General features: G+C 39.1%; 1 protein-coding gene across 1 annotated transcript; it reads right to left on the reverse strand.

Annotated features, from left to right (window-relative positions):
* Window positions 1-1,400: 1,400 nt before the first annotated feature.
* Window positions 1,401-55,948, reverse strand: THOC2 (THO complex subunit 2). The gene is made up of 40 exons (XM_084269353.1): window positions 55,885-55,948; window positions 48,968-49,023; window positions 46,265-46,356; window positions 45,020-45,071; window positions 42,908-42,978; window positions 42,036-42,157; window positions 41,148-41,281; window positions 39,834-40,000; window positions 39,140-39,232; window positions 36,637-36,792; window positions 33,512-33,684; window positions 33,203-33,398; window positions 31,540-31,581; window positions 30,768-30,809; window positions 28,133-28,263; window positions 27,943-28,044; window positions 26,623-26,707; window positions 25,597-25,690; window positions 25,049-25,129; window positions 24,690-24,786; window positions 22,797-22,914; window positions 21,859-22,038; window positions 21,134-21,298; window positions 20,190-20,465; window positions 19,633-19,774; window positions 17,112-17,269; window positions 15,991-16,119; window positions 15,139-15,270; window positions 14,870-15,054; window positions 13,945-14,129; window positions 13,252-13,354; window positions 12,428-12,864; window positions 12,039-12,097; window positions 10,513-10,548; window positions 6,280-6,417; window positions 5,866-5,935; window positions 5,612-5,769; window positions 3,779-3,855; window positions 3,634-3,681; window positions 1,401-2,262 (listed from the first exon to the last, which is right to left on the reverse strand). The coding sequence occupies exons 1-39, from the start codon at window positions 55,944-55,946 to the stop codon at window positions 3,654-3,656; spliced, it is 4,824 nt and encodes a 1,607-aa protein (XP_084125479.1). The 5' UTR covers window positions 55,947-55,948; the 3' UTR covers window positions 1,401-2,262; window positions 3,634-3,653.
* Window positions 55,949-72,089: the final 16,141 nt, after the last annotated feature.

Raw genomic sequence — 72,089 nt, forward strand, 5'->3', positions numbered from 1 at the left:
GCACTGATAAGCACCCATGAACCTCATCCCAGAGACACATAGGGGAATGACTGCTGCCAGAACCACAGTGCTTCACAAAGCCCAGCATCCCAACAGGTAGAATGAGTTTTCTGCTTGTGAATCTGAAAGCACAACCTTGAAAATCACAATCACCCTTTCTGCTAGAGATCGTTAAGAAATGAGAACAGGCTCCTTTATGTGATAATCCTGGTACTGCAGGGACTGGAATGCCTTACAGTGCTGGGAGAAGTTGTACCTACAAGAAATGTCTTTGTTACCAAAAATCACAGCACTTAAACCCTTCAGGCTACTTAGATCCCACACCTCCACTAAGAAATTGGTCCTTAATTGTGAGACTTCATTTTTAAAAATAATTATTCAAGCTAAAGGAAGTGTGATTAGCTTATTTGCTGTGCTTGCTAAGAAAACTTTGCTCCAGCCTTTGGGCAGCAGCTGACAGCTCTACTTTCAGCACACGGTCTTCTGGAGCTCATTGAGAACCAAGGCTGGAAGGTGTTAATACTTCTGCTAATATGTAGTCTGAATATTGCAAATTACCTCCCACTGGCATCAGATTCTCTTCTCCATGGCCCTACAGTTTTATTGCATCAGTTTTGAAAAGAAAGCAGACTCTGACCAAATGGATGAGAGTCAGAATCTGCATTTAAAAGAGACATAAGATATAGTACAGTAACCAGAAAGGTTGAAGAACGACTTGGCACAGTCCAGTATTACAATTCAACTGATCTGGTATGTAAATGGCACCAGAAGGGGAAGTTGTCTCTCCCCCTCCAGGTTGCTTCTCCTTCAGTCGTGCCCGGTGACTGCAGAGGCAAAGGAGGACGTGGCTGTGGTTTACAGAAATCCATCTCTCAGGGCTCTGGGCAAGCCAAGCAGCAAATGCACTCCGAGTTTCCACCAGCCCTGCAGTCCCCAGAGTGAGAACTGGCTGCAGAGAAAGAGCACAAGCAAAGCACCACCTCCGAAACTTCAGCCCCCAGAGCAGCTCCTGCTATTGGGGAACACGTCACGGGTGGTTCACCTGCTGTGCCCAGGCTGAAAGAGCTCAGGTCCCAGTTACACCTTTTTCATCACTGAACAAGGAATAAAGACTCTAGACAACATCAGCCCTCCCCTTCTGCAGAGAACACACACAGGCACTCTTTCACAGCCCCATTTTCTACTTTAACCAAGCCAATGCCCATTTCAGTGAAGGCGATTGCTGTGAGGTGGGCACCACCCCACACAACTGACCCTGCACATCTGGCAAACAAGCAGGAACCGAGGGCTCACACCAAGGACACACACACAGCACCCTCCTCCCCACAGCTCCAACCAGCACCACATCTTCCCAAGGAGACAAAGCAATGAAGTGACCACACAGAGAATGATTTACGACCCATTGAGAAAACTATTGTTTATTTAGAAAAAAGGTTACACTGGTAGAATTCAGCAGATAAAAAAATTCTTTTTTTTTCTTTTTTTTTTTAAAAATGTCATTGTGAAACTTTTCAGGCTAAAGTTCAGCAATACAAAGCTCCTGTAGCTGGAATTGAAACAATTTATTTCTGTTTTGAAGAGAGCATTTCCAATCAATCTAAAAACAACATGACAAACAAAAGGTGTGGCAAGGGACAACTGAGCACAGGTTTAGGGTGGGATGGAAGGGGCAGGGTTCATTTTTCTTGTTTCTTTAAACAAGTCAACGTTGTACACAATATACAAATAATCCCTAAAGCATTGCATGAAAACAGTGCTCCCACTTGACTTCTCTTTTTTTTTGTCACTGATATTAAAAACAGGCCAAGTAATAAATAAAAACTGAGTTTAAATGAGGTAAATCCAAAAAGGTTCAATAACTGTTTATTTGTGGTTTTCAAACATCTAAAAGAATGCATTTCAGATCGAAAGAATTACTAAACTCAGGCAGTATTTTCGACAACCTAAAGTGGAACTCTGTACACATGAAACCTCATTTGCACTATGGCAACTGTTTGTTTGCAGCACATTGTGCTAAAATATGGAATAGGTAACACTTTCAGCCAGGTACTGAAAATAAATGTGTAAGAAACTAAGCAACAAGTTAAAATACAGTAATGTACAACTCAACAATTAAATCCTCAGCATGGGGAAATAAAGCAGAGAACTGAATAATTTAAGGAGATGCAGATGGGTCCTCTTCATTCACAAATTTCTGTGCAATCTATACTCTGGAAAATACATTTCTGGTCACAGCTGGGTATCTTCCCATTTCAATCTCACCTGCAAGGAAAGCACACATAATTGGAATTACATGTTCAAATGGATACTGAGCTCCCAACTTGGCACTTTACTGCATTCACCATTCAAAGGATGAGGGGGAAAATAAAACAATTTCTCAGTCATTCATTCCCTAACTCTAGTTCAATCCACAGCAAGCACTGCATTAATGTCAGCACTGCACTGCAAATAGTAAAATGCTAATTTAGACACACAAATAAGTGGTCACTTGTGGAGGTAAAAACCCCCCTTAGACCTACAACCCCCTCAAAATGTTACCATCTCCAGAGAGGCGAGAAATAAATGCAGACAAAGAGACACTGCATATTAGGAAGAATGTTATAAAAGATTTAAAACAGGAGCTCAGGATTAGATTTCACAGCCATGTTACAATAAACCAGCATTTTGTCCTATGTCACTATGCAAACACTAGGATTTTCATGATTATCCAACATATAACACACATTTTAAAAAACAAAATTGACCACTGTTTTATGTAGAAAAATTGGTAGTGATGTGTGACTCAGTGTGGGTAGGTCAGGTGAACCAGTTTTCCCTTCACTGGGGCATTTTCCTTCCCAAATAACTGAAAATAAACCATTCTGAAGCTCTTAAAATGCCCAGATGCAGTGAGGTGAAAAAGCCCCACCCTCATCTCCCTAAAACTAAATTTAATTCTCCACATATCTGCATGTGGACAAACAAAAATTCAGGAAGCTCCTGGCTTCAAAGAAAAACTTCTTTTTCTCAAAGCTCCAGCCTGAATATGGGTGACTCAAAATGCTCACAAATTTCTTTTCTTTTTGCAGGTAGCCAATGCCTTTACTGCAAAGTTCTCCTTTGGCTTCTTCCTCCTCAAATCTGATCACATCAAAGATTAAGTAGAGATAACAAACTGAGTTCCTACACTACACAGCAGTTCGGTTTAAAAGCAAGTGCTTTTGTTAAAGATAAAATGAGGATACAAATCTTGAGTTCCAATATACTAGGCAAGATATTGTTAATTAACTTGTAGGTTATCAAGCCTGATGATTATCAGGATCCCATCGATTCACTTTTCATTTTGTATGGCAACCTTTCTCGGAAAAAAGGCCAAACATGCATCTAGACCAAACACTACTGGGCCCACACCCCCCAACAACAATGAGCCTCTGTCCATTCTCTATGGTGATGATGGGGGACGTTTTTGTCCCTGGGATAGAATACAACAACACAAACACAGCCCACACCCAAAAAAATTCCCCCCAAAACAACAAAAAATGCATCCTGGGTAATTTCAGCCCTTTCACACTCAGGCTGTTTGGTTTGTAGTCTTCATTAGTTAAAGAGAGCCACAAGAGGTATCAAGTGATAGTAAATCATAACAAGTTTTACCTTGACTGGAACAATCTTCATTATCTGTGCTTGTCTGAAGATTTATGAGTAGATTCAATGTTAAGGAAAATTACATTTTACTACGTATAATAAAAGAAAGGTCGTTTTCTGTATTTTTCTGAAACGTTAATGTGTCAAAGGATATTGTTTCTTTTCTTCTTTCCCTCCAGTACTGTCTCGTTTTTCTTTCTTTTCTGTTTTTTCCTTATCATGCCTGGACTCCTTTAAAAAAAAAAAAAAAGAGATATGGGAAGTAGTTTATTATAGCATACACTGTACTGTCTGATTACAATGTTTATAGATATTTAAAGTTATAGCTGGTGACAGCTTACAGAACAGAATGACAGGGATCAGCTTTTGTGATCTGAGATTATGCTGTCTTACAGTTCTACAATAGCTACTATCACTGAAAAGTTACAACTGGGAACGATTGTTTGGTGTGTTACAAATATGGCTACAACATTTTTACCTTTTCACCCCAAGATAGCTGTGCTGACATATGTGCTTGAAAAATCTGAATACAAGCATACTGGCTGATGTTAACTCTGGCTCTCAGTAAGGCTTTCCATACCGTGTCTCATAGTATCTTGCTGGGCAAAACATCCAGTATACAACCAAAGCCACCGTGTGCTGGGTGGGCAATTGTCTGAAGGGTCAGGGCCAGAGGGTGATAATAAACAGTTACAGGTGGCTGGCAGCCAGTCACTACTGGGGCTCCCCAGAGCTCATTTTAGGTCCAGTTCTTTTATAACATTTTTATAAAAGACCTGGACTAGGAACCAGAGGGTGTCTTAAGTAAATTTGCAGATGACACCAAATTGCAAGGAGCTTTTGACTCCATTGGTGATGGAGAAGCCTTGCAGAGACATGGACAGATTAAAGAGCTGGGCAATCACCAACAGCATTCAACAAGGGCATCTGGGAAGAGGCAACCCTGGCTGCACATACAGACCTGGGGATAAGAAACTGAAGGCCAGCCATGCTGAGAAGGATTTGGGGGTCTTGGCTAACAGCAAGTTAAGCATGAGCCAGCAGTGTGCCCAGGCAGCCAGGAAGGACAACCACATCCTGGGATGCATCAAGCCCAGCACAGCCAGCCCATCCAAGGAGGAGGCTGTCCCACTCTACACTGCACTGGTGCAGCCTCACCTTAAGTACTGGCTGCAACTTTGGGCACCACAGTACAAGAGGGACACAAAAAAAACTGGAGAGTGCCCAGAGGAGAGCAATGAGGTTGGTGAAGGGTCTGGAGGGAAGGTGATATGAGGAAAGGCTGAAGTCCCTTGGTTTGTTCAGCCTGGAGAAGCAGAGGCTGAGAGGAGATTTCATCAGTCTGGGGATTCCTGACAATGGGGAGTGAAGGGGCAGGCGCCAGTCTCCTCTCTTTAGTGACCAGTGATAGAGCCCAAGGGGATGGCATGAAGCTGCGAAAGGGGAGGTTTAGGTTGGGTATTAGGAAGAGGATCTTTACTAGGAGGGTTGTCAGGCAGTGGAACAGGCTCCCCAGGGAGTGGTCACAGCACTGTGCATGACTGAGTTCAAGAAGCATCTGGCCAACGCACTCAGTCCCATGCTCTGACTTGGCTGGCCTTTTGTGGAGCCAGGAGTTGGACTCCATGAGCCCTATGGGTCCCTTCCAACTCAGGATATTCTATGATTTAATATAAAAATTAGACCTGTTTTCCCATATTTAATCAAACCAGTCTGCAAATATTCTAGATTATTCAAAACCTCCAGTTCTCAATTTTCCTGGCTACTGCCAAAATGAACTATTCCTCCAATTCATCCTGCCAGATGTAACTGCTGAAATATTTAGAGCCCCAAGATGCCAGAATTTACATAAGCATTCTCCTGTATGTTCACAGTGCTTTTTTTTAACTTAGGCCATAAAGCAGCAATAAAATTTAGGAAAAAGAATCAGCTTGTTCTGTCAAAACCAACAAAACCAAATTAACAAAACAAGAATAGCTTATTTTACCTTTTTGCTACCAGAGGAGCTCTTTTCCATCTTTTCTGCCTTAATTGAATCACCCTTCTCTTTTCCTGAAGATTTTGATTTGTTCTTCTCCTTCTCCTTTTCATTTAAGCGGGGGGAATCAGAGGGACTTTCACTTTTACTATGCTTTGAGGAACCAGCTAGAAACGCAACAGAGAGAGAGTTAATACACAACATGTAAAAGCCCAATGCACACACACACACACACACACACACACACACGCTACAGTACGTACTTGTCCCGTTTTCCTCTTTGCGTCGTTTGGTGGAATCCTGCGGTACCTCTCGGTCACTGTTTGAATGATCCTGGCACCAAACACAATTATTCAGATGTTAGCAGATTAAACATGCTCCTGAAGTAGCACCTGCTCAGAATGTTATTCTGATGAACTAAGTTTTGAATACTTAAAGTGTAACTGAGTTATTACAAGTTGTGTAGAGTTCCTTGAGATTGGGTCAGAAGTGATAAGTGTTCTGGACACATTACAGTAAACCCACTTTTGAAAAAGTAGCAGAAGAAAAACCACCCTGACATAGATCACTTCTGCTTGGAGAGACTGTAGAACCAATTATTACCGCACAGATTTTGAACAGAAAGCTTTCCAAGAACATCACAACTTTCTAAACTAGGTCATAAAAATTCCACCAACCCTTTTTCGATCTTTCCTGTCCTTTTCATCTTTCTTCTCTCTCTCTCTGGATCTTTCCCTTGACTTGTCCAAATCTTTCTTGTCCACTTCTCTCTCCTTACTCTTGGACAGTGTTGGAGTAGTGTGGTTAATGTAGTGCTGTTAAATTAAGGCAATATCACCAAATATTAATATGTATTCCTAGATGTGTAAATAAAAAGTTTTACTCTACAAAAAACAGATCTAGCTTTAAGTACAACATTAAACATTAATACTTTACTAGCAAAAAGAAGTGATTGAAAACACTTTCAAACTTCTCATCCATAATTTAGCCTGAAGCTTTTTTCCCCCCCTCAATACTGGAAATTCAGACACTTTCTTTTAACTGAAACACTTAAATACACACAACATTGCTCACCAGTATTGTCTGACACATCAAAACAAATCAGAGAGCAGTATTAGTGAAACAGGAACGCAGATTCCTGGACTAACACTTGCAATCTTGCCTGGAATGAATGTATGGAATCAGATGCTTGAACAGGTTCTAATTATTTTTTAATGAATAATCTTAATTCACAAAGTGTTTAAACCAGTATTTTAAATAACGAGCTGCTTCATCTGAAGTAATCCAAAACTCTGCTTTAAGCCTAAACTTCAAATTAAAAAGCACCAAGAACAGAATTTGTTTTGCTCTGTCATGTGTTGGTGATGGTTATTCCACTTTCCCTTCTAACTGAATTTGATAAACTCTGTAAAACAGTAGTTTCACAAAGCTGAACATTTTCCATTAAACTGGGGTTGCAGGGGAGAACAGACAGTAAGTCACAGTAATGTCAAGTATAATGTAAATATAGATGTGTAAATAAAGTAGCACCTGTCCTATATAAACACTGATGCAACTAATTAGTTTTCGGTACAATTACATAGTTAGATCCTTCTAAGAAATACTTTTCATGAAATACCAATAAAAGAACATTTTTAATGAAAAACACCTTTCCTTGGTATTTTATATATTTAAGTTACAGCAAGTTACAAGTTCAAATCATTGTACTTTAATCTTTCCCCAAGTTCCATAAGCTATTTATTTGGGAAAAATAGTACCTTATTTTTAAGATTTTCTGTATTTCTTTTTACAGAGACATCTTACTTAAAAGGGCACCAGAGCAAGAGGTAAGTATAAGATTAATTTAGAACAATCTCAAAACCACTTGAACCAAACCAAACACTATTTCAAATAATTCTCTGCTTTTAATTAAATTTATCCTGTTCTCCCCCAGTTCTGGTAAATGTTTAACTTGCCAAAACTGGTCCTATGTTAGAAGTCATACTGACAGTGGTAGGTCTCTTTTTCTTGTATACTTAATTGGAATTTTATTATTCTCCTATACCAGAGACTGAACCTTCAGTACTCCTTTAACTAGGTACTTTTCATTCTGCTTTTTTCCCCTCACTCCTCTCGTTCCATTCCCTACATTGCTATTCCAGAAACAGATTTATCCTTACTCCCTATTTTGCTGTCAACTTTCAGCAAATACGATTTTTCTGTGCAGCCCCATTCAGCTGTCTCCCAGAGATGCTTTCCACATGAGAAAGCAAGCACATAGCTCTGCTTTCTCTTATTCCAGTTCTTAAGTTTACATGGTTGTTCATGACAGATTCTACTGCTCTTCCATCCCAATGCAGAGTTTTGGAAAACTTCAGCCCATCCACCACCCTGTACAAGAAGAGCTCATCAGGCTTTATAATCTTGTTTCTAGAAATGCTGCTAACTGAACCCACTTCACATTCTGGGCCCTGGTGTACATCATGTAACTTGGGCAAAGGCCAAAGCATGAATAAGCACAAACCTAACTCAAGTCTGGCCCTATTTATTTTATAACCTGCAATGTAAAGGAACATTTCAATGGTCTGGCCCTAGACTACCCTAGGCAAAGTCAGGAATAAAGCAAGCCTATAAGCATACACCACCACTAGACCTCTACTAACTTTCAGTGGATGTGAACTGATAAATCTTGCAGGCTTCTGAATAGCCCATCCTTTCCCCAAACAAGTCCATGGCAGTAAAGAGCACTGAACTTACACCATGTGTAGGAAACCCTGCCAAGAGGTGCCTTCAGTCTGCCAGAATGGCACTGAGGAATGAAACTAGCTCAGTAAGGGACAGTAGGGAACTGCCTTCAGAAGATCAAGGAAAGAGTTGGATACCCCCATCTCCTGAGCACTTCACAAACAATAGATCCATGCATGTCACACAAATGCAATACACTTCCAGCTGATGAGAGTAAATCTGTTCGTTCATCATTTAATTATGAGTAGCCCCTGTCTGCTTGAGTACTGTATCAATGTGTCATTAACTAGTTTTAAATAAAAATTTAGCTTAACTAATGAGAACCTGAGCAAAGTTTCAATTAACCAGTCAAACCAGTGCTAATACAGTAAGGGAGGGAAGAGCAAGATTATATAGACTGCCATATATCACAGATAGACACGAGACAAATACTAGTTTTCTGATTTAAAACCCCCTTAAATATAGAAGACATCATGACAATGATTTACAAACAATTTTTGGAAGTATAAGGATTCAATCTATAGACACTGTAATTTCATTAATTTTAAGAATCAAAGGATGCTTCCCACATACACTCTCCCTATAAGCAGGCATGCTTGGCACTAGAAAGATTCTATTAAGAAACACACATCAGCAAATGTCCATTATAAAATCAGAGCTATTTTGAATGAAAACATATAAAGTGTTCTGAACATCTAATGTAAAGAAAGCTGCAAGTAAACCAGCAGTGTAAATACAGAATAGGAAGTGATAATCCATTATGTATTTTTAAATTAAGTTAATATAATTAATCCTGGATAAACTTGTAAGTTATCCAGAAAATCCAAATGGTCAGCACTTGCCAAATGATAAAACATCTGTGCTATACCGTTTTACATTAACACTGACTGTGAAAGATCTCAACAACAACCTCAGATTTGACCTTTTCCTACCACCCATACACTAATTTTTTGATTTAAAGAAAACTCAGGTGTTTGTCTCGTATCCATCTGTGATGTGTGGTACAGTACTGCAAAATGGAATGTGACTCTCATCCCACTATACTTGGCACTTGACAGGCCACACCTGGAATACCACGGTCAGTTTTGGTCCTCTCTCTACAGAACAGATGTGGACAGGCTGGAGAGGGTCCAGAGAAGGGCCACCAGGATGACCAAAGGACTGGGAAACTTGTCATATGAGGCAAGGCTGAAGGAACAGGGTTTGTTCAGCCTCAAAGAAAAAGGCTTAGGTGAGACCTTATCACCCTGTTTCAGTATTTAAAGGGTGTCCACAGAGAAGATGGAGACTCCCTGTTTACAAGGAATCCCATGGAAAAGACACAGGGTTATGGGTACAGGTAACTCCTGGGGAGATTACAACTGGACACAAGAGGAGAATTTTTCAATGAGAGCGATCAGCCACTGGAATAATCTCCCCAGGGTGAAGTCCCCAACACTGCACACTTTTACAACTCAGCTGGACGGGGTGCTGGGCCGCCTTGTGTAGACCATGCTTTTGCCAAGAAGGGTTGGACCACGATGATCCTTGAGGTCCTTTCCAACCTGGTATTCTACGATTCTATGAACTCTTGAAAACATTCTTAGCATACATTCTCATGAGATCTGAAGTGTGTTTACAGGAAGCAAAAGCACAAAGATGATCATTAAGGAAGTTGTCTGTGATGCTTAGAAATATAGTACTATAGCACTAAAACATAAATACAATAGTAGTAAGGGGAAAGAGTACGGATATTCAGAGGTATGTCCAAAGTATTTTTGGTTTTAAGTAACTTGTTTTTCTTGGTATATAAAAATCCCAACAAATTAAATTATTTTAAGCATTATTTTAACTACTCTACTACCTGTTCAGCCAAATAAATGGCTTCAATCATAAGGATAATTATATAAATTTACATATTTGCAAGACAACCAGGAAAGAGACTGACCCATAAAATCTCTCAACAATATTGACAGAAGGGTAAATTCAAGGGATTTTTGTTTGTTATGTTGCTTCCACTTAATTATCCCTCTCCCCTGTAGAGAGGTTTTGTACAGCAGACTGAAAAACACACCTCTGTTACTACACTAGCATTTTATAGAAATGGAATTTGGATTTTCTGATGGGGTTTGCTGCAAGACCAAAAAAGTTAAGTTCTCTGCAACAATACACAAAGTAAACTGTGGTGGTGTCTAAAAGATTCAAACCTTTGCTGAAGAGTCCTTGAGTTCGTTGAGGTTGTCCTGTAGAAAATGAACGGAGATGACACGTGAGCTGGAATAGTTTTCAGAAACCAGAGGAACTTTGGGAAGCATGGCCGTACCCTTGAAACAAAAAGCAGCTACTCCTTCTGGAATAAATCTTATGTTAATACTGTACACTGAATAAAGCTAGGAACTGAAATATTTTTTTAAAAGAAAGAAGGAAAAAAAAAATTTTAAAAAAAGAGACAGTCACATCTATTCTCTAGACCCAATTAACTACAAAATGTGTTTATATCTAATTCTTCATAAAACAATCTCCCACCAAGATAAAAATATATAAGAAAAAATTGTCTTAACTCTAAATACTGCTGAACCACAGGTGAAACAGGTTTAAAAATATTTTTAAACCTGTATCTTCTCCACTTTCATTTAAATGTGGTAGAAGTCACTCCAGAATGACTTTACACTGCCATTTACAAAAAAAGGCAAGAAAAAAGTCGTCATTTTGAGTAATGTCACCTGCTTCCTCAAAGCTAGTAACAGCTATTTGAGCTTTCTAAAAATCAGTTTAAATCTTTCAAGTAAATCTTTTATAGAAAAAGATGCCCCCTGAAAAAACAGAAAAGAAAAGCTTGTTTTAAAGTTGTTGAAGTTTAAAGGCCCACATAATCCATCACAGTGCTCTTGATGAAGTATTAGTAACTTACAGTTTTAAATGTTCAACGTACTGCAAACTCAAAGATTCCATGAACATAGATGGTTTAGAAATAAAATAAATATGGAGCAAGGAATGGCTACCCTGAGTCTTCAAGTAGGCTACGCCCATGGTTTTGTGCTGCGCTTGAACGCCTGGGGTTTCTCTTTGCTGGGTAGTAGGTTTGGTTGCCACATCTGGTTTTATCGTAACGCAGGGCTCAACATGGTGGGAACCCATTGGGAATAAACAAACCTCGCAGGGAAGGTACAACAGAAGCTGCATGCGCACTGAATATACACAACTACAGGAGAACTGATCACCAAGGAGACTTTAAAATGGAACTCCTTTCAAGACTCCTCCTTAGAAGGCACATATCGGTATGATGCTCATCAAGAAGCCTGATGAATTCAGAGGTATCGCACATCCCGTATCATCCAGGAATCTTCAGTGCTACAGATTCTTCAGTAGAAGTGCAGAAAAATACGCTCCACTCTGCTGCAAAGACTCATTTGCTTGTAGCTACCATTGCACTCCAAAAAAACTGACTGCTTAAAACAATGAGGCACTTCTGTGTAAAAATTCTCTTGCCATTTCCAAGCACTATGTACAAAATTTGTGCTAGGTCCTTGAAGCATGATTTTGGTTAATTAAAAAAAATTTTTATAGAAAAAAGACAGTCCGCCAATAAAGAAAAGGAATGCATTTTCTAATGCAACATAAAACCTCCAGTGGTTCCAGTGTATACTTGGCACAAAACTTGAAGGAAGTCGAATATTGGCATCCCAAACTTGTGAGCCTAACATGGGTGCTGCCTTCCTCAGGCTATACTAACCTTTACTGTTGAGGAATGTGAGGGAGAAGAATGTGTATCAACTTTGCGGCGTTTTTGTTCTGAGGAAAGAAGAGAACGAGAGCACTGTTAACACACACTGAAAAGGTATAACCCAATAATAGGGTTTTCTGAATACCAAAATAGTTTTGGCTAGAAGGTTTACCACTAACAAATTCTGTTTATCCTAAGCTATCTATAGTTACATGGCTTGGAGATATCCTGACTACCTACTTTAGGCGCTAACTGTATTTAAACGCCACTATCAAAGTGTCAGCTGTTATGTAGCAATTCTCTCTCACCACCTCTAGCATTTTTTGACATTAAGTGATTTTTCCAGTGACACATTCTATTTTTCTAGACAAGAACTGAAAGTAAATATGCAAACCTACCCCTTTCAGATTCTGATGTTTCTGATCGGGGAACAGGTGACTTCAAGGACCCAGCTACTGGCATCTTTTCTCCTCCTTTAGTATTTTCCTTGGATTTCATTTCCTTTGCTACATCTCTTTCTCTGGATGGCTCCTTTTCTCTCTCCTTTTCTGCAGCTGATTTGGACTCGATGATGGTAACAACTGTCTTCGATTTTTCTTCTTTTGAAGCTTTTTCTTCTTTCTTCACTTTTTCCTTCTCCTTCTCAGATTTTGGCGTTTTCTCCTTGATCTCTCTTGCTTTATCATCTTTGTTTGCCCGTTCTTCCTTCGGTTTATCTTTCCCATCTTTCCCAAGTGCCTTCATCTCTGGAGCGGCGGTTGGAGTCTTGTCTTTTTTTTCTTTATCTTTTTCCTTCCCACTTTTTTCTTTATCATCCTTCTCCTTAATAATTTTGCTGCATCAAAAAATAGAGAGGCCAGTGAGCATGCATCCAAAAGCAGCTCTAGCTTTATCACAGAAGTTTTACTTCTAATGGTTTGGTTTCATACAACCTCCTGAAGCAGTCACTGTCAGAATTGCTGTCTCTATCAGAACAGTGACAAACAAATATTCTCATTTGGTTTATCTTTATTTAGCTATAATGGAATACATTTAACAATAGTGACATATCAATAAAGCTGTACATTTTGGAAAAAATAATCTAATTTATTAATCTCTGAAGAAATGGAAACAATTTATACTGAACCTGAAAGTGAAAAAGAAAAGGAAGGTCAGTTCTGAGTATAATTCGATGGTTTGGAAGGAAGAAAATAAGAGCATGTCAAAGAGTAGCTTTACTCACCTATTAGAAGCGCTGTTTCCATTGCTTGTTGTCACCTTCGGTGTAGCGTTGACAGCTTTATTAATAACCTTCACCACACCCTGAGACTTCTCCTTTAATTTATCTGTTGAAAAACAGAGATCAGCATTATTTCAACATATTAATATACATCCTACTAGTGAAAATAAAACGAGCACCTAAGCATTTCCATGTGAGATGTGTAGGTAACAGCTTGTTGTGATTTTGCCCCAGCTGGCAGCTAAGGACCATATGTTGGGATGGGGAGGAGAATCAGAGGGAAAAGGTAAAACTCATGGATTGGCATAAGGGACAAAGGGAGAAGAAATAAAAATTGAAGTAGTCCAAAACTCACTACCTACCCCATTTCTGAACAGCATTCCCTCCTCCCCAGGCACTTCCCACCTTATATACGGGCCATGACATTGCTGTACAGAAACTCTCTTTGGCTAGTTTGGGCCAGCTGTCCTGCCTGTATCCCCTCCCAGGTTCTTGTGAAATTTAATTCTATCCTAGCTGAAGGCCAGGGCACAGTTAAAGTAGGTAAATTAAATGCAGAACACCCTCTCCTAAAATAAATTGAAAAGAAAAAAAAGTGATGCTAAGTAGGGTTTGTGTTCTTTACTTTTAGTTTAATGAGCTAAATAGAGATTAGCCTGCATAATAACAATAATAATGATGATAATATTTGTTTACCAGGCTCCTCAGGAGTGCCTTCTTCCAGTCTAACTGTATTTATCGTGAGAGACGTAGGCATCCCAGCACCACCTGGCCCATTTTGTACTGTTGCAGCTACAGCATTCCTGGCAGGTGGGTCCTTGTGGTGGAACTCATTTTCAGGTATCATGAAAGGCTTCCTACTTTTCAACTGCCCAGAATAGCTGCAAGTCGCACAGATTGTTAAATATGCACAAACATAAAGCAAAACATGGCTTGAATTTTAAATGAGGATCTAATCTAACAGTTCATCTGCTATTTATTTCACAGTTTTGCCCCAACTGATACGCAGCTTCTTCCCCCTTTATTGATGAGCTCAAAAGAAAGAAAAAAAAAAAGCAACAAACAAACCACTAAACACAGAAGCAGCTCTAACTCCACACACTCTTCACCACCACCACACACACCTGCCAAAAACACAGAGAAGCAGCAACCTACTAACAGAACTTAAAACTGTTACAGACACCTGAATTGCCCCTGAAGCATACATGGATGATTCTGTATTCATTGCAAAGATGTAAAACTTAACTAAGCATTTTAGTTTAGCATTTCAGAATCACATCAACATCCAAAATCTAAGCAGTCTTACATCAATAGACCTTGGCTTTCTTCACTTTACTCTCCTACCTACTTGCTGCTATACTATTTGTCTAAAATTAAGCTATGCCCTTGTGAGTGGAAATCTTTCCTATTAGAAGTGTTTTACTAGAGTCTTGTAAAAGAAATTAGTGACCATCCAGCACAAAATGAAAGTTTTCATTCACACTCCCAGCCCTGAGATGCAGGATAACGAAATCTTCTGTGATAAGGTAAAAATCAAACGTTAGGACTGTAACAGTTCCGAGTCTTTAGAAGCCTTTCATGATCCACTTTTAACCACTTTCTTAAAGTAAGGTGTTGTTACCCCATAGCCAATGCATATAGATCAGGTCTCTTCTCTTTCTCTTCCTGACATATCTTATGTACTCTTCTTTCCAAGGCTTGGCCCAGGTTCAGCACTTTTGGATACCATGGAAGGATTTTGGTCAGCACAATCAGGATGTTTCTGATATGTGTATATTCACCGGTTTCAAGGCAGTGCACAGAAGCCTAGAAAACAAGTTAAATCAAATGAAGGTGAGTTTTTTCCTTGAGAGCTTCCTAAACACAAAGATTTTCAGCATCTTTATTTACCTTAGTTAATTTATAGTGCCATTTGTGTACCACATGTCTAAAATTCTCATAATCCAATTGATCAGCTTTATTTCCACCATCAAATCCAGTTGCCCGTAATATGGTCAGGAAGCCTGGATAGTTGCCACATTCCTACATGTGCATAAAAACAGAGAAAATGTTTTTCAGGCAGCATAAAAAACATGATTCTGCAAATGTTAATATGCTGAAGCACTTTTTCATTGCCTCTACTGAAGGCTAAGACACAATCACACTTTGTAAGACTTGAACACAGACATTTTTAAAAGCTTATTTATGTTAAAATCTTAAGTTGGGGGTAAAATGAAAGATCACTTGCGATTTATCTAGTTTTCATAAGGAGCATTATGAGAGTTCACATATGCTCCCTAAATTATCTTCAAGACAGGCTGTGAGAAAAATCAGAAATTAAGATTTTAAACCATTGGTTTTTTTGGGTTTTTTTTAAGTCTTAAATGCATTATTCACAGAGGTACTGCTACCGGTGTCATTTATTGGCTCAGCCTTGCTCAGTGGCAGGTCCAGCTTGACCAGTCTGGCATTGATTCATCAGACCTGGAAGAAGCTTCCAGCTGCTCCTTACAGCCACCACTGCAGTCCCCCCCCACCAAAACCTTGCTATGCAAACCCAAAACAACACTATACAAAATTACTTCTGTTAAAGCTGTATGAATTAAAGAAACTCAATTCTAAGATCACACCATCAGAAAAATTCATTCATAAAGAGTTTTTAAATCTAATGGTTCCACTAAATCATTTTTTTTTTCAGGCTGAATTAAACAAGCAACCATTATATATTCTCATGAGCAAACATGTTTTAATGGCTTCACATACCTTTTCATATATGACTCTGTCACTGTGCCATCTAGTCACAGTCTCCAGCATACAGCATAAAAACCTTCCGTATCTACTAGCTTCATTTTCAGTGCAACTTGCAACTGTATATATAATATCAGAGAAAACCTGTGAATAGCAGTAATATAAAAGTTACTAAAGGAATACAAGCCAACAAGAATGTTAAGTTTCTCTTACCTAAACCACAGTTAAGCTGGTTTCCAAGTATGAAGGAGGTCTCAAAATATTCTGTTTTCAGGACTTTCTGACCCGTGTGCTGATCCTTCACACTTAGCCCAGAATCTAAGCACAATCTCAACTCAATGCTCCCATGAAAACATACCTCCATCATCATTTTTTACAATACATCCCCATAAGCACCCTTTTAATTGAGGCTCACAGTCAAACCTGTGTTAATGGTACAGATGATGCACTAACTTAATAATTTGATTTCTTCTAGTCTTTGGAGCTGAACACATCCTGCTAGCTAGATTCTTCCACCTATTTTCTCTACATTTTGTCCTCCACAAGAGAAAAAGAATGGCTGTATGATCAGTGAGAACAGCCTGAACAAATGCTGCGAATGCTGAACAAATGCAAACAACTACTGTGTTTGACCCAGGAAGCCTGGCTGCTACTGCTATCAAAAGCACTCCCTGTGTCACCACGGGTGTCCCTTCCCATGTCTCAGCAGAGACACAAGTCCACTGCCTGTAGTACCATTTGCCAGGAGCAGAAGGGCCCGAAGGATGCTGCTGGTGAGGGGCAGGTATGAGGAAGTTGATTCTGCAGCAGCAGGGCACACATGGCTCCAATGAAGCTATAGAAATGCAGACCTCTAAGACTGCAAAACCCTAATGCAACTCCTATGACTGCTGAAGATTTTGCTCTGAAACTCTAATCATTAGGATAAACCAAACCCAACATTTCTTGAAAATAAATTCCTGAAGCTCTAGGAAAACTTGATCTGTAGAATCTGAAGCACAGAAAGAAACTTTGGATTGTCACAGATTTCAGAATTAAACATAGGGCATGATGCTGCTTACCTCTTTCCAGAGTCAGGAAGGATACTAGTCCATAACAGTCATTAAGTGCATACACACACAGTTCTAGCTACTTACTCTGTCATAGCAGAGAAGTGTGGAGAAGTTGGGTGTTTTCTGCTGATGCACCAGTTCCACAAAGTGAGCACAATAAACTGCATCGATTGCCGAAAAAATGCATCGAGGAAATATGCATAACTGCAAAAATTTTGTGATGGTCTCATTTTTGGTAGACTCTTCAAAAACAAAGAAGTTCAGGGAAAACAAAAAAGAAAAAGTTAATGCATTAACACTCAGCTATTCTCTTCCCAAGAAGTTCAGTATCACACATCCAAACTGAGTTTGTACATCAGGCTGCTTGGATTCCAGACATATCTCTGGCACTGCTCAGAAAAAGTCAAAATAAGCTTAACTGATTGAGGATGGGGGAGGGTGGTTGCAGCAAATCTTTGTATTTTACTAAGAAAACGCTTTTATTGCACAATGGGGGGGGAAAAACAAGCTCAGGCAAAACTTGTCCACCTGCTCAAATCCTGTACATTATTAAACGGCACACCATCTGCTATTTCTCTACAACACTTGTCTTCTCCTTTCTAGATGGAGCTTGCTTTCAGCTCAGTTTCCATAGAAATGGAAGACTGCACTTTGTATATCACAATCCTTTAAAGATCCCTTTTTCCAATCAAGCAAACAATCACAGGAATTTAGAGGAGTCTACAGTAAACTACCAACTCACTACACATACATTCTGTGAAAGGGTCATTCCACCACTAAATAAGAGACTGCACTGTACGCTCAACAGTTATCAATTCTGTTTGACCAGCCACTGGTTGGTCAACATCACAGCCAAGCACATACCCAAACTGGTCCCTCAGCAGTTCTTGCCCAATTAATAAAAAACATAAAAAACCTGGGCGGGATGTACAGCACAGAAGGAAGGTGTAGGGAAGAAAATAAACATCTGGACAAAAGCACAGAGCTGAAGATTGCAAATGGATGCCTTTAGAGGAAGAACTGCCATGATCCTCATGAGGGAACTTGTGTTTTTGTACCAGGATTCTTGCACAGGCTGTGAAGCACTACACTGAAGTCCCAGGACTTATATGCTTCAATTCTGTGATGCTCGTGGAATAAAGCTTGTTCAGGAAAGGGTGCCAGTTTTTACTTAACTAAAATATTCGTGTTGATTTTATTTAATTATTTAATTTTATTTTCTATTCCTCAAAGCTTACAAGCCCTTGACATAAAAAGAGAGAGAGAGAATCACAGCTCATAGAACAATCAACTAAGTTTTACATCAAAACTGTCTATTATTTCTGCCAAAAATTAACCTACTCTTAATGACATAACCACTCTATCAAAACTATCTAACACAAGAAGGCAGTCTTTTTTTAAAAATACTTTTTATGAATAATACTACAAATGGTACTCAGTGGATGTGCTGTTCAATGTCCTCACGTAGCAGAACGACAGACAATTTCTTTCAATGGGGAAGCTGCTGAAAAAGTTGAGCCTGTCTCTGGATACAATGCTGAGAAACTTCCTGCAGCTGAAGCCTGAGCACTCAAAAACGAACAATAAGCTACTTCCCACACCCCACAAACACCTGTACATTTATATACAGATCATTATCTACACAGTTTTCTACATGCTCTCTGGTGCTTCCTTAAGCAGACAAATTCAGCACTCAGCTCTAGACCACACTTCAGTCAGGTAGCCATTTTTAAACCAGTAATTTCACGCTGCTAATTAGCTGTCTGTATCAGCACATTAAATATTTTAACAGGGAACAACCTTTCTTGATTTAACTGTCAGTGTTTCTTCATTAGATCAGTTGGTTATATCTTACATGAGTTGGACAATAAAACGCTTTTCCGCTGGATTATGCTAGGCTCCTTGGCACAGACGAACAACTACTCCCAGCTACAAACTGAAAGTTCCTCCAGAGAAGAAAACTGACCAGAGAAAAACATTTCAGATTAACCATACCAGTAGAGTTCACAATCAATATGAAACATTACAGAGGCTTTGTGGGAGAAAAAAGTTTGTTCTGCCTCCTGCACATCTGAGTCATGAAACATTTGCATGCTGTTTCATTTCATGGTGCTGTTAGGATGGCACAATACTTACCCTGTCGCTGCAGCAGGGTTTATGTTACCACCCAAATACTGCCGCATTGCTCCTAATCGCAGGACTCAAAAGTAAGTTAACTCAAACCACTCATTGAGAGTTTACATCCCTATTTCTTGTGAAGCAGCAATCATCCTAACTTCATAGCATTCCAACTGCAGTAAACAACTGCAAACTATCTTGCAATTACAACTTTCAAATTAATTGATCACTTATTTTCTAAATTAGTCAATATTCTAGAAGTCTTGACATTGTAAGAAACAAAACCTATCCCTGAAATCCAGCTACTCAGCATTTGCAGCTACAGCGTATCACATTCTTAATTGAAAGTCTACCTTGCTAACAGACCTCAGTGTAAAAGAAGAATATTAAAATCAACATTAAGAGGATTAGTGCAAGCTGAACTTTTATTTTTGGAGACAGTGATGACTACAGAAACATCCAGACTATTTCCCCTACACACACTTACTTGCTAGAAGCCAGTTATCCTTCTCTAGTTTCAGCCTCTGCAGAACTCTCTGCACATGCTCCAACTGCTTCTTCTCTTCTTCAAGGAGCTTGTCCTGAAGAGCCGTGCAACGTTCCTTTTCTTTTTTCTTTTTATTTGGAGGCTATAAAATGTCAATGCAAGTCACTTAGTAGTATATTAAGAGTTGCTATATATAAACCAGTTAAATTCCTGATAATGCTGAAGAATACTTGAAAAACTTTCTGTACCACTAAATCAACATTCTGTTCTAGTAATCAGCTGATTTTACAAACACTGGCTAACTCAAGACAAAGTGAACACATAAGCCACAGGTACAGGTGTCAGAGATTGCTTTCTGAAACTTAGTGAACTCACTGGTACTTTTAAAGTAGGAATTATAAGGAAGAGTCAATCCAGATTGTGTGAATGTGACATCAGAATAGATGACTCAGGTGACAAAACCTCCTAGATCTATTAACCTTAACGTAAGTTTTCACAAAAAAAAAATCTTCCAAGATTAGACAGTTTAATCTGGACCTATAAAATTATGAACATACCATTTCCTGATTGTCATCTATGGCTTTCATCTGGACCTTAAGTTTATTGACTTCTCTGTCATAGCTACTATGTGGGACGGCAAGGTCATACATCGTCAGAGACCAGAACGTAGCATAAAACTGTGGACTGATGTCATCCCAAACCTTGGGAAGGTGCAGAGAAATCACAGCATCATGAACAGGAGCCATTACCAGCTCACATGATGTAATGTATTTGTGAACTTTGTGCTGCTGTTTATTTCCCTTCTCGGCTTTCTTTAGTTCATCATACTTTGACTGTGGATTAAAAAAATAAAACAAAAATTTTAATCTTTACACAAACAACACAATTTAACTTTTCTCAAAAAAAATTTCTATATAACACAGACTGATGCATGTGAAATACCATTTATATACATAAAGCACTGAAGAACATCATAGAGACCTTTTAGTATTTGCCCCTTTTAGGTTGATTTATCTTCCTTGACTGATGCTGCTCCCTGTTGTTATAGTAACACATTATACTACACCAAGTAAAAACTGCTCTTGCTATTTAACATTCCAGAAGCAGGGACAAATTTATTTCTGACACTTACTGAGATACCACACCTTTTGGCAGCTGCAATTTTCATCCCCAGCAAAAATCCATCTAAAACATCTACAGAAGAACTCATGCATTTGGGGGAATGGGGAAAGAGAGAACTCCTACTGATCATCCATCAGAAGAGATGACTTCATTAGCTACAACTTCTGTCAGTTGTGTGAAAGCTGACACATGGGCTATATTTTCCATGAAGATAAAGCACAACGTGTTCCAGCCCACAGCTTCTCATTCTACCTCAACTCATAAAGTTTTCTCAAGCTTCATTTAGCAGATTTCAACTTCAGCAGGTACCTAAACACATGTATTGACACTGTGTAATACAGCAGCACTAACAGCAGACAAACAGAAGAGTTCCACTTACCGAAATATGGTGTGCATACATGGGCCTTGAGAGGAAAAACGCAGCATCATGAGGGGTGTGAAACTCATTGCAGAGAACGTCAATAGAAGGCACTCGCTTAATGTAATCCTCTGTGCTTAGATTGGATGCTAAAAATCCACCAAATTGTACCAGGGTGTCATGGCACTACACATGAAAGATTACATAAAGTTAGCAAACAGGATTATTTTGTTCAAAAGTGAAGTTAGAGACAGCTTAGACACTTTTTTTAAAATGTTAATACCACAAAATACAGCAAGAATTTTCTCATAGAAGAGATGCTAAATTCTCCATGCCATGTAGCTCTGTCACTTTGTGCTGACTCAAGTTTATCTGCACTAAAGAAAAAAAATAAAAAAAAAGCCCTACAAAAGCCAGCAGAACTGTAAGAGCATTCTGCTCTACCAGAATGAAATTAAACTAGTTCCTACTGCCTAAGGCTGCTTTGTTAAGAATTCAGGCTGCTTCTTATTAGAAGAGCTCCAAAGTTCCTCTAACAAAGGCCTGAAAAAACATAATAGCTGACTTAAGAAATAAGAACTTTTTATGGCACAGGATGTTTTAATCTTTCATTCAGAAATCACTTGTCTATGCAATATATATTCCAGACACCCATATATTTTCCTAATGGGACACCACATCTAATTTTGAAAATTCTTATATATTCTTACTTACACACTGATTCTTATACAAGTGATTTTACTTGCCTGATCATACAGTTTCCCCACCAGCTTCAGATGTTTTTCCCCTCCCTCTTGAAAGATCACACCATTTCTCTGTTGAGCCATAAGCAGGCACAGTGGAAGGGCAAGATCATGGTCCAACAATGCATCTTTCAATCTCTGAGAAGACTTTTTGGTATTCCTGATTTGGCCAAAGTATCCACCCTACACAGTACAGGAAAAGTTACCCAAGTTTGGAAACTGCGTGTCACATACAGAAACTGTGCACTTCTGATTACTCAAATAGCAAATAATTAACATCACTACAGTTCCTGTCTATCAATAAAAGTCTCTCTCTAGATCCTGTGCTGCAAAGCACATACTTAAAAATCGAAACCCAACTCATCTTGCACATTAATAGTATTTTAACACAGTAACACAAGGGGGGCATTTCAGCTCAGGCAGGATGACACTGCATTTCAGACACAGGTCTGCTTTGATCTGATCAAAGTCTCTGTTCCACACAGGTATTTCACGTTTTAGTTCCAATTACAGCTATTCAACTCCCTGGAGGAGTGAGTCTAGGTCAGAACCAACTAGGTCTTTGACACCACAGCTGCAACAGTGTTAGCCATTGAAATGGTTCAAGACATTACTCAACTAGGAGCTGCTACCCCCCCCCAAGCAGGGCTAACACAGGACTGCACAATGTACAAGCTGCTCAGTGGCTGCTATAATTTGCACATCTGTCATATAACACTGGATAGTGAAGGCTGCTTTTGTTAATATGAGAGGCTGTGAAACACAACAATTAAGGCTCATGTACACATTGTCTTGGCTGCCTGTCTGCAAGGAGTGGGAAGATCTCTGAAGAAAGCAGTAACACCTCTCCCAGCTATGCTGCCAGACTTCATGAATCACAGTCCTTAGAACCACCATTAATAAGCAATAGCTATTATTAATTAAGCTTAACATTAGCACACCTCAGCTTTTAGTTGTTCTCCACCAGTCATGGCTTCCAATTGCTCCATTGTAATTTCTTCAGTAATCTCGATCCCTGCCATCTTCTGTACTACCTCTTTTAAAATAAGCAAATCAAAGCTGCACAGGAGACAGAAGAGTGGAGCAAAACCAAGAAAGTTTAAGAAATGGGACGCCAGGACATTCAATACAGAGTACAAAGCAACACCATGACTCACATCAAATAACATTTTAATTCTTTTTTGAAGAAAAAGGTTGTATGCTGAGCACACAATGATTTCTTTATTGCAAATAAAAAGTTGGTACTTAAAAGCAGTGCAGGCCTTCAACAGCTGAATTCCAGAACCCCTTCAGAACAATTTCACTGATTTTGAATAAACAAGTGTGGTGCTATTAACTTTTAAGTATCAACAAATCTATCAAAATTTCTTGCTCCCTTTTTTACTTTAAGCTTCATATGGTATCTACACAGCTCTTTCATGAATATGGAATGTTTTACGTTTTATTTAAACTTTCTAGAATAGTAAACAACCTTAAAAAATTACTGGCAAAGAAGCCTGGAGAGGTTATTTGGAACATGGGAAAAACATTTTTTACCTACAACACTGAACATACAAAACACTCAAACATCCCTCCCGTACAGAGATCTCCTGCTCTGAATTCTATAAGGACAACAACTTTTCCTCGACAGAAGTAACTTTTATGCTGATCATTCGAATGAGCAATATTTTCCAGTATCTTCTGAAATCTATGTGACCTACTTATAAAAAATGTTGACTCATTCCTTTCAGAACAAAATTTTATATTTAAGTAATTTATATGGTTCATATTTGTTTGGTATTCCAACCATGGGTATGTTTTTCTGTCCAGAAACTACACAATACCAGCACATACTCCAAACACTCGACTACTTCAGTCATATGGAACTGGTCATAGTGGTAAATCCAATTTATTTCTACAATCCAAAATACTGAACTGAATATTGAAAATCATTTGTTTGGGTTTTTTTAAATGCTTTCAGTTCTTAATACTTAATCCTGGGGAAAGACAAGAAACTTTACTTACCCTTCCTCTGTAGCTCAAAGTGATTGTACCATCATCAGAATACAATACATATTGGGGACAGGGGAGCACATGAGACTGAGTGTCTACATTGCAGGGAAGTGAGAAACCTAGACTTCTCAACACATATACCCTAAATAGCGCAGTGTGTTATCTCCACTTGTAAGCTGTCCTTCAGTAAGCATATGGGGATTCATAACAGAAAAAAGTTGATACTCACCTATGTGATAAAAATAACATTAAAATTAAATACGTTAAACAATAATGCTAAGTGATGACAGTGGAAGGACAAAATGAAAAAGTAGATTCAGATTGCAAACCCTGCTTAAAAATTTTTGAGTTATTAACATCGACATATCAAGAAGCCATTCAACTGCCATTAAATTGGACAAGTTATTTAAAATAATATTAAAATGTTAAGAGCCATCCCTGCAGAGCAGACATTATGAAAAAGAAAAAAAACCTAAAAAACTGTAACAATCATCCCCTTTCATATCACAGACATTTATTTTTTAAATAAGGTATAGTAATTTCTGTAACTGTATTACAGACCAGCAGGGTTTTTTCCATCTGGTTAGTTGTTAAGAAAATTGAATTAAAATGAACTACAGATGAAAAATCAGTACTTCAAAAATAATGTCATAGCTATATAGTAAGAGGAAAAATAACATGCCAAAAATGATATTATTCTTCCTGCTATTTAAATTTCTTAATATTCCTGGTATCAGGAATGGAGTTTTACCACTACTACATCAAGCACTCATGTATCAGCAAACACCCAAATGATACATCAGAAAAATTGAGTTTATAAAGATCAGTTGTGCAGTACTTGCCTTTTCCCAGCTTTCAGTTGGTTGGCTACATATTGAAGGAGACCAGCAAGTTCAATCGGGTATTTCCGGAAAACTGCACCACAAAAGCTAGCCAGACCTAAAGCAAGGAGCACAGCTGTGAGACCTCACGAGCTAGTCATCATTAAACAAGCACATATGGAATGTTAGCAATAGATGTGTTTTGTAATACAAAGAAAAAACACTTTCCTACTGATTAAACTTGCCAGTTCTCTCTCTTGTTTAAAAAATTTGCTGGTAGGTTCAAGGAAAAATGATCATGATGATCAACAGTATACTATATCATATAAAAGTGAAGTATTTAGAACATTAACTGAAAAAAATAAAGTGGGAATACTAACTCTGCAGCCAGCTTGAGATTGTAGTGTCATCATGCTTCATTCTCTCCTTCTCAGGGTTTGCCAGAGCTTCAATGATACAGTCTTTTGTGAAGTTAAAGAGAGTATTTTTCCTCAGTTTGTAAAAACTGAAAGTTACACAGCCCTGCTTTTTCAGCTCCACAATTTGTAACACATGAACATGATTTGCAAATATAGCAAGCACAACACTGAGGACACACTAACATAGCTGATGGTATATAAAAAAATTAAAGAACTGCTAACCTGAAAGGCAGTATTTACCTCACTGTTTACAGGATCACTGTGCAATAAAGAGCGAGGGAAAGTAGTAAAAACAGCCTTAAAAATAAAGCATAGCTTTCATTAGTGTGAAAGAATACAGAGGGTTCTGTAATCCACTAAGAGTGCAAAGGTACCTGCAAACTTGCCTAAGCTTCCAGCAAAAAGCAGCAAGAATAAAAAACAATGGAAGATATTTACTCACAGATTTAATCTGGCTACAACTGCAACTTGATTGGTAAGTAGGTGTTTTGATTTACATAAAAGGATACACGCCAAGACGTCATAGTTCAGCGAAGTGAGGTATTTCAGTGAATCCACAACCGGAGTTATTAGGTTATCATATTTTTGAATTTGTGATAAAATCTGAAAGTTACAGAAGACATTCAGCTGAACAGGGACAGATTCATCTTTCATATAATAAATCAGAACCATTTAACAATGTTTGTTTTCAAAATCAGATACCCTCTGAAATTAATTTTTCAAAAGGTCCTAAACCACTTTCAAATTAACAGGCAATTCTCACTAGTTTATCTAGTGCCTTAGGGATATCAGTGAAACATGACTCAACACATAAAACCTAATTTATATAATTTTTTTTGTTTCTACTTATTATAATATAGAACATTAAAAAAAATAACTTAAGCCATGGAAGAATGCAAGTAAACTGTATTAATCAAATTTCAGAATGCTCTCTTTGGTACACCACGTGTGTGTGCACACTGCAGTATTAATTTCCTCAAGTAAAATCTAAAAACCAGTAGATATCACATAAACTTACAATAAGCCTAAGTCACATTTGTAAGACAAAATCCATCAACATATTTTTATACCTCTCCCGCACTCCATAGCATCAAGCAATCCTAAAAATCTTTCCCAATCTCTTAAGTATATTTCAGACTTCAAAGCTTTATGTTTTCTTCTAAATGAACCTGATGTATCTTCATCACATACATACACAACTGCCCCGAGCACGCTAACTTGAGTTCGCATTCTGCATAACCTGAGCAGCACATCTCTGTACCTCTGAGACCCACCTCAGCTATCTCAAATACTTCATTCCCACAAGCAGCTGTAATTTTCTGTGCAGTTGTGGTTATTCAAGAGCTACTGTCACATTCAGTATCTCAGAGCTATGCACTACTAGCAAATTACTATATTTTTGAATTTGCATCAATAGTAAAAAAACATTCAGTTAGAACTGCAGAACTGCCCTCTCAAAGAGAGCAGATTCCTTTCTTACGCTTTAATATCTGTTGCTAGGATAAAATAGTATTGAAATACAAGCAACTACATACATAATCAAATAAAATTGTAGGATTGCTGTGGCTGAGCTTCCCAATTTGTCTTCCAGAGGGTTTCACATTTTCCTTAGTTAAACGCCTGTAAAAGAGAACATATTTTATTGCAATAGACAAGCCAGAAGACGACTAAAACAGGTTAGTTGTGAAGAAACAGCTTATTAGGTCACTAATGTTAAATTCTCACTGGCAGATACGTTTTTAAGGAATCTAAGCATAGAAATGCTGCTCCTCTAAGAATCTGAAATTTACAATCCTGTATCACGCAGCCAGTACAAGGAAACCAGCTGTCCCTATATTACTGTGGACTGTATTCCCATGTTAACTTTGAGCACCTTGCGTCAGAAGTTGTCAGCAGCACCTATCCCACGTATAAAAATAGCACCTGATGCTGGTCACCTCTCCTGCAAATTTGATTTAGCCACAGGTCATTTTGCATTTGTTGCATTCTGTTAATTGAAAAACAATATTAATTTCATTGTGTTTCACTTCCACAGCATTCCCTATCAAAGGGATGAGTTTAACATGAAATTATGCCAATACACAAAAGTGAACTGTACACATAGCAACCTGGACAGGTAACAGCAGTGTGGCTCATCTGCACAGCTGAAACCCAGTGTACAAGAGAAGGGATGTAAAGTTTTACAGTCTATGCCAGCTATGCTGCAAGCCAGAAGAGAATCATTTGTTTCTAGTTTTCACAGCTGCGAGTTTAAAGTCTTTTAGCCAGTAACAATTATTCTGCCTTGCCCATGCAGAAAGGTTATAATTATCTACATAATAAAACCACAGCATTTGCTTTTGGCAACAACAAATGGAGAACCCGAATCCCTGATAATGATGTCAGAGAAATTAAATCTGAGGTACATCTGAAATTGTTGTCAGCCCACTTGAAGATGAGAATGAATCATTCAGGTTGCTGCCTATACTTTCCAGCTTACAGAAAAACTGTGACCAAATTTTTAAGCCTCTTTGGATAAAAAGTCTCTATACCTACAGAAAAACCATATTGCACTCCAACACTTCTGTAAGCAAAGCAATTTTACCAAAGAGCAGCACACCCATGAAAGAAGTTTTAAATAATGTAAGGGGACATTTTCCTCATGTATTAAATAACCTTGCTGGTGACAAATCTCCCTGCATCCTTACTCATCTGACAGTTTTTAATCACAGTACGTTAAATACCTCATGAACAAGGATTATCAGTGAATACAGAGTCATTACAAAGGGAATGTATTTGTCAAGATATTTTTTCTTCAATTGATGACATCTAATACATTGTATTAGAGTTGGTAATTATGGAATTAGACAACTTACTTCATGATATATTTGGCTCTGTCTATGGTTTGAGCTTTAACTTTCACAAGAAGCGGGTGACTGTTGTATGTTTCATTCTTCCACTGCCCATAAAGACGGTACCTTGAAAGATTATAGAAGGAAACTGTTTTTAGTACTGACAATTCAAGAGACCACTTCCCAAAGAAAGGAAATAAATTACTCTACCCACCTGTACTGGTATGGAAAAGTTTTGAACATTCCCCATAATTCTTCAGACATGCACGCATTGCAGTCCATCAAAGAGAGAGATGGAAGCAAGACTTGGTCAGTAATACTGAGCAAACAGCTGAACAGTATCTCCTGAGGCAAGAGACAAAAAACTCAGAGTAACTATCAAGTAAGCACCTCAGAAGCAATGCTATGTATCTGGTGCAGATATGCACAAATAGCAAGTCTCAGCAGACACAAGTTTGGCATAAGGTTCACACTTCCTAAACAAAACAAAAAAAATATTTTAAATAGACTTAAAAATATCTCCATCATAAAACTTTTATGAGATAATTTATGGGCCATATATACTGTCACTATTTTATCTGCCTACATGAGATATTTGAGGAAAGCTGCTGATGTTTTTCAGCAAGTTGCACTCATTTTTAAATAAATCATTTTTAAATGGATATATTGTGGACTCATACAAAGGGCAACTGGATAAAATAGTTTTTGGCAACTGTTAGGTATTTTAATGTATTAAGGGATTCCTTGCCACTGCTTCCATTTTCAAAATACCAGATTAAAACCTGAAGGCATTACAGAGGTTCCCAAGGCACAGTACTATTTTTCATGTACATCCTTACCCTTCCTTAAACATTTATTTCCCACTAAACTATGTTAGAATAACCCTGGCAGGGGAAAAAACCAAAATAACCCTCACATACACACACCAAAAAATCCCAAACCAAATAAAAATCCCGAACACGCACACACACACAAAACAAGGATAAACAAAACAAAAGAAAACCCCAACCTCCACCAAAAAAACCCACCACCCAAGAAACCCCCCAAAACCAAAAGATACCAACTTTCTCTGCAGTGATTCACAGAATCATTAAGGAGAATCATTAAAGTTGGAAACGACTTCCAAGATCATTTAGTCCAACAGTCCCCCTACCACCTATATTACTAACTACACCGTGTCCCTATGTACCTCATCCAATCTCTCCTTTGAATACCCTGAGGACCGGTGACTCCACCTCCCTGGGCAACCTGTTTCAATTCCCAAGCACTCTTTCTGAGAAGAGATTTCTCCTGTTTTCTAACCTAAACCTCCCCTGGCATCACCTGCAGACATTCCCTCTTGTCCTGCCACTGCTTATCTGCAAGACGACACTGACCCCCAGCTCACAATAACCTCCTTTCAAGTAGTTGTAGAGAACAAGGAGGTCTCCCCTGAGCCTCCTCTTCTCCAGACTAAACAGACCCAGTTCTCCCAGATCCTTTACCAGCTTCACTGCCCTTCTCTGGGCACACTCCAGGGCCTCAATGTCCGTCTTGTAGCGAGGGGCCCAAAAACAAACACAGTATTCGAGGTGCAGCCTCACCAGAGCTGAGTAGAGGGGGGTGACCACCTCCCTGGTCCTGCTGACTGTGCTATTCCTAATGCAAGCCAGGACACCACTGGCCTTCTTGGCCACCTGAACACCCTGCTGGCTTATGTTCAGGCGAGTGTCAACCAATTTCTGTTCAGGAAATCGTAAGTGAGGAACGGGCATAGTAAGTAATAAAGTAATAATGAAAACTGTGCAAAACTCACACTTAAAATTTCCTTCTTGATTAAAAAAAAAAATCAAACAACAACTTGTCCTTATAAATTAAATCTTAACTGGACACTTCGGTTTCATTGCAACCAATCTTGAGAGTATATGAGAAAATTCAGAACAAAATAAAGTAGCCAATAAACTAGTGAGCCACTGTATCACAGAATGCTTTGGGTTAGAAGGGACCTTAAAGATCATCAAGTCCCAACCCCTGTGCCACAGGCAGTGACACCTCTCACTAGACCAGGCTGCTCAAGGTCCCATCCAACCTGGCCTTGAACACTTCCAAGGAGGGAGCAGCCACCACCTCCCTGGGCAACCTGTTCCAGCATGTCACCACCCTCGTAATGATGAATTTCTTCCTAATATCCAGTCTAAATCTACCTCCTTCCAATTGAAAACAATTCTATCACTACATACCCTTCTAAAAAGTCCCTTCCCAGCTTCCTTGTAGGCCCCTTTCTGGTACTGGAAGGTCTCCACAGAGCCTTCTCTTCTCCAGGCTGAACAACCCAAACTCTCTCAGCCTGTCTTCACAGGAGAGGTGGTCCAGCCCTCCAGTCTTCCTCATGGCCATCTCTGGACCCATTCCAACAGTTCTATGTCCTTCTTATGTTGGGGACTCCAGAACTGGATACAGTAGTCCAGATGGGGTTCCACAAGAGCAGAGTAGAGGGGTAGAATCACCACCAATCATACCATTAAACACCTCCCCTACTTTTAACTTCTCTTTTGTTCCTTTATGCTTTCCCCCAATAAATTCTTTAAGATAGAAGATGCTACCAGGAAAAGTACATTTATAGAATAGATAGCTGGAGGTACTCCAGCTGATTCTGAGCAAATAAGTAGAAAGTACAGGACTAGAAGTACAACATTAAGTTTGAGGAATACAAGAGAGAAAGGAAAAAATAAAGGAACTGGAACACAAAAAAACCGCCCTGTGACTGGTTCAGGCTTGCATATAAAGAGAAAGAAGAGTTGTACAGTTATTAAACATTTGGTCTCTATTACAATCTTGCATAAAAACACTTTCCTTCAAAATAAACTCACCATTTTCTCCTTATCTTCTTGTTTGCCTCCATCGGACTGAAACTGTAACACAGAGTTAGCTTAAGTAACACATCAGTTACTAATGTAACGTTATCATTGCATAAGTAACATAGTTTCAGAACATGGCTACAGCAGCAAAAGCATAAACCTGAAGGGCCACACATGTCTATTAAATGTTTAGTTTTCTGGACCTGTCAGCATCAAACTATTCTGAACAAAAATTTAAATGCATAGATGAAAAGCACTGCTCATAGATGAAAGGCATTGCTTTCATGTATAGGGCTTTTGTACACTTTTGTTCAAAGACAGTTAATAGCTAAAGTAACAAGGAAACTTGCTACTATATATGGAATACATTTTTCTTACTGGAGGGAGGGGGAAAAAATGCCCTATGCATTCACTTTCTACCTAAAAAAACCCAATGACTTCCAACCCAATTATCAACAGCCAGAGATTGTTTTCCCCACCTTTCTCTCACAATACCCTCTTAATTTTTTAGTCTTCATTATTAAATTACTTTTTCTCTCATTTTGCTCAATTCACCATGAAAAGCATATTAAGCCATCACACCAGTAAGTGCACAATTAAAGGTACACTTGAGCATGAAAGCTGCAGTGCAATGTTAGTAGTCTAACTTTTAAGCTACTGTATGGGTTAACTTACAGTCAAATCACCTCCAGTTATAAGTATTTCTACTGTGTGTTAAATGTAGTTTCATAACTAGAACATGCTGATGGCAATAGTGCATTAAAAATAACTTTCCCTATGTTACCTTAACCATTCTGTCACTGACGAATTTCTTCACAGTTCCAACCTAGAGCAAATAGCTAAAATGTTGCTCATTCTTGTCAAACACATTAAACTACTATATTCATATATTTACAGTAAAACTGCACTAGATTCCTGAAACCAAGTCATCTCCATTTTACTGCACATATCCACAGAAACAAGGGCTCTCCCACAAGCCTTCAGTACTTGAATTTAATTACAAAGCAGTCCTAATAGTCAGCTGACAGCAGTAAAACGAATTACTCCCTTGAAATTATAATTTCCAAATTAACTGCACTGTCAGCACAACACAGCATGCCACTCAACTATCAAACTTCTCACAGGCCAGTAGAAGAAGCAGCATGCTATAAGGCATGAGTATTAACCACTAGGAAATCTTACATTCTGGAACAGGATATACTGAGATCTAGATACACAAGTAGAAGACAACAGAAACGCTTGAAGTTGCATGATTTTACCACTTGGAAGCCAAACATTGCACCTTGGAACCCAAAGAGAGCAAACACTCTCGCCAAAATCTATTAACTTAGACAAAAAGATCTTCAGTCCCAAGAACTATCTCTGTTCTTAGCTCTGCATCAAGTGGAGCTAGACATGAAAGCTTCCCCTTGGGGGGTATATAAATTTTGAACTATCCAGTATTTGTTAGTTGTAGTTGAAAAAAAAATACTTTTAAGGAAAAGCAGTTATACAATTGAAAGCCTGAGTACCATTTATATAAATCAACCTCTCCAACTTTTAGTTGTAGGTTAAAATAAAAGGCTAGATAACAAAATCAATTAGAGGGGCTTCTGTTACAATAATTATTTCAAAACCTATGAATTTCAAATTTTCTTTGAGCTGTTACTTCAAAAAAAAATATTAAAACCCTCTATTGTTGACTTGAAAATAAAAACCCCTGATCCTAAAACAGGAAGTCAACAGAAAAGTAACAAAAGAAATCACTAGCCTCAGTGTGAGCTGCTGAGTACGTTTCAAGAGAATTCAGAATATATATTCAACTTGCAGCAGGTCATGCTACCAATCTTTGTATATACATGGAAAAGACATGGTCAAAAGACAAAATGGACTCTTGAGATTTGTTGTTATTTCTCAAGCTGGTGACTTAAGGCTTCATTAGGTCTTTTAGAACTCCACATCGAGCTCACCCTCAGTGGCATGTGTGAGATTTTTGACTGACACAAGCTCAAGAGTAGCAGCACTTTCACCACCAGAAGAGGGGGGCAACCCAACTAATTAAAAAGATGCAACATCCCCTGCTTCCCAAGTAACCACACAGGTAATAGAAGGTACTGGTTTAGGTACTGGACATGTATTAGGTTATTGTTCCCCACTGTACACACTGTCATTCTAATCATGTAAAAGCTTCCACACAAGTAGCATCATGTTTAAGTTTTTTAGAATATCCATACACAGATAATGTTTTGAACATGAAGACCATAATGAGAAAGTTATCACTAAATACTCCTGGTTGTAAACCTCAAGTGCCTTAAGCTGTTCTCAAAATTTCTCCTTATTAAAAAAAATAATAAAAATTCTCTGTTTCAGTATTTGAACAGACAAGCCATTAATAAGACTGCAGCATTTTATAACATCAGAAGAAATGGCATTTTTCAAATTCTGACAAGCTGTTCTGTCATACCAACCTCTTTCATAAATGCTTTTCCAAGGCGCACCACTTTTGCAAATAAAATGGGATCGTGGGAGAGATGAGGACCAAGGTAACACAGCATGTTGAACACTTCCTTCCTCAAGTCCTCGAAGCTGTCTGCTTGTTTCGGTGCTCGCTTGTTTGGCAAAGCAGCAACTGGTGACCCTTTAGCTCCTTTAGGTACACCAACTCTGTTCACAAGGAAAAGAAGTGTAAGTTTCAGAAATCTATCAATACATGTTAGGGTTATTAGTGAATAATATATAGAGTTTTCCCTTATGTAGCAACAACACTCTTACTTTACCTGCGGTACAGAGGTTCAATTGTCACATGTACAAGCTGGCAAAGGGCAATTGCAATAGGCTTGTGTGAAGTAGCATAAAACGGAGGCATCTGGTCCATAATACTTTGTGCATGCTGCCAATCACCAATTTTTAATAAAGCTTCCAATAAACCAAGCTTTTGATTATCAGGAGGCTGCAAGATAACACACAATGAAAAAGTGTATTCAAAAAGTCTTCTTAATACTTTTCCGCAAGCAGCAGGCAGCTGCACATCTCCACAGCTAGAGAAAAGAAACTAGCATTTCAACTATGTAATAAAAAACCCCACACATGAAATAAAATTAAGCCAGACATTTAGACAATAAGCACAATTCAGAAACAATAAGAAACCAACCCATGTAGACTCTAACATTTGGATCAAGGAAAAAAGTTTAAAATAAAGTTCAGAACAACAGTGAAGTTGTCTGACCTATTTCTGATCATGTAGTTTTGAAAATCTCACCATCTATTGACAGTTATTTAATTGTTTTAAAAATAATGCAAGTACTTAATCCTGTGTGTTGTGTGTTGTTCTGGACTTAAAAACCAGGAATTCCTGCGAAATCAGATTTTTAAAAAACGCAAACAAAAACAAAACAAAAACTCCACAAAACAAAAATCCCAAATCAAATCAGACCTAAAACCCTTACCAGTCTTAGCTTGCCTCTGTTATAAGCTTCACATTTAGGAGACTCTAGTTTTAAGTGCAAGTCTACAGAAAGTTTTCAAAATATCACATTTTGCAATGTCAGCATGAGAACATAGGAGTATAACAATTAAGACCATGCCTTGAAGCACTTTTGTATGGTACTGACCCAATTTATTACAACAAAATGTTCTTCTCTGATCCCCAAGGTAAAGTCTAGTAGTAAACAACTAATAATAAGGAATAGTAACTGCAAACTAGCTGTATGTAACAACAAGCCTAAGATGATATTAACACCAAGGGAGAGAAGAAGACAAGTCTAGAAATAAAACATTGAAGCATTTTGAGGCCAACCCCCCTAGTTTTATTTAAATCATACAAACAGACAAGATAGACTAACAAGATCAAATAGTAATTACAGCACAGATGCTTCTGTGGTTCTGTAGTTTGCATGGATTTTTAAACCTTTCCCCCCTTTAAAACCTTAAAAAACTAGCGATTATTTTTCTAATAGTTTTGAAAACAGAAAACAGTAACATGCAGAGGAAAGTTTCAGAATAATCTAAAATACACAGATCTAGTCTATATTCATGTAGTAATATTAGCCTTTCCTTCAGAAAAAATAAATCTGCACATCAGAACAATATGAGCCTCTGAAATATTAACACACATACATGTGCAATTAGAAACACACACAAGTGTTATTTTCCCATATAACTACTTCACATTCTTTGATAGCAAGGATTGTCTTTTTACACCAGTATCTACTATGTTAACAAAAGGGTACATCAATCCTTTACAAGTGTTCAAAAACATTACTTGTGCAGCACGTGCAGGAAGTTTGAAATCCATGCTCAATACCACAGATGACTTTTAGCTGTCAGGTTATTACCAAAAATAGTCATAAATTAATTAGTATGAACACACCAGTAAATTTTGATACTAAACTCTTAATTTTTTTGTGATTTGGCTTTGGGGTTTTTTTGGGGCGATTACTAATTATATTAGAATTCATGTTTCTACTCACACAGTTTTTCTAGGCTTTGTGTGTTAGCAAGTTATTTCATTTACAAAGCAGTCACTGCTCTCACACACACACACACGCTGCTTGACTGGGTCTCTCTTCAGGTAAGCTATTCTGAAACATGCTCTCCAAAAGCACAGCACAAAGATGTACCAGCCTGGAATTCCTGTCAAATCTAATCACACTGCTGAGCTCTGTGACCCTATTATTCAGTTATGCGAAACGCATCTTAAAAGGCAAAAGCAGATAATGCATCTGCCAATACTAAATTTTTCACATCTCATTCATGAGACAATAATACATTTTAACCACACAAAATAAACACTTTGTGGATTTAAATGAAAAGTCAAGAATCGTTAAAACACTATTTTCATTATCCAGCCATTTATTCCATGGTGCCACAAAAAGTGGTACATTAAAACTGTATACTGATACAAAGCACTCAAATTTATATTGTCAACAGTTCTCACATGTACTTACTCCACTAATTGCTATGAATTGCACAGCTAGTCACATGCAAATAGAATAACTGAGAAACAAGCTTTTCAAGTGGCTTGCATTGCATAACAGTGGACAAGAGTCACAGAAATTGTTTTTAAGTACAGCTCTGCATTTTCCCCATCATACAGGCTCAGGCTTTGTTATTTGTCATAGAAATCCTTAAGAAAAATGTTTCTGCTAGAGCTTAAAATTCCTTAGTTCTTAATTCTAAAGCTTAGCCATAAAAGCTGTCTTAATTCCACTGAGATTACTTGCAGTACATACACTCCCCATGTCCCATGTAGAGTTTAGTTTTCCACGAGGACGTGGTGACATGCACGCTTCAGGGAATACCAGGCAGCCTCACCTGACTGCAGAGGTGGACCGATTATGTGGTATAAGCAAAGAGGATATTGAAATAATGACCAGGAGGGAGGTCAGAAACTTAAAAGCTAACAAAAAGAACCAGTTTAAGCAACAGATGTGGCTGCAGTTGAAAGCCAGAGAGCATTGACTGTATCACCTGCCTAAAGGAAAGCAATGAAATTAGGTTTTTCAAGCCAGGCAAGAAAACTGGAAGGAGGAAGGACAGAGATGCAGAGTCAGGGTGGGGTGGAACAAATAGGAGTAAACAGACCAAACAGATTGATGTAATGAATCGAGGAGGATTAAAGACTGAAGTATACAGATGCTGGAACATACTTAGTGAAGCTGATAGAACAAAAAGGGAGGAAATAAATTAATTAGCCATTGAACCAGTAACATTAAACCCAGAGAAAGACAGAAGAAACCCTAAACCATGCTTTTCTACACAATCAATACAACAGAAGTGCAATCACAAGATAGACAGAAGCCTTCCAAGAAACAGGTACCCAACTATGTTTCCAATAAACATAAAAATGTCTTCATAACAATTATATTTCACTCTAAATAATTTTGTTGGAAATGATACAAACCTTTTCGGTTTTCTCCTCCTCCTTTTCTTTTTCCTTCTCCTTTTCTTCTGTCTTTTCAGAAGATAAGACAACCATGGTAAGTTTTCTGACAATCTGCTTAGCTTCCACTATCTCTCGCTTGTGTTCCTCAATTATGGCATTATCCCCTGGAAGAAGCTAAAAACCAACAAACTTCACGTTAATTTTCAGACTGATACTTTCAATCGCTTGAGCTCGAAGCAGCATTTTGTCCTTCCTTATTACTAATCAGATAAGCATATTCCCTGGAAGATTCTTTTCCCAACAATGAAGTATAATATTAAGAGACTACTCTGAAATCGACGACTCATGAGAAGTTATACTGTTCTATTCCCTCATAACCATTAATTGTGTGAGCTCCCCTTCCCCTCTCTAATTTACCATTCAGCTGCAGCTATATGGTGACAATTATGCATATATTGATGATAACATTTACAAAACTCCCTGCCTTAAAACAAAGTGAATGTTCAAAAGCATAAATTTTTACTTGCTCATCTAAAAGAAAAATAATAATGATCACGAAGGAAAACCAGGTAACCTACTTAGACAAACATTTTAATTAGCCTTATTTTACAGGGATACCATTTAAAGCTTACCACATTTCCTACTTGTCAGTTTGAGTTAAACACATGTAACATTTGTTCCTTAAAACCCATCTTACCTTACATTGAGTTATACCCAATAAAGTAAAACCTCTGCAGTCTCATACTTGAGAATGAGCAGGGTGAAGAATGTAATTCTCTTTCTGACAAAGTCAAACTTCAATTTGATTCTAAAATCATGCTCAAACTTTTACCTGCTTCTAGCTAATCAAAACTTGAGTCATCTAGAGTTGTGACCTCTGATACAGTGATCTTTTCTTCTATTGTTTTTAAACAAAGGAAGATTTTCACTTTTTTTCCTCCCCCCAAACTGACAGCATAAACAGCATCACCTTCTTCAGAGAAGGGACAGTAGAATGCCTCAATTTCATAGAAATTTAGACAAGAAACCTACTTGTAAAAGTAGAAGGTCTGAAGACCTACACTTTTCTCATTTGAAAAACACAAGTAGCCTACTAAGATTCACCAAGAAACACCCAGTGTGGAATTTCAAGGGGTGAATCATACCTTCAGGATGCAATACAAATTACATATGGCTGTGTGTATAAACAGATAAATAGAAAACAGTTCTTAGAAGCTCAGAAGGGGAAGAGAGGGCAGAGGGGAGGGGAAGAACATTCCTGGTATGAATGATAATCCTGACAGCTGCTATTGTATAGGAGCTGCACAATATATACCACTTAAGACTCAACACCTACACGGTAATTATTCTCTTGGAACTCCCATAGCAAGTTAAATTAAGCCTGAACTGAAAGGGGGGAAAAATGCCATCCCAGGCATATAAAGACAGAGTGACTGGCAGAGAGATTCATTCTGAGGAATCAAAGTAGATTAAAAATGAGACTGAGAATCAACATGATGAAGGCTAACAGCATAAGCGAACGCAGGGACCACTCTAGCTGAAAGACTGTCAGAAAACATGCCCATCCCTGTACAGGTCTGAGTTGAGATCGTACAGGCCACCATAATTCGGAGTCTGAGCATTTGTTTTGGAAGCTTACAAATATTCCTTTGCAAACTAGCATTATCATCACACATTCCTCCCTCCACACCAATTACTCAGGACATGCACTCCTACCCTGGCTCAACTGTACATATTTTTAGCCAAACTACTCCTATGAAGGCAGAAACAGTTATTGACAAGTCAGATTGTGAATAATGCTATTACAAATTAACATCAGGACTAGATTCCAAAGTTTCCATAGCTATAACTAGAGCCTATTTCCTTGCTTTCAGTGGAAGGGTTAAGAGTCTTAAAATATCTACAGGTATTCTGAAATTAACATTTGGTGTATAACATACAATTACTTTGATGACTGTAACGTTCTGTTCACCATCTGCCAAATTGGTATGTTGGTTGGTTAATAAGACTATCACACTGATTAAATCTGAATGTTAACTCCACTTTCCTCTTTCAATCTAACAAATGCTCAGAATTCTTATAGATAGGAGTCCTATTCAAAAATATGTTGAGTTTATTAAACTGAACAAAGAATGTTAGGACCTGCCTGTCCTACCTCTTTTTAATGCTTTTTTCTTCAAAAAATAGATTTTGTAAAGTGAAACATTCAAAGGGTCTAGCTCTTGAGGAAGCTTACTTGAGCATTTAAAGCATGCTCAGGCATTTACCTCCTAACTGCTATTCAAGCAGGAAGTAAACAATCTGGAGGATGCTACATGATCATTCAAAAGAAGTGATTCATATTTTGGTGCATGTTTGAGTAAGCAGCATGAGAAAGCGTTGGAAAGTCTGAAAGACATTGAACATGTACATATACCACTCGGTATGCCCTGAATCTGAAGCTTTAGGAATAGGGTAAACTATCTGGCTTTCTTTAAGTTTTCTTAGTTTTGGAATTTGACATGGTAGATCTGTCACTTACATGAACATAAAGATCTTCCAAATCTATGAGATTATGTTGCAAAAGGACAGCAGCAACTCTGTATAAGGAGGAAGGTGTCTCGCCACTCGGATCCTAGAAAAGACAAGATTGCAAGATCTAAGAAAAAGCAAAGACACCACTGCAGAAAGGAAACTACTTTAGATGAAACATATTAACCCACAATTCTCCTTGTTAGCACGTTAAACTGCTATTATTCCAGAGCCACTGCACTTAACTGCAGTACAGAATCAGAATTTTCAGGAAAAAAAAGTTTCAATTATCTTCATACCTTATAGTGTTTGTATGCAATTCCTCACCATACGTTCAAAAAAAAAAAAAACAAACCCCAAAACACACACAATCTTGAATATTTTATCAAGTATCAACCATGACTCCTTCACTCCTTGGGACAAATCTTTTGTTGAGAAGGTACAATCTCTATGTTAATGCCTGTTCTTATGCAACTATCCAAGTTCAAATGGAAGATATCAAGATCCTTTTCAGCTGTCTGCCTTAGAGACTTCTTCAAGACTTCAAATCAGATCACAAAATTACTACTTTTAATACTGGAATTTTACAACTTATTCATTTCTATATGAAAAAAAAATCTGCAGCAAAAATCTGTTATCACTGACTGCAGTTCAACACTGAGTAGAACTAACAAAACCAAAAATTAAGAATGGAAATACAGTACCTGATAAAATTTGAATTTGAACCCAAGGATATGGCAGAGAGTTTGAGGTTCACACATATACATGTAAGACTCTATCAGTGGTACAAAGAAGTCATCATACTCAGGCCTGCATTCATAGACCTCCAGAATAATATCCAAAACTCTGTTAGGATCAAGGTTAAAACATCCTAGTGGAGAAGAACACAGTAGCAAATCTTAACATTACTACTTTTCATCTTCATTCAGTAACTGAACCACAAATACAATAGTTTTTAAAGTGAATTCTTTTCAGTTAAAATTAAGCCTGGATTTGTCTCCAACAAATAATCTGGAACATCTGTAAATAAAGCACAATACAAATACTAAACACAAATTAGGCAGATACTAAGCAGGACTTGCAATTCAGATTATGGAAAACCTAGAAATTACCATTTTAAGGTGAACATTTAGTAAGTAAAAACCCAACCTCACCCAGCAAAAGGCACGGGCTGCTTACTCTCCACTTGTGCTGGCACACATTTTCATGCAGTCACACAAATCCGCCAGCTAGAAATTATTTCGTAACCTAAGTGTTCTTCTGGTTTGAGCTAAACCCTGATCCACCTGGTTGCACTGTCCTGTCACATCAGTAATACTATCATTAGGGAGAACAGCTTCTTCATTTTGAGGGGAGCAAGGGCAAAGATATAAATCGGCTTAAGCCAATGTTGTAATCATATCTGTAACTTACTAAATAAGCTTTTAATTCCAGGAGACATGCTTGAGATAGGTAATATTTCTATTTCAAAAGAATCCACATCTAGACTATTGCCTTCATTGTGCCTTGAGAAGTTTTATCCAGATATATGGAGAATTAAAGGCATTTCCTAGGTTTAATGTATTCTTCACTTTGTGACATGCTCTTGCCAATTCTCAACTCAGAAACATGGACAAACTGCAAACAGAACTTCATGCATTGAATTGAGTACCTTAAATAGCAGAAAGCATTACTTTGCTACAGTCCAATCTGCCTGCTAAGAGATGACAAGCATATCCTCAAAAACTACTGCTGAAATTAATCAAAAACATCAGCATGCATATTCGAAGCTGTACTGTAAATTCAGTATTCAAATTAAGTTTAGCAATGCATTCCCAAAATTAATTTAGCCACAAGACCTGGAACTTCCAAATGTCTTAATTCTACTCAAGGTGATCTACCAACACATGTCACTATCACACTACGTGCCTCCATGACATTATTTGATCCACAGAGGATCTCACAGAGCAGTCTAAAGTCACTCTTTGTACTCATACAGCCATGTAGAAAAAACATTACTCATTCAATATTTTCCTTACCTATTAAAGATTTTATATTCTCAAGGATTAAGTCACTAGTGACATTTCCAGATAAATCTTGCCCCAGTTCTGCAATGAGCTTTGCATAACCTTCATTCTCCTCTCTTAACAAATTAAACTTCTGTTGCTTATAACTGCAAATAAACAGAAATTAAACACAATTGTGTAACATTCACAGCAGAACATATTTAGGCTCTTATCAACATTAAACTTGTTATGCAGAATGCTAACTTTGAATACATTTTTAAGAACTTGTAATTTACTTGAGCTACTGCAAAGGTAACAGAATGCAGTACAATGGATACCTGCAAGGCAGCGAGCATTGTCCAAAAAAACCCAGCTTTTATTTCAAATGCAGACCATTTAAAAGCAAGATTATGCTTATACTTAACAGTAAAGCTTGTTCTTACACATCATGCTGGAGAACTGCTCTGTAACAGTCCATGCTTAAGGACCTATTCGAGTCTGAGTGGTGCTGTTTGAGACAGACTAAAACATTGGATACAGTCAAAAGACAAACACACCACAAAAAGACATGCTGTGATGCCAAAACTAACATAACTACATTGGCTGATTTGTGAAATTAAATGCTTAACTTATGCAAGAGCAGTGATTAATTTTCTTATACTTTGTAAATTTACATTTGTTACAATTAAAATACTTTAATCTGCATTGCAGCAAGATCCACAGTGATAGGTGACCTTAGAAAAAATTTTACATCCCACAGGAGTTTGAAAGCTGTTTGTCAGTGACAAGTTAAAGTGTAACAAAACGTATTTCCTGAAGAAAATTAAGTATTCCATTAATAGAAATATTTCACATTGTTAGAAAACATTGTTACCAGCACTAATTACCATTTCCCCTCCCCACCCTTGCCCCAAAACTTACAATAGTTTCGTCTTTATTTTAACAGATTTCTGATTGAACTGCTGAGACTGCTTGATAAGTCCTAACGACTCCAGTGTCTCTGGATCTAAACGCTCCTTTAGGACAGTGTCAGATACAAGGTACTAAAAAACACCAAACACATGCATCAGTTTTGTCAACTAGAAAGAGCTAGAGACCATATGATATTTACTTTAGGCTACATTTCTGTTCTGACTAAAAATAAAAAGTTATAAGATGATGATATATCGTGACCCCAAATGCATCCTGCTTCAAACACCTAAATGGACAGAACTGAGATTCCATTTAACTAAAATTGAAATATTAGAGGCAGATTTCATATACATGAGCACCTTGAAGAAAAACACTAGAGCCTAACTGCTGGTTACAAAGCATGCACTGCATAGTACCTGGGGATATTTTTACCAAGAACTGCGTATTTTAGAAGCTTATATACATTCTCTCTCATTCTGGGAGAACAGCTTTGTTTTAATATGCTGAATTTTCCTACAAATCAAGCTTATTCCCTGTGGTTAGGAATGCCTTTTCTAAAGGCAGAGGAGGCAGCATAAAGAAGTCCAACTCAAAACATACTTCAGAAGCAAAATTTCTGTTGAACTGATGGGAATGGGGGGAGGAATAAGTACACTGAAAACTCTTTCAAGAATTCAAGGACAGCTGTACTATATTGCTTTACCATAATGCTTTGAAGATGTGTTTTTTAATGTGCAAGCGTGTTAAAATACTGTAATAGTATTACCCTAAAATAACCCCCCCAAAAAACAACCACAAACCAAGCAAGCTTCAAAACTCTAACTTTTCTTGTCAGATTTTGGCACGTACTTCTGTCAAAAGACCTTCTAAATGCAACTTACCAAACAGGCTAATACCAGTTGGGTAAAATGATCCCTCTTACTTTTTTCTTCTAAACAGCTTGTTTCAATATCTAGTAGAACAGAAGATGGAAAAAAGGAAAAAAAAATTACTTGCTAGCTTCTTGCCACTTTCCAGCTACTAATATACCTTGATATTCACATAGTATTTTGATGACAATTCTCACACATCTACAAATCTCATGGAAAGTCAAAATAGAAACCAGAGGAATGCTATAATAATTTTTCTTGCCTGTGTCTCTGCTGCAATAAGGTTTATGGCAACCATTACGAATCAGTACCAAGCACAAAAGAGATGTGAATCAGTGAAAAGACCTGTGTGGTCCTCGCATTAACGTAATGTTCTAGTCTCATTCCCTGTGTCTTCAGAATAACTGAACATTTACTGCCTGCTCTGCAGTCATTTCACTACCTATGATTCTGTACTGCCAGACTTATCTTTTGCCATTGTCAACTACTGAATGCAATTCATAAATTCACTCCTGTGGGAAGATAGGCCATAAAACAATGGCTAAGGAAGCACGTCTGTCTGAAGTAGTTAAAAAAAGCACACCATTACAGGAAGCAAGGAGCTGCAAAGGAGCAGAAAGCTCAATAAAAGAATGCAAAGCACCTAAAAACACACACACAGTGTAACACCAACACATACCTGTGGGAAAACTAGACCCATTAACAACAAAAATCTGAGAAAGAAGCCCCCAGACTGAAAACCAATCATGTAGCAGGGTAGCAACAGAGGCAGACTTGCCAGATCAAGCTGGACTCTGGCAGCCAAGCCTCTCAGCCAAAGAAGATTCTGCAGGAAAAAAATTAGTCCAGGGAACGACTGGATTAAGTGGATAAATAAAAAAAATGTCTCCTATACTGAAACACATGATCTGTAAAATTAGGACATTGCTATAAAGAAAAAAACCAAAACCCTGATCGTAACAAATACTGGTAGAGGGAAAAAAAGTGTTAAAAGAAACTCATAATTAAGAAAGAAATTGTCAATTGTCCTTTGTCCCAAGAGTTTGAAACCTAGCTTTTGAGCCATACTGCTTGTCCATGACTACTAGAGGCATGGCATTTGAAAGGAAGGATGAGGGGAAAAAAAAAAGGGGGGGGGGGGAAGAACAAAGGGCAGATACACTAGTTTCAGTTATTCAAGTAGTTCAAGCAGCAAAACCTAAGTTTTCTAACCCACCTTAAAAAAAGTTGTGTATAGACTGCTGCATTATAAAAACTAATTATGACAAAAAGATGATACAAGTAGGCAGAATAAAAGTTTATGACAAAAACAAAATCAAAATTCATCATTTAGATGTTACAGAAACAAGGCTGCATGCAGCCACAGTGCATAAGTCACATTCCTTCAGAGACAGAACGAAACAGGTTCTGTGATGAGCAGACTGTCAAATGGATTTGCTGAAATTTGATTTTAAAAAAAAGAAAGCAAAAACCAAACTGAGACAAAGAGCAAGAAAGAAACTCACAGTAGTTAAAACTGATCTGGGAAAAAAGTAAACATAATTAAAATTCTAGAAATATGAGACAGAGCTTTGGATCAACATTACAACATAAAAATCCAGAAGTTATTACCAGAACTAGTAGTAATACACATCTTTAAAGGCCTGCTTCAGTTGGCAGATCATAATTTAGCAAGTGATGTCATTTGCCTGTAGATTAGTACAGGCTCCACTGCACTAAGAGTGACTATACAGATAAAAATACTCACAGAACACATTCTGAGAATATGGGATCTACCCACCAGTAGGTCAACTTTTATTTAAAATACTTAAAAGAATTATAACAACACTAAGCCACTGATTCCATTAACTAACATCCAACTTTCTTAGAAGCTAGCTCCTCTATTCTTGGCAGATCAATTTCCACCACCTTTAATAGGTAAACTTCTGGAAACTGTAACAGAACAAACAAAATGAAAAGACATTAACAAATGAGATACAGATACATTGAGGAAGAACCACCACACATTTTGTGAAGTCATGCTTTACAGAGTTAATGAAATTTAACACTGAAGCAGTCAAGAAGGCACAAAGCATATACTTCTTCAAATTGTCATAATGTTGAAAGGAAGGGAACCCAACTTACCTAATATGCAGAATACATCAGCTAGGATGGAAGGCATGTCTTCCCGGAATTCCTAAAAAGAACAAGTATCACATCTAGTGAATACAGAAATTCCAATATGTACACTTAGAAAATACACTATTACATAAAACACCAGATTATAAAGTTCAGATTAATAATGTCGGCTCATATTACTGGCTATATTAATAATTGAATAATTCAAGCTAATAAATAATGAAGAGGCTCAATTATTGACGAACATCTAACATAAGAGCTGTACTAATTATTGATATGCAATGAAGTAAGATAGCATTTCACTGTGATTTCAGAGAGTATCTAGTGGCCAGGGACAAAACCCTCTGGTTACTACCTCCCTTTTGCCAGTACAACGGAACTCCCAGTCTGAAGAGCAGCATTGCCCCAGCCAGTGAACCACTTCCTTGGGTGCCACAAACAAATTACAATCCCCTACAGTAACTAAAGCTCAACCATTATCACACACTACCCCAACAGCAAGGTACACTTCAGCATTGACCTCTCTCAAACCCAATGCAGAAGTTCAAAACCCTAAAGAGGTTATCCTAGAACAGAGGTGTTTTTCTTAGTGTTCTATACATGTCAAAACAGCAATCTAAGAACTTATAAAGAATAATAAATAAATAAATGTAAACCTTTTCTAAAAATTAAGTGGTGGGTTTTGGTTTGGTTTGTTGTTGGGTTTTTTAAGGAACAGGAACATTTGGTAACCTTAAAAGTTTAGAGGAAAGTACTCTTTTCCCTGTTGCTTCTATTCAAAGCATTTTAAGAAAAACCTTTGTCAACCAGAAATTAAGCCTAATGCATTATTTTAAAGGCAGTTATGAGACATCTCAATAGTAAAATGGCAGACACACAGTTACTCAAGAAAGATATAATTTCTAAAAACCAGTAGGTGGCATTACAGACATGCTACATAAGCAAGTGAAATCTATTTTTAGCATTTATTAAAAACTTCAGTCTCCATACATCCTTAAAAAATGATTTCTTTTTTAAACTTGTGCTAAAATGAGTAATATATTTCTTACCACAAAAAGAAGAGAAATAAACAAAACTGACAGACTACTCATGTATTTCAAGCATACACAAATGAAGAAAAAGGACTTGACAAGAATGACTTTTCTGACATGGGAAAAACAAGTCTGTTCAATATTGTCTTGCTTGATTCTCATTCAGGCTTTTATAACTAAAAATTTAGGAAGTATACAACTATTACAAATGTATACTTACTATGACTTCACCAAGAACATTAGAGGCTTGGTCATGCTTTAAGTTTCCTCTGACAACATGGTATGCAAGCCCATACAAAGCCTGTTGGGTATCTGCTGAAAGAAACCAGATGTTTAACCAAGAATTACCTAATATGTTCTTTTATCATTTAAACCAATGTCTACAATAATGTTGTGGACTTAATACACCCTGTAAAGTAAAGAAGGCATGCTTATCTTAGCAATGAGGAGAATAACTACTCATAAATGAAATTTGAGCATCAATATCAAAGACTTCACACAAGCAGATAGTAAAGAGATGATCCACTTTCCCTAGAGAGTTTAGTAAAAAGGGATGGAAAACAACAGTCCTGCACATAACTTGAGTCTTGGCAGTTGGTCTAACAAAAGACATTAATCTAGAATTCACATAAATATAGTATTATACACGCATATATAAAAAATATAATACACAGAAATAATACTAGTACTTTTTCCTTAACCATATCTCATCACAGACATGCTTTCAAAAACCACTTCTCCAACAGAAGGTAAAATTTAACTGGCGAAAAAATGCTTAAGTGGTATTTTATTTCCTAAGGTAACTCTCCCATAACTGAAGAGTAACCTTTTACAAAAGCTTATCTTAAAAAGAGGTGCTGCATTTGAGGACCAACTTGCAGTGTTAAACATGGTGGTTGCTGTTGCAGTTTTGCGTAGCTGTGCTGCTGAGATGGTTTTTGTAAGCAGCAGTTACAGGTTTCTGCCAGCCTAACTATAAATGAGCAATTCAAGGCCAAAAGTTGCGGCCTGAGAGATGGTCACAGCGCCTCTGAGAATCACATACAGGAGAAAACAACCCAGCAGCAGCTGCATTTTGCCACCGGAGAAGGGAGTGAGAAGATGTACCGAGCTGTGCAGACACCAAGGCCGGGAAAGGGCTGGGAAGGAGGCGGCCCAGGTGCCGGAGAGAAAGATGCCCCTGCAGCCCAGGGAGAAACCCATGGTAAAGCAGGAGCAGGTGGAGACATAGAGAAGACACTGTGACCCTACATTGCAACAACCCCTGCCAGCACTTGCAGCCATGAGGAGAACCAGACACACTGAGATGAGCAAGAGAGAGTTGTGCATGAGAACAGGTTGGCTGGGGGAGGCTTATAACCCTGTGGAGGACTGAGAATGAGAGACACTGTGATTTATTACTGCCCACCACAGCAGTGATGCGCGGTGGGGCAGCTGATGGAAGAGATAAAGCCCTGTGGGAAAAGACTCACGATGGAGAAGTTCATGGAGAACTGTCTCCCGTGGGTGGGACCCCATGGACCAGCAGGGGGAGGGTGTGGAATGAATGTGTCCCCTCCCCAGCTGAGAAGGAAACCAACTTGCAAGGGACTGACCAAAGCCCCCATCTCCCAATCCCTGTGCCCCTGTGCTGCAATAGAGGGGAAGAAGGGAGTGAAATCATGAGTGAAGTCTGCTAAGAAGGGAGCAGGGGGGAGGTTAGAGGTGTTTTAAGATCTGGAAGAGGAAAACAGCTCATGAAGAAGTAACAGAGAACCCCATTTTCCCCAGTCCCTGCCCCCCTGTGCTGCGAGCAGGAGGAAAAAGGGAGCAAAACCCTGACTAAAGTCTGCTAAGAAGGCAGTGGTGGGGGAAAAGTGTTTTAAGATCTGCATTTGTTTTAAGATCTGGTCATGCTCCTGACTCCGGTTTCACTGTTCTTTGTAGTGCAGTGTAATAAATTAGATAGTTCTCTTTCTTCACTCTGTGTTGAGTCTGTTTTGCCCATGTCATTCAATGACAGGATGATCTCTCCCTGTCCTTATTTTGACTCCTGAGCCTCTTCAGATATATTATTTTCTCCCCTGTCCAACTAAGAAGAGGAGTAATAGACTGACTTTGGTGGGCGTCTGGCCTCCAGCCAGGGCTAAACCACCACAGTTGCAAAAACAGCTATGGTATACATGTTAAGGAACTGGTCTTAAATAATACTCCCCAATATTGCTATACTTTTTAGAATATGAAAAATAGTAAAACTTCATGTTTTCACCTTGCACTTGTATCACATGGTTTGCTCACATAAGCAATATTCACAATGGGGATACAAGTTATAGATCTTGATGACTTACACCAAGTACTCAATAACTTAGTGACTGCAGACCATGTCTGCAGATTTATTTTCTTAAATGGGCAGGTTAATTTTATCTATCAGAGAATTTCTGGAAGAGAACATTAACCGCTAAAGACTTGAATGTAGCAGGAGTGGTTTAGTCTCCAATTCTATGTAAAAAATAGCTCTACTATTTTGAAGGCCAATTCAAGAGGACAGCGTGATGATGCAGTAAGCAGCTCTAACTTACAGTGAGCCCAACCAGCCATAAGCATAGCCTCAAACATGCCTCTGCAGGTGGCTACTGACACTGTGAAGAAAGTTACACGGGTACACTGCCAAATCTGACCCACCTCCATAAGCCTGTGATATACTAGAATTCCATTTTCTACAGCACACCACTTACTGATGTCTAAGGAGTCTCTCACCTGGATGCCTGAAGACAAGCCTAGTTGTAGATGTTTGCAGAGCCGTACTAGTTATGATAGTTGCCTATAACATGCATTAATGGTCATCATACAGGAATGTTCCAAGATACATGCAGAGGTACCATCATCAACTGTTTCCAGACTTTTTAAAATGCAATAAAAACAATCAAAACCAAACATTGCTTACCTCTGAAACCCATATCATGGCTTTTATTTTCACAGAGACTGCGACATAGTTGCACACTGAAATAAAAGAAATATTGAAAAGTTATCAAACAAAAATAGCTATTAGCATACAAGAACAACTATTTTGGGGGTCTGGTTTTGTTCTGGCTAAAATAACTTTAATTTGGCAGCTTAACTGGTTTACTACATCTTAATTTTCATATAGTAAATACTAATTCACAGAAGTTACACAAAGATATACAACAGACCCAACAGACTTTATTACATACATCATATACATTAAAAAACAGTCTTCATAACATTACACATAGAAAAGTGAGAAAAGTAGGCAGTTTTAGTATGTGAAAAGTGTGGAAATGACAGCATTAACCTACAGTTGTTAACTAACAAGGAGATGTTCCTCATCAAAATACTACGACTGCGATAATTTTCAAACTCTGTATAAAATTTTAACATTAAACTATGTGTACAATTTCCTAATGCAATGGATTATCAATGGTAAAACAGAATTCTATCTACTCTAGTCACTAAGAGACTCCACAATAGGATGCAAAGAGCTGTCATGTTAGTCTTTAGTCACTCCAATGGCTCCCCCCGCCAATTTAGCCGTATGCAAGAAGTACACTGAACACTGTACAAGCTGTTCAATGAAAGTTTTAGGTGTTACAAAATAAATGCTACAAGAACAGATTGCTCCACTACAGTGACAGCTTAGAAATACACACTTCCAAGCTACAAGGGTTCTCCTTCTCCTCCAGTCACCCCAGCATGAAACTTCCAAAGCCATTTCACATTTAAAAGCAACAGCATTTTAAAAAATGGAGCGATTTAGCCATCTTATAACAGACACCAGTATCTTCAGAACTTTCTTCACACTCGCAAATTTTCAATCAAAAGTTTCATAAACTTTTCATCCAAAGGAAATCTTTCATGTGCAGGAACTAAAGACAGCATCAGAACTACATCATATTTTCACATATTCTTATGATGGCAAAACTACTATCTCTCATGAGAGCATTTTTTAAGCATGTTCTCAAAGCAGGTATGTACAGTTACTACAGCAGCTTAACATGAAAAATAAACAGTGAAAAGGGATTCTGCAGCAATCCATTACTCCTTCTATGCAGTTTATTACCTCTCTAACAGGTGTAAACAGCTGTTCCAGCAATCCAATAATAATTAGAAAATACAAAGTATATGCTCCCTTTAAGGACAACTGGAAAAGAGGCAGTTTCACATGTAGTGCAACCAGCAGAGACACGAGAGTTCAGCAAAGAACAATGGTATGGCTAAGATGTTCTAAACACTGTCAAAGAAAATGCAGTATATTTGGAAATAACCAAAACAGGGAGAGCAAAGCATGGAAATAGGTAGTTTAATTTATTTTTCAGTAATGGAAGTGATTTTTTTTTAAATAAGCTACTGATTTTTCCCCTGTTGTCCCTGAAGTCTGTATCTAAGTTATATTTTCTTAAATTTTGATTATTGCTTCTCCACAAAAAAGAAGTTCCACTACAAGCAGTCATTTCCATGTTCTGTATACAAATACTAGTGTAGTAAAACATCTGATTCCAAATAGTTATCTACTGAGATGCACACTTTGATCCCTATGTCATAAGGTGATACCATCAATCACGTTACATGAGCAGTAACCCTGTCTGTTTGGGCTGAAAAGTTCCCTTAAGTGCATCCTAACACAAAATAAAAGTTTTAACCTCTTCCCATTCCCTTACCAGCAACAGCAAAATAGTACTAACAACTTCACATTATCTTCACACACAAATCTGTTTTAATCAGTGTAACAAGAAACCTTATCTAAGATCAGGCTGTGAAACAACTTGCTTTATATTTGTAATTAGAGAACCCTGAATTACTAAATTACAAAAAAATATTTTAGTGAGTCCACATGGGAAAATCCTGGTAGCAGATACTAGCATTATTCTTTGTATCTGAATTGTGCTTATATTCTTTCATACAGACACTCTACCTCCAAATGAGGATGACCTTTTCTGAAGGTGCTGCCAGGCAGCACAGCTGAGCAGATTTAATGGTGTACTGCTGCAGAAGTGGACACACTCACCAAGACTTCTTGCCTTCTTGGACACAGAGTTAAATCTCCCATGTTAGCTGAATCAGTTAACTAAGTTGACAATCCCGGCAGAAAACTGACCAATCCTGTCAAAACACCAGTCTTCTGCTAACTTTACAAACTGAAGGTGCTTGCCAGGAGGTCAACTGAACACCAAAGTAGCAAGCCCTGGTCAATGAAGACAAAGCAGAAGCCCTCCCCTTCTAGCATCAAACTGTGAGATGTGTTCATCTGGTCTCAACTGAGTGCATCGTAAATTAGAGTGAAAATACTTTTGCATTCCCAGCAATAAAAAATATCAATATGAGTACAATTAATCAACTCAGAAAAAAGCCACACCACCACTTAAACAATGCCCACAGCAAGGGAAATTTATCACATCCACTTTTCAGTTCAACAGAACCACACTGTCTGTTGACTGTTAAGAGTTTGTTTAAAACTTACTACTCTAATCTTTTTGTTCATTGCTGCAAGTTTAGGATGGAGAACTTCCCTACTCTACTAAAATCAGTATCCTGTCATCTGAAGATAAAACTGTGCAATGAACCTAAAATACAATTAAAAACAAGGATAACCTAGAAAGTAAAAAAAATTTTTTTAAAAAAATATATGCAGAATCACTTCTGAAAAACAAAGTTTCAAAATTAAATTTGTTTTGGACTAAGATGGGTTAGATTCACTGAAACAACAAATTCTGAAGTAGTGTTGAGCACCTATCAAACAAGTTTGTGTGGCAGAGCCAGTAACAGAACCTAAGCCTCCCAATTCATACACAATGTCCTATATCCTCAGTTACACTCCCACACATAGTATGTGGCAGTAATTACCACAAAGTGCACGTGCCTGCAAACATTTAAGTATATATATAATTTAACTGATGTGGGTTGTTCTCTAATTGAGATAAAGTACAAACAGTCACACTTTGTAGTGGAGATGGAAAAACTACAACTAAACTCTTTTTCCCCCAACAGTCTGTTTACTCAACATTGTGACACTCATGCAAGTAAATCAAAAAGTGCATTGGGAGAGCCTGAACCATCCAGTCTGAAAATTACATGTCCACAGAATGCAAGTTTCCTCAGTTTATCCTGACACTTAACGTATCGCACAGACTGACAGGCAAGTACATTATTAAAACCCCACTTCCCCACTAAAGGGTCCTTGATGTGTTTAACCCAAGGTCAGGTATCAGTCTAATAGTAAGTGTGTGCCATTGTGTGTGTATGATAGACATCCATATTGTGCAGTCATTGACCAGAATCTTACTGGGAAAGACACTACACCTCACAATACAACTTCACTGCAAAGGGCAGGATCTGTACACACAAACAGCTGCACATGGGGTCTAGACCCATGAGCATAACGAGCAGTCACAGATTCCAACTCAATCTCTTTACAATATTGGAAGTAGCAAATCTAATGCACACAATTTCATAAATTGTGTTTAGACAGAGAAGGGTCTGAACAAAATAAAAAGTGGCAGATAAGATGGCCACATCCTGATAATTTATGTTTTTGGCAGGTAAGAACACTTGAAACTACCACATGATATACATTAGCACAACTGTATTAGATATTATTACACATCACTAATTAAAATTAAATTAAAAGCATGAACATTTTTGAAAAAGGCCTCTGAACAATTTCTAGGAAGTAAATGGTAACTGCTACCTAAGCTTTATGATGAGGTCTTGCTAATTAACATTTTGACACAAACAGAATCTTTACCTTCTGTTTTTTTGTTACTATTGTTATACCCTGACAAAATGATCACATCAGCAAAACCAAAGTTCTTTATTTTTTCACATAACAAAAAAAAAAACAAAAAAACAGCCAGTTGAAAATGGATTTCCCTATTGGGTTTCTCTAAACCATACTTGTAATTGCTTACTTTCTACAACAACCAAACTTTTTTCTAATCCCTCCCTCCCACTCTGCCCCAAGAGCAGCATCTCCCACAGACTACAGCAATATTACAAACCCTATATGTTTTCAAGTAAAGCAGACCACAACCATGCCATTCAAGATGACAGAAGAAAACATACAGCAATCATCTTAAGCATTCACTATTAAGTACGGTACAAGTTGAAATGCTGAATAAAAACAAGTTATTTACTTCTCTCAATATATTTTCATATTCCTCAAAACATAAAATTCTGTGTTGACTTATGTAACTACTAACTGCCAACATATTAGTCAGATCATGGAAGCCATTTCATGCTCCAACAATTATTTTTTTCCCCCAATAAGACTTAATCTTTCCTTTCTGCTAATTATGATTTCTGCTAACTTTTCCTTTAACATTGCTTCTCAACAAAGTTGGTGTTTGTGTCCCTATGAATAAACCCACCACTTTGTTTAGAAAACAAAACAAAGGCTGGATGTACTCTGACTTAATGCATGGGTTTATTAGTCCCAACCAAACAACAACAACAAAAAAAAAAAAAAAGAGATGTTGAAAATTTCTGCAAATCCTCTATTTGCTGGAATCACCAGTTTTGTCCTTATGCAGTATCCTTCCCCACCCCACTTCTCTAGCTTGTTTATCAATATAATGCAATGTCTTAACTTTAAACCACAAACCTGAGCCTGGAGTTGTGGCACAGACTTAGGCCTAGACCTAATTTACATTTCTGGGCATATGTCGCATTGTTACATTTATTCCCTTTTTACTTTAATATTTTAAAGTATTTTGTGTGGTTTACTTTGTTAAGAAACTGTCAGAATTTTATTTTCCTTCAGCAAAGGAGATAGAAAGTCTGCAAAAAGAAAGACAAAGTTACACACTGAAGATTTCCCAAAAAAAGCTGATTTCCTAAAAAGTTCTCTAGAATTGGGCTACAGCTACATTCTTTTGCTCAGAGGAAACAAACTCAGATATTCCACATGCTTATAAAGCTATTGTTGAAAAAAAAAGTTACAACTCACACCTAGACACAATTACATTTCTTCTTAAACATATGGCTTCTTTTACATGCTACTCTCTAAATCATGCCTGAGCTGCATTTACAGTGTTCCAAATGAAGTGTAAATGCCGTAAACCCAGGACCTCAGCCTGTCATTTTGTTTTACCGGTCCCACAGCAAATTAACACTTTCTTGGCATCAGGGCTTGAAGTACTACCATAGGGACAAGGGAGAATTGCAATGGGTTTTCACCATGGTCAAAAACTAAGCTAACTTGCCTCCTATGCAGCTAAATGTTCTGCGAATTCATTGCAAACAATGCAGTTGCCATTATATGATCAACTATGACATCTCTGTCCTGGTCCAAGCTCCATACAGCCTCAGTGATTGTAACAGGGTAATTTACAAAAAACATAATCATACAGGGAAAAATAATATCCCTTACAAAAAACCTAGCAAGGGCATTCAAATGTATATAATGCTGTATCTAAAAAGCTTTTTTGTTTCATTACAGTGATTCAGGCATTTAAAAAAATACAGGTAAACATTTATAGATTTTTTTTGTTATGGATACAAAAATTCTAAACACTAAAGTTCAATTAGAAGGGCACCATGCTTATTGCATAAGTGTTGCCATGCTGGATCCAAATTCAGCTATTGCCATATAATCTTAAACAGATTAAAAAAAGCAATGCAAACATCAGTATTATTGGGGGGGCTGCTGAATGCTTTTGTTATTGTTGGAAATGCAGGTACAGATGTTTTCACTGGGTTTGTATCATTCACATCAAAACATGTTCCATTTGCAGTAACAGTTCTAGTGCTATTCAGGGCAAAAAATTACACGGCTGTAAACGTTGGGGGGCCCTTCTCCACAAAATGGAGGGTCTGAAGGTAACTGTTTCATGCAGGATGCCTTTATGTCCTCTGCTCTTTACCCCACCACATTTTCCTTCGTGTACCACAGCTGCACAACTTCTTAAAAATAAATCAACAAAAGAAAATAAAGAAGTGAATCTCAAGAAGTGTTTCTTAGCATGATCCCCTAAAGGCCCATATTTGAAACTGGAGTTTTAGTTACTACAGAAAAGCAGAAATGAATTGAAGAATTAAAATAAGAGCATTAAAAAATATACAGTTAGGAGCAGGACACACTTGGCCAAGCTGATCTAGTAAGGTAACATTAACAAACAGATGCATAACACCTGTACTGGTGCACTCCTGAAACACAGCAGGCAGCACCGGTGGCGAACCTGCCAAATTAAGATCCCTGAAACAGACACGCAGAAGGCCCTTGAAGGGAAGGCTCCCAGCACACCTGGATTGATATGGGAACCTGCAACCAGCCCCCTTAGCACACAAAGATCACTTTATAGGGTGAACAGGGACGACTAGCTGGTCCTACTATGCCGGAATCATAGAAATCAGCGCTAGCCACCTCGGAATAGGTAGAAAAGTGGGACCGAGGGCTGAGACCTCTGCCGGAAGAGTCAACACCGCGGAGCCATCGAGGCAGTAAGACCGCAGGCTCTGTATTACCCCGGGGGGGCGGTTAAAGAGGAGCCCGACGCCCGGTAAAGCTGGCCCAGAGGCAGGAAGGGGGCGCTCGGGCCGCGGGCGCCTGGCGAGCTAGGCCCAGCTACCGGGGGCGAGCTTTCGCGGTGATCGTTAGCGACCGACACAAGGAGGCCGAGACAGACAGGAAGGCCGCCCAGGCCCTCCGCCCGACGGGAGTTTCGTCCCCAAGCTCCAGCAGCAAGGACGCAGCCCCGAGCAACGTCCTCCCCGCCCGCTCCCTCCTCTTCGCCGCCCCCCCACCGGTCTCCCCCCCCGGCCGGCGAGGCCGAGGCCCCGCCCCTCTCTCCCGCAGGCCGGCGCTCTGCAGCACCCCATCGCCTTCCCGCGCCCAGACCCCGCACTCACAACTCATTCTTGCCCCCTTTCTCCCAGTTCTTTATCCACTCGGCAGGGAGCACCGCCGCCATCTTCCCCGTGTGGCGCCGAGAGCCCGGATGGTGAAGCGACGGGCCCGGGTCAGAGGGGACGTAATAACCAGCAAGGCACGCTGGGACGCGGACGCACGATGCTGTGGGAGACGGCGCCCGTTGCGCCTGCGCGGTAGCGTCCATTAGCCCCGCCCCGCCGCTAGCGCGTGAAGGGCTGGTAGGGCCTCGCAACTGCCTGTGGCGGGGCTCCTCAGGCTGCCGGTATCGCCCCCCCCACGTCCGGCCAGGCTCCGATCACCCCCAGCGGGGTCAGCCCAGCGTGCGGGTTGATTGGGAGAAGCTGCTTGTCCCTGTGATGGGGGCTGGCGCCCCGAGCCGGGGCTGAGCTCCTCAGGCAGCTCGCTTCCCCGCCGTTGCACACGATGGTTACACGGGCGCCCTGTAAAGACGTAGCCCGGGACACAGCGCGGTGGCCCCGGCGAGCTAGGCCCGTTTAGCCTGTCAGACACAGGGCGTTCCTCGTGTTGCAGTTCGCCAGGAGGATGTTGACAGTTAACACTCGCAAGCTGTTAATTGGAAAGTCTCAACTTGGAATGGAGATTCCAGCATCGCCAATTGAAAGGGAATCATGGAATCATAGAATGGTCTGGGTTGGAGGGACCCCAAGGGTCACAGACCTCCAACCCCCCTGCCACAGGCAGGGACACCAACCTCCAGGCCTGGAGCTACACAAGGCTGCCCAGGGCCCCATCCAACCTGGCCTTGAACACCTCTGGGGACAGGGCATCCACCCCCTCTCTGGGCAGCCTGTTCCAGCCCCTCACCACTCTCTCTATAAAAAACTTCTCCCTAATACCTAATCTAAACCTTCCCTCTTAAGTGAAGATGAGGTTAAAAAAAAAAAGAGAATTCTGTAATCAGGCTAAAGCTCTGCCCTTTCCCCAAGCCCTGTGGTACTTTGCATCACTGTTGCCCCAAAACCACTGCAAAACTGAGTGTAACTTGTGGCTTCATTTACGAGTCACAGTTAACAGAGAGCACGTGCATGTCTGCTGTTGATCCAACACATCTCTATCTGCAAAGCAGAAACTGCATCAACTCTTTCTGGACCTTGCCTTCCCCTGGAAGGAACCTCTTCCCCTTTATTCACAGCAGCCCATAGAACAGCAGTGTAAGTAGCACATGGCTTCATCCAGATGCATGAGCAACCAACTCAGAAGCAGCAGAGCCAGTGTTAATACTAACCAACAGATGCTTAACATGCCAAAACAGAATTTAAGGTGTTTAAGAGAAATAAAGAAGGTGGCATGATTGCAGAACGTTGTACACCTGAAGGTCATGTGGCCTTCAACTAGTCCTCTGGGTTATGTTTAATTCATGCTCTGCATTAAGCATTAAGCAAAACAGTGCAAAGTGAGGGGGTGCACACACGTGTTAGGTCATCCTAACAAAATTCAGAGACATCTATCCATGACAATGAACTAATTCAAAATCCCTTGTGAACCACATTGCAAGATGAAGAGGTGACCTGGTTCTGGCCAGGTCACAGTTAACCTCCCCAGGCAGTCAGCCCAGGTGAGCCAAGTTAGCCTGGCTGTTCTCCACACCGCCTGATATGACTTCCCCATAAAAGGGGCTGGTTGGGGAAGGGAGATTTTAGGGGCCTCTCGGGTAGTCTTAGTGTAGTAGTGGTGACAGGTTGGGCCTCATGTAATGTGGGGTGATTGGGTTGCTAAGGTGCTCTGTGTTATCAATGCGTGTAACTGTAATCTAGGTGGGCTGTTTCCTTTCATGGTGATTTTGCCAGTGTGCTGTCCTTATCCCAACCCATAGAGGCTCTGTCTGTTTCTCCTCTGAGAGGCAGTGAATAGCTTGTGGTACTCAGCTGCTGTTTGGGGGTCAAGCACCACAAGAGGTTTTATCCTTCAAAGTAAAAAGCAGGTCATCTTTTATCACAGCATTTTTACCAATGAATTATCAATTTTGTTTTTCAATTGTGGTTTAGGCAATATTTTGAAAATGAAAAAAGCTTTCATTATCCTTGACAAGTTTGTTATTTTAATAAGTGTTATTTATTAAATTCATTTAGTAAATTCAGTAAATTATGTTAATGAAAATGACAAGAGGAAGGTTTTATGTCAAAGTTATTACAAAAAGCTTAAACTGTCTTCAAATAATTAATCTTAACCTTTCTTGGACATTTTTCACATGGCCATGGTAATATAACATCTCTGTGAGGTAATTCTTTATTGAATATGCTACAGTATTGAACTCTAAACTGGGAAGTACTTGTTTTTTTAACTGATTGCATCTCATTATTTATTCTATTACAGCCTGATAGAAAATTAGAGTATCAGTGATACATTGTACTATGTTTGAAATGTGATTTTTCCACAGATGGTACATCCTCTTGATTACTGATATAATCACTTATGACATACAACTATATGGATGTCATCTTCTGATTATCATCCCTAATACATGTGCCCATTATATTGCATGTTATTCATCTCTGTGAGACTCTCCAAGCTGTTCTTAATTTCCTTCAGTTGGTAATCAGCATATATGAGTTAAATACTTCATCTGGTCTGGAAGCACGTGGTTTTAGTCTTTCCAGAAATTCCTCTTGCATGTTAAGAAGTCTTTATTTCACCTCTCAGTCTGGTACATGCTTCCTCCTATATTCAAATGTAAATAATTCCACAAATATAACACTGAAACTGAGAGTTTTAAAATTTTTTTAGAAAAATTAGGACTTCAGTGCTGGCACTGCTGTGGTTTCTCTGCGGCATGGTGTCTTCTCCAGGTTTACCAGAAACGTACAGCTTTGTACAAGTGGTGTACTACTTTGAAAACAGTCCAGGTTAGAAATAAAGTCAGTAGAATTTCAGCATATCCATGTGAGCAAGTGAGGGAAAAGTGTTCTTTTAGTTCTCATTCACAGCCAGTCTCTGTGCAAGCTGTATACTGTACAGGAAGTTTTTGTTCATCTGTATGTACGCTGCTTGCTACAAAGGGACCTGTTACAGCCACTAAACTCTGCAGTGACGTGAGTAATAAAGAACAACACAGATTCTCTGCCTCCAGTACTCAGTTTTTAAATTAGACCAAAACTACATTTCAGGCATATAGTATGCAGTGTCATAAAATACAAATTTAAATATAACTAATATATTTATGATGTGTTATTATATAAAGTTTCATGGAACAAATATTTAACGAGAGGGACAGAATTGCAGACCTAAGGAGTAATGTGACAAGGTGTTGCTAGAGAGTGCAATAGGTGTATTTAGAAGATAAGCCTAAGAGAAGTATAGACAGAAAACAAGGTAGCAAAAGGTATTAGGAGCAAGGATTTATGTGTGTGCAAAGCTATGCAAGGTCTGCATATGAACGTGAAATTTTCCCTTCGTGACAAGGATGAAAGGAGAAATTACAGAAGAATAAAGCCAGTAAATCATTGCAAGACTGAAAGGTTAGATGCCAAGTTTATTCAAGGAAACTAAACCACTTCTTTTGTGGAGTAACAGACTGGAACAGGCTGAAGATAAAGAAAGCTATTACATGCAGAATAGAAATGTATGTGATGACAAACAATTTGAAAATCCAATTGAGCATAGCCTAATAATAAATAGTAGCTATCAAATCTATGAAAAGCATGTACTTTTGCTTCAATAAGATAATCATCACTTCAGTATAAAGGTCATTGCTTATGAGTTCTGAGTGTAGGAAAAGCGATTTCAGGTCAGTATAGCAAATTCATGTTCCTTTTCATTGTAACACAGGGATGTTTGTATCTTTATATGCTAATGCAGACAACATGACAGCAGTGTCATAACTATAAATTGCAAAACTCCTACTCTTGTGCTTGGATTTTGTAATTCAACAATTGAATAATCTGAGAGGCCAATTAATGTATTGTAAACTGAAATATGGGCTTACATAATTCAATTTGCCTGTAAAGTGGACAAGTTAGTTATAGAAAAAGAGACAAATGTTCAGTATTGCAATCTTGCAAAATACTGACTGGTGCTGCAAAGGTGTAGAACCCTCAGGCATCACTAAGTGTAACTTCACTAAAAATACCCTCTTCCTTCTCTTTTGGCCAGAGCTACAACATTCTTTAAAGATCCTGTGTGGTGGTTTTCTTAAATATTTGCTTACAGTGCAATGCCAATTTTTGCTGTTTCCGAGTCAGAGAATTTTTGCAGCAAATGCCTGTGGTCTGGGTCTGTGAGAGCAGCAGTGCCACATAGCTCTAAAAAGGAAGCAGTATTCTATAATGTCCCCAGTTTACTTGGTGGTCACATTAATTAATGACACAAGAGCAGATTTTCAAAGGTGTTGAAGATGCAGTCGGGGCCATAAAAAGGCTTTTCTGGTCAGGTGCCTGGCTCCCATGGCTTTCAGCAGGTCTCCCAGAAATAACTGGTTCAGTATGTTTCTCTTTCAGGCGCTCAGCTGCAACTTTAAACCTACAAATATATTTGGATATCTAAATCTCAGAATATATATGCACTTAAAATATTGTTCAAGTTTGATTCAGCTTTTAAAGGGTGAGTTTTAAGTGGTTTTGTGGTTTATAAAGCTTCACAAAGTGAATGTCATTAAAAGGAGTTTTAGAAAACATGTGAATGATGTAAATCCACCATTCAACAGTGAGTCAGTAAAAGACTATTTTGTTATTGTAAGGGTTGGGCTATTAATTAAATAGCTTATTACATACTTAAATAATTAGGGAATAATGAGGCCTGGGATTAAAGTACAGTCAATTATTGTCAAACCATTTACCAGGTCAGCATTATTACACTTTCTATACTGTCTGCACGTTGTATTTGTACTAACTAAATGATACAGAGAAACTGTGGTGAGTGGTACAACTTCCACAGTAACGCGTGGTCGGGGGACACCCATATGCTGCAATTCTTTTGTGTGGTAGATACTTTGTAGGTTATTTACAATCCATGTAGAGCCTCTTCTTGTGAACATTTATGCTGGTGATTAATTTTACCTGCCAAGACTTCTGCAGAATAAGACATGACTAATGTTTTCCTCTTATATAAAGGTTTGTAAAGTCACATCCTAATATATTATATTTTATTCGTATGTAAATATATTGATTTGTAGCTCAGAATTATTTACACTTCTCAATTGCAATTCTCTGTTTCAAATTATTTTCAGGTTTTTAATAAAAATAATTAAGACTACTAAATAAGCATAGGTAGTGAAACAGTTTTCTTATAAACCCAAATGAAGTCTTTTCTTAGACATTATCAAATGAAAGACTACATATTTCCAATCTCATATTTAGAACTACAGCATAGTCAAAAAAAAGAATGATAAGCATATCTAAAAGTATGGCTATGAACAAAATATGCTTGGGCTATAGAGATAGACTCACATTGCTTGTCATTCTCCCATTAACTTTACTGACACAGTTGAAGATAGGTATGAGGGGGGGAACCAAGCAGATACACATCCTTTTATAAAGGACCTAAATGAAGTTATTTAGCACATGACTAAAATGCATGAGATATATTTTAGAAATTGTCTTGAGGATAGTTTAGCTATTACACATTTCATATTAGCTTTTAAATATATATGTATTTATATCAATCATTTACATTTTTTATGTTTTCTTATAGTCACCAAATCCTATAATATTTTTAGGCTGGAAGGGACTTCTAGTGGCCTCCAGCTCCAAAGCCTTGCTTGAGCTGGGCCTAAAAAGTTCAGTAGGTTGCTTAGCACCTTATCTCACGGAGTTGTGAATAGTTCAAAGGAGGTAATTGAACACCAAAGCATTTTGTCTTCGAGTCAAACTGGAATTTTCCTTGCTGAAACCTATGTCTACTGTTTCCACAGTATTTCTGTAGCATTTTGTGACAGGATTTATATAAATACGCTCTACTTATTGAATTTACGTTCTACTTTATTACTGAAGGTGCATGATACATGACCTGTAAAACATAGACTCATACATTTTAATACATTTATACAAACAAACCAAAATATTTTGAAAATAAGGATGTACCAATTCCTCTTGAGGAATATTATTGATACAGAGTAGTTTTCAATCCTAGGCTATAAATCATACTTAATATTCTCTTATTCTCGCTTATGTGGAGGACAGATTTCTGAGGGCTATCTGGTGTTATCTGAATTGTGAGGAATTCATAGTTTAAAAAATAACATCTATGTTTTGGTTCTATAAAACAACCTTTATAATTCATTCTCCATCATTTCATGAGGGTTTTGTGTGCCAGGAAAAGTGTCATGGGCATCCTAAGAGTCCTATAAGTGAGTTAGAGACCCTTATTAAAAGCTGGGGCAGGTTTTTGTTTCCTTCTGTCATTTCTAGAGATAAATAAAAGAAAATTTTGCAAGGAAGGAAAAATTATGACTGCAAAGGGATGGCATGACACTCTCCAGTCTTCAGTCACCTACTGTTCTTCCTACCTGAATAAAGAAGTAATCTGAATGTTTCATGCCAACTACAAATGCCTGTGTTAGGCACTATGGTGACAGCTGGAGAGCAGCAGTACAATATTATTTAGCTTAACAGCAAATAAGGCTTTTGAGGGTCTAGTATATTATCCAGCAAGTACATGGTTAGGAAAAAAAAAGACTCTTAATCTTATAAAAATGTGTTTATTTTTGTTTTTCTAAATAAATAGTGCAGACACCAATTAGGAGAGCTGGAAGGATACAAAAGTAGAAGATATAAAATGTCCAACAGCTCATTTCCTTTGTATTAACCCAGTCCGTGGATGCGTGTGACAAGGCGTAACTTTATTGTTGGCTCTGAGGGGTAAACAACCAAGTGCTTTATTTTTTCTTGCATAGACATTTAAGAATGACTGTGTGGAGACTTTTATATCATCTCCATGTAAGAATTATTTATTTTAAATTATGAATTCTTTTTAAAATCAGACATTGCTTGGTGATTGTTCCTGTTCTTTTTCTGGGGATGTTTCCTAAATTTTCATGCAGAAGAAGAAGGGTACAAAGAAGGCATGCTTCCATGTTTTCCAGATGATTTCCATTTGGTAAATGTATTTAGGCAAGTTAGAATCCTAAAGATTATCTACTACCAGCTGTTTCTATTCAGCTGGACAACTGAAAGGGGAAACATTCTCAGATAGCGATTGTCAAACAGATCTTACAACTTTTGGGGTTATAGCTATACTTCTTGTCACATCATCATCCTGAGCTATGAGATGTGACAGATTTAATTAAGATCAGTGGATATGGAGGAACACATTGGGAAAGGGTTGCTTGTTTTCAGGGGGCAGAAAGCAGGGATGATTCAATATGAGTTGTTTGTTGTTGGCCTTTCTTAACCACTTTCCAACGTGGGCAAGAGCCAACCATAGATTGAGGTTCCATTTCCAAACGCTGTTGGCCTGGAAACCTTCTGGCAAATGTGTTAGAACAGTTGCATTCATCATAACTTACAAGAAAGATACTGAATTGTTGGAGTGAGTCCAGAGGAGGCTAAGTTGGGCTTGTTCAGCTTCAAGAAGAGAAGGCCCCAGGAAGAACTTCCAGCAGGCTTCCAGTGCCTAAAGGGGCTTCAGGGAAGCTGGACAAGGACTGGTTACAAGGGCAGGGAGTGACAGGACACAGGGTGATGGCCTTACGGTGAAGGAGGGGAGATTTAGATTAGATGTTAGGAAGAAATTCTTCTTTATAAGGGTGGTGAAGCCCTGGCACAGGTTGTCCAGAGAACACTGGCACAGTTCAAAGCCAGGTTGGATGGGGTTTGGCAACCTGGGCTAGTGGGAGTGTCCCTGTCCATGGCAGGAGGTTGTAACTAGATGAGCTTTGAGGTCCCTTCCAACCCAAACAAGTCTGAGTCTGTGATCCTATGAACTTACTGGTTCAGTGTATGTTCAAGCACCTCCTGAAGAAAGGAAGGCAGAAAGACTAATGTAGTTCTTCCACTTAATGCCTTTGTTTGTGAAAAACACTACTGGGAGTGATGCCTGGAGCAATGTGATTGGAACTTCATTTGGAAGGCAGGAGACCAATTATTGGTTTGACAATATATTTCAGTCTACTTTGATGTGTATTTCCTTCTCATAGAATCATAGAATGGCCTGGGTTGGAAGGTGCCCCAAGAATCATAGAGTTCCAGCCCCCCTGCCTCAGGCAGGGCCACCAACTTCCAGGCCTGGATCTACACAAGGGTGCCCAGGGTCCCATCCAACCTGGCCTTGAACACCTCTGGGTCTGAAGGATGGAGATGAGCTGTTCTAAGGGGCTTTGCTCCCAGGATGTGCTGGAACCATTATGTGGGCAATTCCTGTTTGCCTGCTCTGAAGAGTGATGGCATAATGAAAAACTAGTAAATGAGTTAAGAAACCTCTTGTCTTTCAGTACCTATACCTTCCCAGGTTCTGTGTCGGTGTCAATTTTTGGAATCTCAAGATTATAGTATGTGAAGTGTGAAAAGATGGAAAAAATCCCAAGGGATTTTGCATGTTTTGTAAGCTAGGCAGTGACAGTATCACTTGCAGTGCAATTGAGAGTCTTGTAGCCTTACCCAAGTCCACTAATGCAGAAAGGCAGAGTACAACTTGTAAAGCAGGTATTCCTGATCTCCAAGCTCATCATTCACTCGTTTGTCTAATAGCTGGATACTCTTCAGGATGAGCCTGTATGATCACATCTCTTGTATTATGTACATCCCACAGAAAATAGTCTTTGACTGGCTGCACCCTGCTGACAAAATCCCATTGTTCACTTCAGCTCCTGCGGTCTGCATACGAAGGGTCTGGCATAGCAGCTCTGTGACAGCAGCTGTTGAGTGGTGGGAGAGCCAGACAGCCCATGCTGGTGTCTGACCAGCTCTGTAGAATGTGCTTATGGTTTGTGCTCCTGCTCTTTTCCTCTGGGATGTATACAGAGAGGCTTCAGATAGTGGGGCATCTGCAGAGGGTTGGCTGAGTAGTGGTGATGCAGGAAGTGTAGGGGACCAAAAGTTTGCAAGCAAGTTTCCACTTATTGGCCAGTGGGCAGTCAGTGCAGCTTGCCAGAGAAGAGACAATTGGTGTAGCTGTTCCTGAAGTTTGCAGGCACTTAGCCCATGGCATGCATATGTGAGAAAAAAATGTTTGAACACCCTAGATCCCTTACCTCTCACAATAAACCAGCACAAGGTAATTAGTGCTCTGTGAGAGTATGAAGGTTTGAAGATAAAACCTAAATTTGATAAATCAAACTCTTGGCAACATGATCTACACCCTCATTGGGGTTGCATACCCCAAATCCCAGGTATATTAACAAGAAAGTGTGGCTAATGATAAGCACGCAAGAGAAGACCTGAACCTCCACCTAACCTTGGGGTTTGCAGACTGTTAGGATTCAAAGAAGCAATTTCTGAAACTGTGACTCCTGATTCCTCATTGATCCCATTGGTCTCTGTTCTGCTGTGGCTCCTCCTTCTGGTGCTTTACTTCTCAGTGAGCCCAAAGTTGGAGTATACGTGATGAACTACATCTGCCTTCAACATGTGAAGTGTATCTTTTTTAACCTTCTACTTAAGCAGCAATATAAAGCATTTAAAAACTACAGAAAAGTATGTCCAGCTGAGATTTGGATGGTCAGATTGACTTTCCTCCACACTTAATAATTTTCAGGTATCATCAACAGGATGTGTAGAAAATGAATGACCAAAGTGATCAGTTTAAAGGGACACAGTTGTCGTATTCCTCTTCTCTCCCATCAAGATAACATGTGGAAGCATGCAGGGAATAGGCAAACATTGCCTTGAACTTGGCATTCATTTACTTACTGTACCACAGACTTATATAGTGCCTGTGTGCCAGCACTAATATTTCAGCACAAGGGAATTACAAATAGACGACCATGTACATGGTCATATGCCACATGCTTGATAAGTCCAAAGTCCCAGATCTAGGTAATTATTTCTTGCATTAATCAGTTCAAACAAAACTAAAATAAATCACTAGTTGCATGTTTACAATTTTCCTCTTCATTTGGCATTTATCTTTGCTCTCCTGCTCAGTGAGTTGTGAAAGAAAGTAAACACGCTGTGTTTGTCCCTGATTTGACTTCACATGCAAGTGAACTCAGAAGTAGTTTCTGCTAGCTACCAAGACATCCAAAGACGATTGGGTTTTTACCAGCTTAAGTGCAAACTTTTCCATAGGGCCTGTTGGGTTCAGTAGTGCCACCAGTATTTGATGCTTTTAATTGTAATGAGAAGGTATTGCAGTGGATTTGGGAGTTATAGGTTTGTCAAGACTGAGGTTTCATTGCTGAAATTGAAAAGCTCATCATGTTTTTTCAGCTTTTCCTATTTCTGTACTGTGATAAAGCCTCTAGTTATCTTTAACTTCCCTTCAGGCTTTTCCACTGCCTTCACTAAAACGTAATGAGAATGATGTTTATCACCTGCTTGCAATGAAAGGAAACGAAGAATGTGCTGTAAGAGTGAGTGCTTTAGAGAAAGGAAATGTGTGCCATACTCTTGGAAGATAAAATCAGATCTTATTTTCTGTGGACCAGCATACAAATGCAAGGCTTTCCATCAAGCAACTGCATCTCTTCTTGCAATGATAGCAAGAACACCGGATGTAATTCAAGGGAAAGACACAGCTCTCGGGCATCTCTTACTTATCAGCTATTCAATTCTCTATTGTCATATTCATGAGAAAATCATCCTACCTAAGGCACCATTTTGACAGTCGTCTGTATTTTGTTTTCTCTCTCTGCTGCACCTCTGAAATCCCAGCTCTGGATAGTGTAACTTTTTTCACTCTATTCATTAACCTGATAGTAATGGGCCAATTAAAAAGTCAAAGCAATTAGTAGGAAATAAGAAATTACATTAATTTCTTAGGGAATATGTCAACAAACACAGTTTGCCATACAAACCTCTGTGACTCATGACCTACTATTGACTAAACAATTTGTGTCAAAACTGTTTGCTAAGTCGGGTTTGTATTTATCTGACTCAGACAGCTTGGAACTAGTTGGAATTCTTCACACGTTTGTGTAAAGAAAGTTTGAAGGAGCTCTTACTTTTGGCATGGTTGGATTTATTGCATTTTTGAACAAAAGACTCATAGAAAAACCCATGTTAGAGTGTGAGGAGGCAATCAAATCCAGCCTCCTGCAGACTCAGCCGTGAGGTCCGATCAAGAAAGGGTGTTCTTTGACTGTCCTCATGGTTGAAAAGCTTTTGCTTATACCCACTCAGAACTTCGTTTCCATGTTCAGATGTTGTCTCTTGCCCTTCCACCACGCACCAGTGTGAGGAGCACTGTTCATGTCTGAAATCCCCGGGTCCTTCCCCGCAGAACTGCTCCCCAAGCAGGCAGTCCCCAGCAGTTTTCATTGTAGGAGGTTCTTCCTTTCCACACGCAGGAGTTTGCATTTGCCCTGGTTGAATTTCATTAAGTTTTCTGCAATTCAATTAAAATTCTCAACATTACTCCAAGATATGTATTTAAAGATTTGGAATAGTAAACTTAAATAAAATTTTATTTAATTATACTACAAATTTAGTAGAAGGTACTGTAAAATTTCAGGTCTTTATTTTTTATATTCAATTTATCTGGAAGTAAAATGCAAGACTAAGACAAAGAAGAATGGAATTGCTCTGTGGTCAGCTAAGGTCTGTAATGTAGTGGCTACAAGTCTTTCCACAAAAAAGCAGGCAGGGAAGTTCAGTGAGGTAAAAAAGCAGGCAGGGAAGCTTCATCTGCATGAAGTCTGTTTTACTGCAGAGTACTCAACAATTTTTAGTAACAATTCTGTTCATTCCTTTTCAAATGGAAGAGGGGAAACAGCAAGTACAAACATTTGTCTACATCCACCTTGTGTTTTCAAATATATTGTTTGACATTTTCTTCAAAGTTTCATCACTCTCTGTAGCTCAAGCACCACTGCTGTACAATTCTATCTGCAGCCAGAACTACTTTGAAGTAATACAGTTAGATTTAATGCTGTTGGGTCACCAGAGGCACCGTGTTGGCTCTGCAGTATGACTGTACTCTGGCTTATGGCTCCTCTGACTGATGCAGAAATTTATTCAAACTGAACTTTAAATCAGTTACACTCAACAGAAAACGAAGAACTGACTTGCTTAGAAAATAAATGGTTTATGAGTTTAGCTGTCCTTATTGCTGATGTTTTTATTTTCCATGATGTTTTCTTATCTTCTAGTTCTAGATATTGGTGCTAGAGCTTTTGGGGGCTGTTTTACTGAAGTTTTTTACTCAGACATCAAAATCTGTAAGTGGGTCACTATAAAAACACCTTGTGACCTCTGAAAACAATCTGCTTCATTTGGAAAAGCAGAAAAACCTCAACAGAGCAATGGCCTTTGTGAAAATAATTGCTAATTAATGTATTAATAATGTGGTATGACAAGGACCGATGAGATGAAATGCTCATGTTCACATTGCAGCGTTAAGGTACAGACCTCTTACTGTATCATATTATGCCATAACTCTCCAATAAATGATCTGGCTTCGGACTGCTGTGAAATGAGTTTAGATTGATGTGAATGTCTATTTCTCAGGTAGTAAAACATGTACAGTTATTGTCTTGGCATTTTTAAGCGAACAACTTCTGTCTGGCTCACACAAATATTGTCTCTAATGATCAAGCTTTTAAAATTTGTTCTCTTAAGGAATCAGGGAATACAGATTTTAACAAAATGTTATGTGTGTACATTACAGAAGAGACTGAGAGATTTAGACTTGAGAGATGTGGTTTAAAATTTTGGTCAGTTGTGGGTCTAAAGCAATTTGTTTCCATAGCACATTTCTTGAGGTCGTCTCTATTCACATTGAAGATCTGCAATACTTATTATAATTATGTCGTGGTTTTACCCCGGCTGAGAGCCGAGATCCACGCAGCTGTCTGCTCCTTAAAGGAAAAGAGCAGGGGAAGAGGGAAGGGGGGATGAGAGGCAAGGGAAGGGAAAAGGAAGGGGCAAATAACCCCAAAACCAAGAAACTAAGAGGCCCGTGGGTTGGGATAAGGATAGTTTACTAAGATAACAGAAAGATACAATGTAACAACGCTAACAGGACTTTAGAGCAAGAATATATGAAGCTGTTGATACACAATGCAGTTTCTCACCGAACCCACAACTCAGGCCGTGCCACCCAGAGCCGTCCCAGAACCCGACCGTCCCCCAAGAACCGCGCGTCCCGGAGCCGCCCTCGGCCTTCCTCCCGTCAGCCCCCGATATCCTGGGCAGGACGTAACTGGCCTGGAATACTCTCTTTGGACAGTTATGTCAGCTGTCCTGGCTTCGCCCCTCCTTTCTCATGAAGAGCTGAGAAACTCCTTGACTGTCTGACATCAACTAACAACATCAGGGTGTTATCAGCACTACTCCCATTTTAACTCTCAAACACAGCATTCCATCCGCTGCTACAAATGAAGTTAACTCCATCCTGACCCAAACCAGGACAAATTATTTAATAATTTTGTAACATTTTCCTGAAAAATAGCCTGCATTTTCAATACAGTTTGCTTGTTTAGAAATCCCTCCATTTCTTGTTTTTACTCTATGCAGATACCCTGAAGAATTCCAATTGAGAAAAGTGCCAAACCCCTTTACGCACCCATTACCAGTGAGGGACTGGAAAAGTCATTTATTATTATGAGGGCCATAGTAACCTCACCAGATGCCAGAAGGATGGAAAAAAGTCTATGGATACAATTAAAGAGCCATTGTAAAAAATATTTTTATTATTATTATTATTGCAGAATGAGTGTAAGTATTAGAACTACAGGACTTAAATTAGATTGTAAACTAAGTAGATTACTTTGCCTGAAGTTAGTCATGGGTATAATCACATCTTTACAGTATCAAATTCTAAAAAGTTTATAGCACTGCAGTAAAATTATTTCCTTCGAGAGAAATATTAACAGGAATCTGTCTGTAGTAATATCTTTTCCTGATAGTTTTTCATGTAATTCCAAAGCCTCAGACCTTTTGAACTAGTTTTTCTTTAGTTCAAGGAAACATATTTTGATTATTTCTTTAGGCTCAGCATCACTATTAGGCTCCATCAGTAAATGTAAAATTTTAAGTTGTGACTCATTCTTTTTTGGAACAAAGAGCAAGTGGTATGTGGACTTGCATTCTAAGTTACTGAGTACTGTTGTTGGTTACTGGATATTCATTATGATTTTTTTTTTTCTAGTCACCCAAAGGGAATTTGGTACTATTTAATTACTTTCAGTAATAGAAGTTACTATAGGTACTTATAATAAGTATAAGCTTTGGTCTTGGTAGGTGCTGGAGAACAAAAAGTGAGAAACAATCCTTATCCAAAATGCATTTCAGTCTAAGCCCTGGAACCTGCAAACATTCTGGTAGATCGTATAATTAGACTGCTTCTCCTAACATTGTCTCAAACTATCTGCTGCAAGTCTTTGGAGATGTACCATTTGGAAAATTAAATCACTGCTGATAATACGCACAATGAGAAAACCAACATTTGAGAATGTGACTCCAAGCAGCGGACTTTTCTCAAGGACAGCAGGAAGCAGGTTCTCTGTGTAAAACCAAGTGCCCAAGTGTCTTGGCTACGTTTGAGTTTGTTGGATCAACCATGATGGCACCGGTTTCCAAACAAAAGAAAAAAAGGTTAATGGAATATTTTACTACTGCACAACAGCCACCTTAGTCTTGAAAATGACTGGGTGATTTTGGCTACAGCGAACTGATTCAGTGATGTAGCTTGACAATTAATATAGCTTTAATATAAGGAGAATTTGCATGTTTTTAGAATAGAAAGTATTTGTGTGGGTTTGATTCCGGCTTTTCGAGGCTTCATACCAAAGCAAATAGCCTGAGATTTCTGTCTGATTTAATAAGTTCTAGTCCAAATACCTGAAATTTATAATAGCTGGTGAGAATGCAATTGGAAGGAAGAAAAAGGCAGGTCCCTGGCAAACTTACTAACAATTAGCATTACCTGCTTTGGTTTAATATCCCTGTGACTTACAAGGAAAGATGAAGAAACAATGATGACACAGCCCAGGCTGTACTGAGAGGCACTGCAGTTGAAGTGCTGAGAAGATCGGTGTCAGGTAGATGATTCCTCGATGCCCTTATGCTGCCAGGTAAGTCTGTAAATTTCAGCATAAACAAGTAACTGTCGTGTCACGCAGCCCTTCAGCCCAGGCAGTTCTCAAGAACTAGGCCTTATTTAGGTCAAGGTTGTAACTTTATTAGTGCGGATCTCGTCGGTTGGCTGGCGGCTGCGTCCGGGGGCCTCGCAGGGCCGCGAACCAGCCCTGTCAGGCCGCCGAGGAGCTCCCGTCCGCATTGCGCTGCCCTCTGCCTGGCAGATGGGAGTCGGTACAGCCGTAACCGGGGACACGGAGCGTGAGCAAGGACAGCGCTGGGATTTACGGGCTCAAGATCAGACACCGCCTGGGGAAGGTGATGTGGAATGAAGGGGTTCGAGATGTTGAAGGAGGAGAGCCTCCGGCCCGGTTAGTGCAGGGCGCGGCGAGAGGTGGACTACTGAGGTGATGGAGAAGGGGATGGAGAAGCTGAAGGAGCTGAGGGGCTGGGCTGAAGCAGCGGCACCGCGGATACCGGCGGCGGGCGAGGTCGCTCTGCGCTTCCCTGGCGCCGCCGCTACAGGCCGCTCTCCGCCGGCGGGAAGCAGCCGACCGCGCCTCCTCGGGCCGCCAGGGGGCGCTGCTCCCTTTTGACCGCGGAGCTGGGCCGGGGAGGCTGCCGGGAGCCGCCATTTTCTCGGCGTGCGGTGGCTGCTGAGCCTTTCCCACAGCCGGTACCGGCGAGGTGAGGGGCGCGGCGAGGTGAGTTGTCAGGCGAACGCGGTCGTGGCTGTGGGTGCTCCGGGGCAGAGGGCGGGACGAGCTCCTCGGCTGCTAGCTCTGGGGGTTCTCACAGCCCCGGGCAGCTCGGCGGGGCTCCGCGCGCGGGGCTGGGGGCTCGGCCCCTCCGCGCTGCCCGGGGCCTTCCCGCCCCTCACTCAGGTGGTGCCAGCGGTCCCGAGGGCCGGCAGGGCCGCCGCTGCCCCGGCCGTCCCTGCCCCGGCCTCTCCCGGGCAGCGGCGGCGGCCGCCAGCCGGGGGAGGCGTTGCCATGGGAGCGGGGCGCGCCCCCTCTGCCGCGCACTGCCGGGCCCCGCCGGGGCACCGTGGCCCG

This window comes from Gallinula chloropus (assembly GCF_964237585.1).
Source record: "Gallinula chloropus genome assembly, chromosome: 11".
Lineage (NCBI taxonomy): Eukaryota > Metazoa > Chordata > Aves > Gruiformes > Rallidae > Gallinula > Gallinula chloropus.

What these genes read in the sequence shown, in the direction of transcription:
- THOC2 (XM_084269353.1), bottom strand. Translation starts at nt 55,946, where the DNA reads ATGGCGGCGGTGCTCCCTGCCGAGTGGATAAAGAACTGGGAGAAAGGG. An exon ending in TGGAAGATCTTTATGTTCAT is followed by an intron (nt 36,793 to 39,139) that starts GTAAGTGACAGA and finishes GTTGGTTTTTAG; the next exon opens with CTTCTTCCAGGGGATAATGC. An exon ending in GGGAAAGAAGAAAAGAAACA is followed by an intron (nt 3,682 to 3,778) that starts ATATCCTTTGAC and finishes CATTGAATCTAC; the next exon opens with TCATAAATCTTCAGACAAGC.